At 35.4% G+C, this 72,089-nt stretch overlaps 2 protein-coding genes across 2 annotated transcripts; both read right to left on the bottom strand.

The window, feature by feature from the left end:
* Nucleotides 1-14,898: 14,898 nt before the first annotated feature.
* Nucleotides 14,899-28,047, bottom strand: LOC127086392 (trafficking protein particle complex II-specific subunit 130 homolog). Its single transcript, XM_051027152.1, has 21 exons — nucleotides 27,774-28,047; nucleotides 27,313-27,542; nucleotides 25,652-25,833; nucleotides 23,958-24,141; nucleotides 23,727-23,817; nucleotides 23,403-23,563; nucleotides 22,451-22,540; nucleotides 22,189-22,350; nucleotides 21,899-21,960; nucleotides 21,658-21,748; nucleotides 20,451-20,614; nucleotides 20,126-20,336; nucleotides 19,457-20,002; nucleotides 19,141-19,353; nucleotides 18,221-18,611; nucleotides 18,043-18,133; nucleotides 17,824-17,908; nucleotides 17,346-17,535; nucleotides 16,387-16,679; nucleotides 15,489-15,579; nucleotides 14,899-15,382 (listed from the first exon to the last, which is right to left on the bottom strand). The coding sequence occupies exons 1-21, from the start codon at nucleotides 27,835-27,837 to the stop codon at nucleotides 15,201-15,203; spliced, it is 3,774 nt and encodes a 1,257-aa protein (XP_050883109.1). The 5' UTR covers nucleotides 27,838-28,047; the 3' UTR covers nucleotides 14,899-15,200.
* Nucleotides 28,048-42,660: 14,613 nt separating this feature from the next.
* LOC127082060 (uncharacterized) lies at nucleotides 42,661-44,130 on the bottom strand. Its single transcript, XM_051022281.1, has one exon. It carries the CDS (start codon nucleotides 44,128-44,130, stop codon nucleotides 42,661-42,663), a length of 1,470 nt encoding a protein of 489 aa, XP_050878238.1.
* Nucleotides 44,131-72,089: the final 27,959 nt, after the last annotated feature.

Raw genomic sequence — 72,089 nt, 5'->3', positions numbered from 1 at the left:
TCGAGCGAAAATGTAAACACACATCAAACTTCAAATCGAAATAACTTTCTCTACAGTTAATCATTTTGAAAACCAAACACATCATGTTGTTCTACGTTGGATGAACTACAATAAGCATGTAACAATTGAAGCAATTAATGGAGTCGAGTTTTGGTACCTTGAATGAAGACAGTGACGATTTGCGCGTGTTTGGAGGTGATTCTTCAAAACAGATGAAGAAGAAGGTTGTGGAAGGAGAATGCAATAGCTAGATCGATCCAACACAGCTCCAATCGCAAGAAATATCAAATCACCATTGTTGAGCACCACTTGAACAGTCACGAATCCAATGCTTTCTTGCTCCAAATCACCAAAACAGTTGAAGCTAATGATCTATGGAAGATGAAGCAAAAGGAATTTCGCAAAATGATGAAGAATTGATGAAGTTTCAATGAATTTGGTTTGATGAAGTTCTTGATGAGTTTGCACTTTTGGAGGGAAAGTTTGTTAGATTTTCTTGAGAATTGTGATTATGAGTGCATTCTGTTACAATTATGATTTTATACTTCACTCTAATCACCTCCTTAATCACCAATTAACAAAATGAATTTGATTAGTGTAATGTCATTTTCAAGTGCAAGGGCAAAAATGCCATTTCACATTAGGCCTCATGACAGCAATATGACAGCTCATACATCTCCTAAATGCCATTTGGAATGTGTTGGATTTGGTCTCATGGCAATTGGCATTGTATTTCTCATTTTCAATATATCATGCCAAATTTGTACTTTAAGTGCAAGTTCAAAAGTAGCCTTGCCAAATATTGAACCTTGAAAATTTATGACAGTTGAAACAAGTCACATTTGGCATTTGTGATGTGTTGCAAAAACCCCCATTCCAAAATTCCCATTATTTCTCAAGTTGGACCATTTCGCCCTTGGATTTGAATTAGTGCACTTGAAAATTGACCTTTTGCATTGACCACTTTTGATGAATTTTGATCATGCACCATGAAAGTACATGTTAAATGGAGTTTGCTCATAAAAAGATCACTCATTTTGGACACTCCATATGAAAGTTATGTCACTTTGATTATGGGTCATTTTTGAAATTGAATGGACCATAACTTGTCAACCATACATGGGAATTTCAAGTTCTTGGACTTTTTGGAAAGGTGAGACCAAGATCTACAACTTTAATGTTGAACAAATTTTCATTTGAAGCTTCCTTGGACATGTAATTTTGTGGTCAAAAAACTTTCCATTTTTGGAAACTTCCATTACAAGTCACTTTCTATTTTTGGCAATTTTTGTCCTGACTTTATTTTCTTCATTCTTGAGCTTTGACATGTCAAATAGCACTTGTTCCAACATGAATGAAGTGTATCCAACTCAATCCCACCTCCAAATCCATAAAATCAAGCACAGTTGACCACAGTTGACTTTTCAACTGATAGATGAATCTTGCCATGCACTGATCAATCTGAGCCCCAATCCTCTGATGAAATGGCTTAAGGATGAAACCCTAGCCTCAATAAGCTCCATAAAATCATGGAATGATCCTCATATCCACCATAGACCCCATCTCCTAGCCATGCCCTGATTGGCCCAATGCAATTGATTAGGGTTGACCAATGGTCAAAACCCTAATCTCAAGGAATATGCTTCAACACTTGAATCTTCTGATGATAAACCATGATGATGATGTATCCTTTCAAACAAGATGAAGACCAATCTCCTTTAGAATCACAAAACCCTAATTTGAACCTCCACATCCTCAGATGATTAATGACCAGTCCAATGAAACCCTAGCTTGCACCATGACCTCCTATCTTCTGATCAAGACTTGTGAGGATGACTTGCACAATGTAACCACATGATATGCAATATGCAATGCCTAATGACCTAAAAATGATATGTAATATGTTAAGCTAGTCCCAAGAGAGGAGGGCAAATTTTGAGGTGTTACACCGTGTAAAAATGCATTTTTGATATTAAGTTGATGAAGAGGCCAATGTCGGATGGCTGCAATGGCGAGAATAAGTCGAATTGATTCCATCTTGGTGTTTGCCGTGAAAATTGGTAAATAACCGCTGATCTTACAAATTACTATATTTGGTTACTTACATGATCGATCAGATTGATCCTAGGACATGTGCTAACTGTTTTTGAGGGTGAATTCTAATGAACATAAACACTTCGACAGTGTTCATACCAGCAGTAACTCGTTAAAGGATTTAATGAAAATATAAAATGAAAGAGGGCAAAAAGAATATTGTAAATCGAAAGTAAATGACAGTAAAGGTAAACTTATCGGTAAAAGTACAATTCTGGAAATAAAGAATTGATTAAATTACTTCAAGTAAAAAAATGGTGTAACATCAAACGTACATTTCTCAATTTACTCTTTCTCTGCACACGGATACTTTGGTAAAATTGACAGATTTTGTACACACTTGAACACACACCTAGTCCTAACACTAAGACCTCTTATTTATACTAATCTAAGTAACCGCTTCTAACGGCCTTTCTATAAAATCGAGACAAGTGGCGCTTTGCATGCAAGTAACTATTGTAAGACCCCAATTTTGACCCTAAGATCCCTCATGCAATTTCATCATATGCACTAGCATTGGGATCACACATTGGCATCCTCCTTACCCCTCTTTCATTGGGTTTATTTTGGGAGAGATCACCAAGCATCATGTGATTGTATCATACTTGTATATTATCATTTTTCTAACCAAAGTACCAAAAATATGTCTTTTCATTTGTCTAACTCTTTTGTAGGTAGGGCATGATCCCCATTGATCTATCAAGTTCATATCTAGGGTTTAAGACCCTCATGGCTAAGAGCACAACCAAGGATTGATCCACAATGTCTCTAAGCATCATATATGAGTTCCAATGATTTTTGTATGTTATTTTGATCAAGATTTCTTCAAGAGTTTGGAGTTGGTTTGCCTTGGAAACCCTAGTTTGTCTGGGTATCTTTAGTAACTTCTTCAAAAAGTTTCCTCCTCAATTGATCAAATTTCTTAAGGGAAACTTCAATTTTCATCATCTTATACATATATGATCTACCATGAGCCTAAAAAGTCAAGAGAATTGCAAGTTAGCAAGTTGGTTGATGGTGGTTCGCCAGATGAATTCATCCGATCAAAACTGGGTCCCCCTAGATCCTATCTCCTACAATTTTCATCATATGAAAAATTATTCCAAGATAAAAGTTACTCTAAATTACATTCCAAACAACTTTCATGTTTAGGTCTAGAGATGATTTTGCTTGGAAATCCATTTTCTATGTTGAAACATTATAGGTCATTTTGTCTAAACCCTAACTTGAAAGTCAACTTCCCAAGGCCATAACTTGCTCAATTTTTATGAGATGAAAGATTTCAAAGTTTCACAATAAAATTCAAGATGTCTACTTCAACTTTTATGTTTATAGTGAAATCTAAATCAACTTTTATGTTCATGTGATATGAGGAAACATTATAGGTCATTTTGGACCAATACCATTGAATAAGTGATTTTCCTCACCTTCAAAAATGCATAACTCTATGATTATAAATCCAAATAATGTCAAATTAGTGACCATTTTGAAGGTCTTTGAAAGATATGCATCTTTGATAAATACACTTTTCTCATTTGGAGCTCACATAAAAAATTAAGCAAGGTGGAATATTGAAGTATATGACTTGACACTTAGAAAAAATTTCAACATGTTGAAATTTCCAAACTTCCACCTCAAAATTCATCATGATCCAAGTTCCAAATGAAACAATGTTCAACATAAGAATTGTTCCTCTTGATCTAAGCTTTCTAAAGAGTCTTAATTTATTCATTTTGGATGAGGTTTACTAGGGCTGCACATGGTGTTAACAGGCCTGCATCAATTGGCAAAATCAAAACTTCAAATGACCATTTCACTTTGCCTTTCCAATCAAGCTTCATTCAGACTTCAACACAGTCAAATAATAAGAACAAAAACCCTAAAAAAGATCTTGTGTGGACTGTTGGTTTGATATGAGACTTTTGGACTTTGAATTTAGACAACACTCCCTATGCAAAGGACTTGGCCAATCCCAACTTTCATGTAACCAAGTGCTTATGATTTGAGACTTCATTTGATACATCATTGGAGATCCATTTTGAGTTCATCTGCAACACGATCATTGTGAAGCTGTTATTTTGAACCTGTGACTTATGGCATCTTGAAACCCATCTGCTACATGGGAAAATTTGAAGAAAGATCATGGAGTTGCTAAGCTTGGATGTGACTATCTTTATTTGATGACTTGCTCTTCAAGTTGATATTTTGTGCAATGTTTGTTGCTTAATTCTAATGTCCAAGGGAATTTGGGTTTCTATATGACATTCTTGTCTCTTGGATTGCAGCCTATTGGTCAGATCTTTTCAACTCTCAACTTTTAAATTTATGCTTAGGATTAGTCTCTTCATATATTCCCCATTTATTAAATTTCAAAATATCTCCCTCCTTTTTTAAAAAAAAAACCTCTTTGTTTGTGCTTGTTTTCTAAACTTAGACTATCTTGCAAGTTAGAAACTTTGGCCTTATGCCATTGCATTTTGAAACTCATTTTCCTAATCAAGCTTGTAAATATACTTAATTATACTTGACTTAAAATTTTCAAAATCCAAAAAGAACTAACTCATTCGAACCATTTTTTTAGGCCTTTGTGCCTTTCAAACCTAAATTTTGTTAAAAGCAAGGTATCCACTTTGAAATTTATACCACGAACTACGAGGTTTTGATCCCTCATTTTTATGTTGGTACGTAGGCACAAGTCCGAAGGTCTTGTCAAACACAAAAATATAACTAATAAATTCTTTTCTCATCCCCCCATTCTATTCATTTGCAAACATCATTTTGTACAAAAATACACATGCACACAAAAAAGGGCTCCCTAGGAGTACCTAGGACACTTTGGGTGCTAACACCTTCCCTCTGTGTAACCAACCCCCTTACCTGTAATCTCTGGCATTTTATTAGTTTTGATTTGAAAACTTTTTATTTTTGGGTTTTGTTCGTACCTTTCCCTTTTCTCTTGGAAACAATAAAAGTGCGGTGGTGACTCTTGTTATTTGGTGTCTAGCTTATCCATAGCTTGATGATCATGAATTTACGGCTACAACTATCCACTATGTTCCACGTGTATTTTCAACAGTTTAGATAAGAACAAAATTGCCCTCCTTTATATGAATTTGAATCCCTCGTTGAACCATAACTGGTGACGTCTCTGTCAAAAAACACCTTAAACTACTAAAAATATTTCTAAGTCCATGCATCATCTTTACCCTTGTACCAAGGCATCTTCGACTAGAACTTCAAACGCATAGTTTTGCCGAAACATCTTCACAATAAACTTTATTCTCTTAATTTACATGGGCGTCGAAATTTGGAGCTAACACTTATCCACAGATGAGAAAGTATCACTATAATCCAATCCAAAAATTTGAGTGTATCCTTTGGCTTCCAAGCGAGCTTTGAATCGATTAATCTTACCATTTATAACAACCTTCACTATATAAATTCAGCGGCAACCTACTAAATATTTCCTAGGGGGAGAGGAACCAGTTCCCAGTTACAACTTCTTTGAAGAGCACACATTTCATCAATCATTCTTGCCTCCGCTCAGGGTGAGATAACGTGTCATCTGGAGTTTTAGGAATAGAAACATAAGACAAAGAACACAAGCAAGTATAATGCAAAGGAAAAAAATGGTGATAACATAAATCAATATAATATGGAGAATGATTTCGTGTTTGACGTATACCTTTTCGAAAAGGTAATCAGAAGATCGGACTCAAGTGAGAGGATCAAATCCGGTGAGGGCGGGGGCATTGGAGGAGAGTCTGCAATGACCTCTGTAAGACCCCAATTTTGACCCTAAGATCCCTCATGTTATCTCATTATATGCATTAGCATTGGGTTCATACCTTGGCATTCTCCTTACCTCTCTTTCATTGGATTTGTTTTGGGAGAGATCACCAAGCACCATGTGATTGTATCATACTTGTATATTATCATCTTACTAACCAAAATACCAAAAATATGTCTTTGCATTTGCCTAACTCTTTTGTAGGTAAGGTATGATCACCATTGATCTATCAAGTTCACATCTAGGGTTTAAGACCCTCATTGTTAAGAACACAACCAAGGAATGATCCACAATGTCTCTAAGCATCATATATGAGTCCCAATGATCTCTACATGTTATTTTGATCAAGATTTCTTCAAGAGTTTGGAATTGGTTTGCCTTGGAAACCCTAGTTTATCTGGGCATTTTGAGTAACTTCTTCAACAAGCTTCTTCACCAATTGATCAAGTTTCTCAAGGTACACTTCAAAATTCATCATCTTATGCATATATGATCTACCATGATCCTAAAAAGTCAATAGAATTGCAAGTTAGCAAGTTAGTTGATGGTGGTTGGCCAGATGAATTCATCTGATCAAAATTGGGTCTCCCTAGACCCTATATCCTACAGTTTTCATCATATTAAAATTATTACAAGAGAAAAGTTACTCTAAATGACATTATAAACAACTTTCATGTTGAGGTCTACAGCTAATTTTTCTTTTGGAAAGTCATTTTCTATGTTGGAACATTATAGGTCATTTTGTCTAAACCCTAATTTGAAAGTCAACTTCCCAAGGCCATAACTTGCTCAGTTTTTATGAGATGAAATATTTCCAAGTTTCACAATCAAATTCAAGGTGTCTACTTAAACTTTGATGTTTGGAGTAAGAGCTAAATCAACTTTTATGATCATGTGATATGAGGATACATTATAGGTCATTTTGGACCAATATCATTGAACAAGTGATTTTCCTCAACTTCAAAAATGCATAACTCACTCATCCTAAATCCAAATTATATCAAATTGGTTACAATTTTGAAGGTCTTTGAAATAGCTATAACTTTTATGAAGACACCTTTCTCATTTGGAGCTTACATAAAAAGTTAAGCAAGGTGGAATAATTGAATATGTGACTTGACACCTAGAAAAAATTTCAACATTTTGAAATTTCCAAACTTCCACCTAAAAATTCACCATGATACAAGTTCCAAATGTAAAATTGTTCAACATAAGAGTTGTTCCTCTTGATCTAAGCTTTCCAAAGAGTCCTAATTCATTCATTTTGGACTAAGTTTGATAGGTCTGCGCATGATGTAAACAGGCATGTATCAGTTGGCAAGATTCATGATCCAAATGTTCAAACAACTTTGCCTTGCCATTCAAGCTTCATGCAGACCTCACTTCAGTTGATTTTGGACCTAAATGGATTGCTTCATGGGCATGCACACGCCCATGCAAGCATGTGCATTGCATTACCAAATTTGGACAATTTTTCAAGTGTGCAAATAACACTTCTCATGGCTATAAATAGAGGTCCCCTGCATCAATTCAAAGGACCCTTGTGCGCCAGCTTTGCCTCCACACTTGAAACCCTCACATTTGAAAGGAAAACCTGAGAATTTTAATTTGAAAATTGAGTTTGAATCACACTGTTTGAAGATTCAAAAACTCCAGGATCCAAAGCTTTGTATCAATCTTAAGCCACTTCTGCAAGCTACCTAAGCAAGATCAAACACGAATTGAAGCAAGAGAGATTCATTTCTGCATAGCATTGAAGGTATTTTTCCAGATTTTTCTTCTCTTCGATTGTCTCTCAATTCTCATCAACTCTCTTGGATCTTTGGTTGTCTGAAGTCCTACCAATGTAGGCAAGAAGATTGAGTTGCTTTGAGGTCAAATCAAAGCAACTCAGTTGACACACCTCAAAATTCAACTCCACGCATCTCTCTATATATGTGGAGTTAGTTAAAATTGAGGTGATATTCGTGATTTACGCCATTTTATCTTTCAGATCATGTCCTCCTTTTTCATTTATGATGTGGTGATGAATGGACCAGTTCGGCCAAGGTCGCCTGAGAAGACGACCAGTGTTTTGCTCCGGCAATGATGTGGCACGGTCCAGAGCCATTAGATGGATTCAAAATGTTTTAATCACGAGCGTACATGTTGATTACCAAGCGTGTGGATGTTTGACTCAGGCGTATCATGGAACGCGCGCGCTCTACCACTTGATCTGTCACCTCAATTAATGAGGCAGATCAAGTGGTCCACGTTTTTTTGATTTTCTGTTTTTTTTTCTATTCCTTTGATTTTCATTAATTCATATTAATTCGAATATTAATCCAAAAAATATGAGAGTTTCACCAAAAAATTTAAATAAAATCTTCTTTCATTTTCTGAATTAAAATTATTTTTTGGATCATTATTAATATTTTTCATGATTTAATTGATTTTGTGAATATTTTTAATTGTTTAAAAATACTTTTAAGTCTCCAAAAATTCTGAAAATTTTTCTCCAAGGTCCTTTGACTTTGTTTGACCTATGATAAATCTCATGACCATTTCTTTGGTGTTTTGATGAGGTTTTAGGAAATTGACCAACCATATTTAATTTAATGTATTATTTTTAGTATTTTTAATTGAATAAATGCCAAATAAATTGTGTAGAGCCATTTTGATTGACTTTGGAAGTTTGACTTGTGTTGTTGGGCATTGGTCAAGGTTGATTTGACTTTGTTAAGTTAAGATCATTGGATTTAGGAGATTGATGGGATGTACATTCCATCTCCCAAAATGATGAATAATCTTAATTTGGTAAAAGTCCTCCTTTGTCCAATTTGAGTTTGATCCATTTCCCCTCCCTTTTCATCTCATTCCTCTTCTTTATGCATTCATGTCATGGACCTATGATATCTCTATATCCTAAGGCTAGTTGATTGCAAAATCAACATAAGTATGGATGAGATTGGGCTCCCACTTTTGCATATTCTCTTTATGTGTGGTATATTTCATGAGCATAGTTCATTATACTATATCTCTAACATGAATTAACACCAAAATTTTATTGCCCGACCTCAAATAGTTGTGACTTCTACATAAGTCCAATTACGATTGCTTAACATAACGCTAAATTTTGACACAAAAGGCATAGCATTCTAGTTAGTGAGATTGTAAGTCTCCCCTCTTTCATGGTATTGCGTGGAAACTTGGCCTTTTTTCCTTCCTTTGGAAGATGTCTTGGTTCAAGGATTCATGCTTGTGATAAGTGGGTTGAGTGTTCTCCAAAGAATGACTTAAAACAAATAAAAGCAAAAGCAATACTAACTTCTAACTCATTAACAACTAACATTTAATTCCAAGTCATTTACTTTTAATGCACTTTATTTTTAAGTCTTATTCATTTGCCATTATTCATATCATTCTAATTATTTATGTTAATGTCATTTTCACTTTGTCCACTTGGACCATATTTTGTGATATATTTTGTTTATGTATATTGTGTTTGTTTGTGTAGTCTTTAACCATTAATGTACATAATAAGAACAAAAAACTCTAAAAAATATCTTGTGTGGATTGTTGATTTGATCTAAGATAATTGGAATTAGAATTTAGGCAACACTCCCTATGCAAAGGACTTGGCTAATGCCAACTTTCATGTAACCAAGTGCTTGTAATTTGAAACTTCATCTGATACATCATTGAAGATCCATTTGAACTCATCTGCAACATGATCATTATGAAGCTGTTATTTTGAACCTGTGATTTGTGCCATCTTGAAATTCATCTGATGCATGGGAAACTTTGAGGAAGATCATGGAGTTTCTATGCTTGGATGTGGCTATCTTTATTTGATGTCTTGCTCTTCAAGTTGAGATTTTGTGCATTGTTTGTTTCTTGATTCTAAAAGTCCAAGGGAATTTGCGTTTCTATATGACATTCTTGTCTATTGTATTGCAGCCCAGTGGTCAGATCTTTTCAACTCTTAACTTTTAAATTTTTGCTTAGGATTAGTCTCTTTATCTCCTCCCCACTTCTTTAATTTCAAAATCTCTCCCTCCTTTCAAAAATATTCTTTGCTTGTGTTTGTAGATTTTCAAACTTTGACCACTTTTGAAAATTAGAAACTTTGGCCATAAGCCATTGCATTTTCAAACTTCTTTTCTTAATCAAACTTGTAAATAAACTTAACTATATTTGACTTAAAAATTTCAAAAGCCAAAAAGAACTAACTCATTCAAACCATTTTTATGCCTTTGTGCCTTTCAAACTTAAATTTTTGTTAAAAAACAATGCACCCACTTTGAAATTGATACCACGAACCACGAGGTTTTGATCCCTCATTTTTATGTTGGTACATAGGCACAAGTCCGAAGGTCTTGTCAAACACAAAAATATAATTAATGAATTCTTTTCTCATCCCCTCATTCTATTTGTTTGCAAACATCATTTGTACAAAAACACATATGCACACAAAAAAGGGCTCCCTAGGAGTACCTAGGATACTTTGGGTGCTAACACCTTCCCTCTGTGTAACCAACCCCCTTACCTGTAATCTCTGGCATTTTATTAGTTTTGATTTGAAAACTTCTTATTTGTGGGTTTTGTTCGTACTTTTCCCTTTTCCCTTGGAAACAATAAAAGCGAGGTGGCGACTCTTGTTATTTGACGTCTAACTTATCCATAGCTTGATGATCATGAATTTACTGCTACAACCTTAAGGATAGGTATGACCTTGGGACAAGGACGAAAGACGTTGGCTGACGATGTCGATATGTTTGAAGTGGTCGAGAAGTGTGGATGGGTCAGGAGCCATAGACTAATGAATAATGGTAGGCGGGACATTAATAACTGACAAAAAAGGTGTGGGAGTACTTTCCTAAAGGGGTTTCGGAGTTACGTGGTTGGACTCGAAATATGAAAGAGACTCAAAGAAGGTAACATCGGCCGATATGAGGTATCGTTGTAGAGTATGTGAATAGCAACGATAACCTTTTTGGGATCGATGATAATCAAGAAAGACACACTTTAGTGAACGAGTTGATATGTTATCAAGACCATGAGAGAGATTGTGTACAAAACATATGGACCCAAAGACTCGGGGAGAAATTGGGTGAAGTGGGGAATTGGTAAAAAGGATTAAATGAGGGGTTTTATTGTTAAGGACAGATGAGGGCATCCGATTTATAATGTAACATGTTGTGATCACAACATCCCCCCAAAACTGAAGTGGAACATTAACACAATGAAGTAGGGTCTGAGTGGTTTCTACGAGATGTTGATTTTTGCATTCGGCTATCCCGTTTTGTTGAGGTGTGTGAGGGCAAGATGTTTGATGAAGAATACCATTTTGTGACATAAAATTTTGAAATTGTTGGGATAAATTTTCACGAGCATTGTCACTTCTTAAGGTACGGATAGACACACCGAATTGAGTTCTTATTTCTCGATAAAATTGTTCAAAAATAAAAAATAATTGAGATATATTCTTCATTAAAAATAACCACGTGCAATGTGAAAAATCATCAATAAAGGTTACAAAATACCTAGACTCAAAAGTAGAGATAGTACGTGAGGGTCCCTAAATATCAGAGTGAATTAAAGAAAAAGGGGATGAAGCTCGTTTATTAACTCAGTCGGGAAAGTGACTACGAGTATGTTTCTCTAACTGACGCCACTTACAATGTAAATTAGATAACTTGGATAAACTTGGCACCAACTTTTGTAGTTTGGGAAAACCTGGCTGACCTAACTGAGCATGGATAGTGAGTGGAGAATATGTGGTTGAGCATGTCTTAGATGACACCCAAAGGTAGTAAAGGCCTTAAGACTCACATATGACGCCAATTGTCTGTCCCGAACTCCGATCCTACAAGGTAACATTATTGTTAGTGAATGCGACAATACAATCAAGAGAACGTGTTAAATGACTGACTAAAAGTAAATTAAATGGACAATTAGGTACATAGAGAACAGAAGTAATAGAGATAGAAGGTAGAATTTAAATAGTACCAATCCCTTTGGATCGGGTTTGAGAACCATTGGCAGAAGTTATAGTAGGTAAGACACCATAGGTAGAGAGGGAAGATAAAATACCTTTATTACCGCTAACATGATCAAATGTACCAGAATCAAGGACCCAAGGGTCAAGGGAAGATGACTGAGAAACGCAAATAGATGAATTACCAGTGTGTGCAACCGAAGCAGTAGAACTAGAGTTCTGATTATTTGACACCACTTGATGAAATCATCGTAGCTTGGAGTAGAGCTTTGAAGAGAAGGTGCGGCCTGAAGGGTGACTGAAGGATCAATTTGTGTTGCATTCACCTGGCGTGGGGTGGAGGTTGGCCATTCAGTTTCCATCAATGGTTAATAGTATGCTCAAACCGGCTACAATGTTCACACTTAGGACGGGGTTTGAAGTTGGATAACCCTCCTCGAATGCGATTCTGATTGTTTTCAAGGGACGCAGGAGCAGCAGTATCACCTGGTGTAGGGGCACCAAGAGTTGGAGGAGAGACTAGTTTAAAAGTATGAGGTGTAGCCAAGCGCAATAATTGTTAACTAACTGCGTCATAGTTAGGAACAATAGAGCCTGATAAAATTTGGTTATGAACAGACTCGAGTTCTAATGGTAGTTTGATAAGTGTCATGATCATGAAAAACATATTTTGTTGTTTGGCAGGAGTTGTTGCATATTTTGCGAAAGGCATCAGGGTTGCGAAATTTGCTTTCAAGGCATCAAGCTTACTCATATAGGCTTGGATATCCATATTCTCCAATTTTAAAGAGTTGAGTTTAAGGATGACATTATATAGAAAATGAACATAATTGGAGAATACTTTCTTGGCCCTTTCATAAACCTCATAGCAAGTGGAGAATGCTTGGTATTGTGCTTAGAGATTAGTTGATATGGAAAACCATAATATAGTGCACATAGAAACATCATGTTTGTTCCACTTAGCGAGTTTGGCAACGGGTACATCATCCAATTTTGTGGTTAGGTGATCTTAAAATCCCTGATCATGGAACCACATCTTAATGGCACGAACCCATATGTTGTAGTTGGATGTCCCAATTAGTTTCTCACATGGGATAAGCGGAAAATGAGACAGAATCGGTGTCTCCCATGGCTTAGAAAAAACAAAATTGGGGTTGTTTGAACTGGAGCATGGTTTTCTGTTAGTCGAAACTAAAAACTGAGATCGGATCTGGGACTGGTGGAAGGAGGCGAGTGGGGCGATGCAGAAATCGGTGAGATCGATCGTCGGATTCCCGGTCACGCGCGAGATATGTGGTTGTGCGTGAAGCCTACGCGTGGGAGCAAAGGCAATGAGTGGGGCGGTTTCTGACGTCAAAAAATTTGGGACCGGGCGGATCAGAGGCAAAGACTCGTCTAGTAGGGTTGGTTCGCTGGAATACCCTAGGAAGAGTAGAGATGGTTGCGGCAGTACGGTGGTTACCGAAGAAATTTGAAAAGTGAGAGGCAGATCGGAGTGATGACACCATTTGTAAAAACACTTCTAATCGAAAGAAAGTTGGTCAACCGGGTAAAGTACGACGAAGAGTTTTCTCTTAGTATGCTCTAGATACCATATTAAAATACGAGAAACTAAGAGACATTTGAGTAAATCGTGTGTCAGAATAACACAACTGGAGATGTATTATATTATACAATATACACCTTATCGCATTAACTACATTGGGAATATGCTAAAGTATATCCTATCTAGAATGAACTAAGGAATATTCTATAGAATATTCTCTTTATATATATATATATATATATATATATATATATATATATATATATATATATATATATATATATATATATAAATAAAAGATACGTCATTTAGTGTCAGTATTGTGAGTAGATTCGTGAAGATACCTAAGGTGTCTCATTTGGCAACAGTCAAGATGATCATAAGATACGTCAAAGGATCGATTGGTTGTAGAATTCTCTTTCCTGTAACGAACACGGGCAGAAAACAAAATTTACTCGATTTTATCGATTTTAATTGATGTGGAGATAAAGATGATCGAAAGTCTACAACTGAATACATCTTTATGTTTGGTGGAACATCAATCTCATGATGTTCGAAGAAGGAACCGATAGTTGCACTCTCCTCTTGTGAGGCCGAGTACATTGTTGCTTCGTTATGTGTGCAACTCGTGTGGCTAATGAATCTATTGAAGGAGTTTGGCAGCAATTAGGGTGATGTTATTACACTTCTGACTGATAACTCTTTCGTGATTAATCTGCCTAAGAACTCAATAGCACATAGAAGGAGCAAGCATATTAAGATGAGGTTTCACTACTTGAGGGAATTAGTTAGTGAAGGAAGGTTGAGATTGGGATATTGTTGAAGACCAAATGACTAATTTGTTGATCAAGGGAGTCACAATTGAAGTGTTCAAGAGGTTGAAGATGAACATGAGTAAGAAAGACTTGGAGCACTTGAATTAAGGTGATGTGTTAAATAAAAACTGATAATTCAAGTGCTCTAACTAGTTATCACGGGGGGTGTAATCAGTTACAGCTAGGCAAAATTCACTTATGAGCTAAAAAATATAAGTTCATCGTGGGCATAACCGATTACCATAACCGGTCACAACTGTATTGAATTTATTTTTGTAGCAGTTGTAATCAGTTACAGATCCAGTATAATCAATTAGTGATACGAGATTTTCTATTTTCTATTATTGTGACTTAATTACTTATATTTCAACCCACTTGTTAACATATAAATATCTTAAAGGTATTGTTGTCAATGTTAAAGATAATTCTCACCCTCAATTACTCACTCTAATTACAATTCTCTCCCTCACTCTTTCTCCCTCTCCATACTCAATTTTCTCATTTTTTCACTAATCTTGTGATTCTGAGATCTCTGAAGAAAAAATTACGAAAGCCTGTCAGCAACTTTGTTCGGAAATAAAACTATATAAGTCGAATGATTGCTGACATAGAAAAATCATTATTATGCGGTAATTATTTACAAGTTTAAAGAATAATGTAATACTCACAAATGTTTACGATTTCCAACTAATTTTTATCATTTATAATGATATATGGTTTCTATATAACGAGACAATAGTGATATGGTTTCTGTATCTATCGTACAAGAGCACAAAATTCCACTGTACATGATAAACCAGGGTGCCAACACACTGATTCAGAGTACTTAAGAAACACAGATCTAACTAAAGAGATTTTTAATGTAACAATAAGTTGAAGATTACACTTTACTATTTCTTAATGAAACTAGAAAAAAAATTCAAACTTCCTATGGAACAATCTCAATCAAGCTTTGAGTAGAAACATCGTGTAAGATCATGAATTAACTGGAATGCAGAAGGATGAGCTGAGTGTTGGTGGCAAAACACAAACTAGATGTGGCCCAGAAGGTTTGCACCTTATATTTGCCTCGTCGATTTCCGGCAGCCCAAGTAGTGGAGGACGCACATAACCAGCCACCAGAGGCATGCATAATACTGTGATAATTATCCTTGCACCTATCATGATAAGAAAGAAATTCAAATACCAATAAAAGCATTAGCATATTGCAGGTAGTTCCTGCAGAAAATATCCTGATGCAAATTATGTTCTATATGGATATACCTTGATTTTTGGAGAGAGATACATGCCCTCTTTTCCTTCCAGCGATCATCCAATTTCCAGAATTTGCATTTACCTCATACAGCACCTCATCCTATCAAATTTTGAAACAATTATAGCGTCAAACAGAATACAGGAATAGTAAACAAGAATTGCACAATACTTGTCCAACACTAATCTTGATTCAGGACTGAAACAACTCTTCAGAAACCAGATATTTAACTAATCTTTTTCCTATTTCGCCAAAGAAAATAAGAGAGAAGTCAATATGTTGACATCATTCTAGAAGAATAATCATGTATGCTTTACTGTTTGGGAAGAGTTGGATGAATAAAAATTTTAAAGAACAAAAAGGAAGCAAGAAATTTGTTACTATATGGAAAACTTAAGAAAATTAGGGAAAGATCCAACAGCAAAAAGAATGATTATCATGATAGACAAACTAAATCGATCACACAAGGACCTTCCAATGAAAGATCCATACAAATTTTCTTTCTTTCAATATTTGTTGTCCCCCAGCAAAGAGAAATTACTTTCTATTATCGTCTTTGGCTCAGTTGTTTCGCAAACAAATACGAAAAAATGAATTGCTTTCACCTAAGCAATCCTCTCTTTTCCAAAGAAATGAAAACCTCTACTTTCTGTCCACTAAATTTATTCCCAAACAAATAAAAAGAATGCGGACAAATATTCACCGTCCAAGATTGTTTAAGTGTCCCTCAGTTAGATCCTACGGAGGGGCACCAAAAGGAAGTGACTATGTTCACTTCGACGATAAATTAGAAATAAAATTATGCAAATAAAGTAGTTGAAGTTGGAAGTTCAAAATCCACAATAGAAATGAGTCTAAGATACCATAAAAATGATGAAGTGGCAAACATTCTTCTATCTGTTTACTTACATTCTGTTCAGAAATTTCTTTCTCATTCAAATCCTTCAACCTTTCCACCCTCCATTGCATCTTAATTAGTTGTCCAACTCTCAGGCCATCTGAAGGGAGAGGAAGAAAACCAACGGCTAGGCATGGATCAAGCACAGGCCTTTGCAAAATAATTACACTCTTGAAGATCAGCTCCTGTCTAGCACCATCAACTCCAGTAGATTCATTTATAAATGGAGGATGGGCTCCAATTGTTCTATCACCAGAAATTCCATATTTGATATTTAGTATGCTTTCTGGTTGCTTCATGTCTTCTGCAATTTATTTATATAAACAAAATCAAACCCGCATATTAATAGCAGAAAGCCAAAAATCATGCTATAATTATTTCACAGGTAAATAGTTATATTGGAACAAGGTAAATAGCAGAAATTCCATATTTGATATTTAGCATGCTTTCTGGTTACTTCTTATCTTCTGCAATTTATTTATATTAAAAAATCAAACCCACCTATTAATAGCAGAAAGCCAAAAATCATGCTATAATTATATTCACAGGTAAATAGTTGTATATGAACAAGCTGTGCCATGGGCAAATTGGCTATGACTAAGGTTGTCAACTTAGAAAAAGCCATAAATTCTTAGCTATATTCATATCAGTTTAAACACTCAGAAAGTTTGATAAGAAATTGGTAACTTTGACAGGAAAAACATTTAGACAAAATATTGACAGCAACAGCTGGTTTCAAATCATTAAACTTGAATAAGAACAAGTCAACTAACAGGAAACCTATGAAAAAGGATAGAATTATAGAAATGCACTTCCAGTTAAATGTAAAGACCCGCTAGGATATTATTGTGATAACCAATTCCTGAATTTTGCGTACGGTGATATTTAGGGGCACTGGTCAAATTATTTGGTGCTATATTAAAAAGCAACAATAACATTGTTTCACTGATCTCTGGCCAAATGCAATTACCTTCTGCAGTTGTCTTGTCTAGGAAGATACTAAACAAAATTCCTGCTTTGGAAGTGGGAGATATAATTAGTGGGAAGAAGCTTGAAGTGGGTCTACCCTCAGTTTGTCCAGAATGAACAAATCCGTTTTGAAGATCAAGCCAAGCATCGTATATGGTCAATGTAGCCTTTATTTCAGAGTGAAGTATTACCTAGAAGTCACATGAAACAGTGGATGCTTATCAACCAAAAGAAATAAAATAATACATAAAAGATTGCATAAAGGCGTGTAAAACTCAATGCTGAAAATACATTTTGTTTCTTATGATTGTGAGGGATATGAAAACTCCTTTCAGATTTACAAATTGAATCAGTCAAAAAAAGTTCCTCATGAAAGAGTGATCATAGTTCTTTCATATGTAAATAAGGAAACCCAGTCAAAAAAAGTTTCTCATGAAAGAGTGATCATAGGTCTTTCATATGTAAATAAGGACCCATACCTGCAGAAGCAAGGTACCATCATTGCATTTATCAGTAACATGTGTCCTCACATAGAGAGGATGTGTAAAATGCACTGCTAGGGTCCTGGATAACAAGGTAAAATATTATTAAGTACCTAATGGCAGAAGAAGAAACATTAAGTAAAAACGAGATGTGGGGAGCTTCAAAGATGTATCGATATGATAATTAACATATAAGAATGATGGAAATGGAAAAACCTTTCAAATATTTGATTGTGAAATGCTCCAAATTCAAGTTTCAGAGCTATTGTTCTCATTCCATCTACAATACTCTCTCTCCTTGTTGTGACTGAAAAGAACAACAAAAATAAATAAGTACACAAGGTTTAGTATAAATGACTTGAATACCATCAAGATTTTCTATCACTGTCACAACCTGAAGATGATCCTCTGTTGAGTGTGTCACTGATGGCACGAATTAGAACCCAGAGTATAGAAGGAGTGTCGCTTGCCCAATTCGGAAACACTATTTTACCATCATGAAGAGTTGATCGTTCAAACTTTTTCTCAGAATTCAAAGATTCTACCTGAGCACCATCTTTCTGCGCCTCATCCTCATCATTCTCTGATACACCAGCATAGCTTTCCATCTCAACTATGTTTGTCTCTTCAATCTCCAATCCTGGACCAGTATCAATATGCAAGACAGCAGCCTTGAGGGAGTAATTTAACGGCCGAACTAAAATACCAACCCATTGATGTTCATTTATTAACAAAGCAGATGAAACAGCAGCATCAAGATCCACAAGTGCTCTAGGTTTGGAAACCTAAAAATAGATAAGACAGTCTTAGATATTTGACATTAACCTATGTTGTTAATCTCGGATAGCGTTGCATAGCACCTAACCCTTAAAATACCATAGCGGAAAGTGGGATAGCCGCCATTGCAAAGACTATAAATAAGTGTATAAAGTAAACATAAATACTCAAAAATTGACTAATACACAAAATTAAAGAGATCGTCATACTTAATAGTTAAAGAACCTAAAGTATAGAGTAATAAAAACTGAAGCATAGAAGAATAAAATAGAACTGAACTAAAAGTGGGAAGAACAGAAGAATTATTTGTGAGCAAGAACATGACATTACTCTTCAAAGGGTTCAGATTGAAATTTATAACAATACAAAAGATGAAAAGCACTAATGAAAACAAATGATAGAATATGTTTACCAAAATCCTAAAGAAAGTTAAAGTTAAATAGGAAGGATCAAGAGGAAAAGATGTTCATATGAACAGACTCCATATCTTCTATTGAATCATCACATTCCTTTTCATAGTGCTAGAATAGAGGTTACCTTCAAAATAGGTTTAGCTGGCTTTTCATAACTCATAACATCATCACTCTCTGCAGGACCAAGTTTTGAAACACCATGAGATCTAAACCTCAACTGCCCAATCTGCCCAGTAAGAACTCCAAGAACATATGATCCTGGTTTCTGAGGTGGTAGATCCAAGGTAATAGTATTCCGACCAGGGTGTAACACAATAGTTGTAGAACTCTTCAATGCCTAACAAAATAAAAAAAGTTGAGTTATTCAGGGAAAAAATAATTACAAGCCATAAATTTCCCGTGCAACTATTGATCTTAGACAAATAACACCCAACAAATACCTTTACACCTTCGTCTGCATTATATGTTGCCATTAATGTAAGACTGATTGAATCAAGAGTTATATCATCTGGAAAACCACTACAGACAGTTACTGAAAGGATACCAGGATCCCTGTCACATAACTCTAATGGAGGTCCAGGATTTCCAGAAAATGTAATTAAGGATGATACATCAAGAGGTACAGGGTCTTTCATTTCACTATGAGCAAGACGAATCAATTCTGCTTGAAAAGCTTGACGCTCCTTCGTCAAAAATAATCCATCTTCAAGAGAAAGTAGCCGCACACATGATAGCAAGTAGCCAGCTTGATCATTGAGAATATTTTGACACTCTGCTAGAATGGGAAGGACCTCTGCCAACAATTCCTGCCATCCTTCCCCATTATACAGTGCACAAACCTTCTCATATGACTTTGCAGCTTGGTCAAAATGTCCATGTTTAAAGGCAACAGCAGCTATCTCACCATCAAGGACAACTCCATGTCTTTTCCACCAGGAACGGTGGTAATTGTCAGCAGCACCTTTAGTTAGCTCTAGATATTTTTTCTGCCCATAACAAGAAACGAACACAAAGAACACTACAATCAGTTACAAGTCAATATGTACTCATAAGGGAGAAAAATGATAAAGCGCACAATCAAAGGCATGGATATCATCCCATGATGATACCTCAAACTCCTCGGATGATGATAATGATTTTAACATCGCAAGATTAGAAATTGTTTGCTTCAAAGCATGTTCGGCAGCAATATATATCTCAGCAAGCCTCATAGGTCGGCCAATTGAGCTATCAAAATTTCCCGGAGAAGAATTAGTGCGTGTCATCGAATTCGAGAGTACTTTTTGTGGTGACATCTTGGTGGGTGAATCAAAACCTGATCTGTCAGCATATAAATCAGATTGATAAAAACCCAAATTGAAACAGAAATTATAAGACTTTAGAACAGTTTACTGTAAATGATTCCATCTGGAACAGTATATAGCATTTCATTACCCTTCCATTGGACCCTGGCGACTGTCAAACATTTCAAACACATTTCCAGCGGAAAGTGAAGCCCTCCGTCTGTTAGCCTCTCGTAGTAGCACAGTTGGTTCAAGGGGCAGGGGTTTCCTCTGGATACCAAAGTGCTTGATTCTAGGAGTTGTTTGAAGAATCAACTGCCGAGATATAACCACATAATGTTAGCTAAGTATATAATGGATAAAACCCAGAGGAGAAATTAAAACAATACTAATACTGAAACATACAATATGTGTCCAACCGGTTCCATATGCATAAAAATTATCTTCCTCTTTTAAAGTAAGCTTCAAATTCTATGAAGAGCAACAAGAACTTTTTCCTCTCTTGTTAATTTAAGTAAAATGCTTTATAAAGGGTATAAAGAAATGGCCAAGAGCCTCCAACCAATAATCAACTATTAAGTGAAATATATTTTGTGAAAAGAGCGAAATTGAAGCATTTTCATGACTAGATAGATAGGTATGACGTTCTTTGGTGACTTTGGCTGGGGCGAGATGTAAGGATTTTTAAGGAAAGAATCTTTCAATTTCAAATTTCAACAATTTGTTAGCTGTGATGTATTCTCCAACGCATTGATGAAAATTGTTTTGCTAACAGATGAAGGCCAGGCAGGTCAGTTAGTAAAAAGAAATACAATGATCGTCATAAATTATAACTTATATAGTATTATTTATTTCATCTCCAGATGGGATAACTATATCATCCATTGCTTATACGCTCACTTGTAACATTCAACTGAAATATTTAACAGAAGGCGTTAGAAAAACACTATACAGGTATGAACATTCTTTTGTTTAAGGCTATGTTTGGATTGATGGAACATAACGGAGCGGAGCGGAATGGAACATAACGGAACGGAGCAGAATGGAACATGACGGAATGGAATATAGATTCCACTCCATTGTTTTGTTATTTTATTTTAAATGTCTCATTCCATCACATACACCGCAAATTGGATGGAACAAAAAATAGAAATTTAAATGGAATTTGATGGAATGGATTCCATCATGTTCCATTCCATCCATTATTTACAAATCCAAACAATGGAATCTCATTAGTTACCACTCAATTCCATCCCATACCACCAATCCAAATATACCCTAAAACTTAAAAACATCAGTTGGGCAGTTGGGTAGGGGGGAAATTCGGTGATGCCATACAAGTTATAATAATATGTTACCTTTTCTTTCTCAAGCACCTCTGCTGATGCATCAGCAGGGACTGAAGGCCAAACAGCTGGCTTAGGCCAAGGTAGCAAGCTGAGGGAAGCACTGCTCGAACGAGAAGAAAAAACTATCAAACAAGGAGAATAAAACCAAACATGATGTAACTGGCTGAACTACAAGATTCATGAAAGGAATCAAAATTGATCAGATTATGAAAATGCAGAATATATTTGATTTCCAGGTATGAAAGTGTACCTGTTGACAGGACTTCTTTCTATATCAGTACCATACCCAATTAAATACGCTAGCCTCATGAACTGCCAATATATGTAAAAATCATAAAGCAACATTAGTTAACATTGGTATGGCACATAATATCAATATATTCAGTAATAATCCAAGCAAACAAAATATGGAAGGAAAAAAAGGAGAAAAATGATGTCTTTGATTCAACTCCATTTACAACTCAGTGGTGGATTTAAGCCATCATCAAACTAAAATAGATACACTGTCTCTTTAATGATTTCATGAGACAAGCATTTCACCTTGACTCTGGCTAAAGAATATAGGTCACCAAGAAGACAAAAGAACTCCTTCTCTGCGTCAGGTGCCACAAGTCCATCACTATAGTTGGAAGTGGTTGCTTCAATTAAAGCCAAGCAAGCAGTTATCACCCAGACTTCACGCATACAAAAAGGAAGAATACGCTGAGAAGAAACAGTATATAGAAGTCAATGTCGGACAAACAAAAGATAACACAGTTCAGATTGAACGAATTTAGGAATAGGTAACAACACAATAAAATACCTCGTTCAATGCCAAGGATTTTGAGAAGCTTAATATGAACGAATAACCTCGTGATGCTACCTCAATAGGTCGATTTAGCTTGAATAAGAGCTGCAAAATGACAGTAAAGTACTAAATCATAGGAGACTTAGTAAATAAGTAGTTGCTGAATGTCACAAGGATCTGACTAAGCATTCCTTTGAATAGCAGCACAAACTCAAACTGTCAATGAGAACTCATTTACATAGTTTTCAAAGAATCCAAGACATTACAATTTAAGATCTCACATAGCAAACATGGGAGCTTTCAATCTCCTAATAATATATTCCTTTGAAATGGTCAGAAAAGCACACTTTAGTACGTATGAAATACACTGGTTATCCGACAGATGGTCATGGTCTCATATTTAAATAATGAAGTTTGTGTTGTTATATTCTCAAATACAAACAGAAAAAACTCATTATACAGCATTTTTACATGGTTAAATACAATACTGTTTGTGCATAAACAAAGATTCATCCAAATTTCAGATGAAATGATTAACATCCAAATTTCAGATGAAATGATTAACATCCAATTTTTACTGAACAAAAAGAATAAATGAGAAAAAAACTTTAAAGGAATTCAACAGTATCTTAGTATAAAAAATGTTGCAGACTGTCCTGACTTAAACTTTATATAAAGCGCTTGAACAGTGGAATGCAGAAACAATGAAAAAAACAAATGACTTACCAAAGACATAAAATATTTTATGCATACTATTTTGAATGAATTTAGATTTAATGCAAGAGGTCAAATTCAGCAGATCTGTAAAATCCATCTTAGATCATAAATTCTACAAGTTTGCATTCAAGTTAACAAACAACAAAGAGGACATGAGATACATCAATCAAATTTTCTTTACAACTACGTTGTTAACATATGAAACATGTTTCATGTAAAATAACTTATAAGTGCTTTAGCTAGGGCAAACCTTTGATTGACAGGCAAACAGATACTGTCTGAACTCAAACTCCCTAAACGAATCCTCTTGGACAATCTGCGTCAATGCTTTGTTTCCTGGATTAACAATTGCTGCCTGATCATCCCCATGGTCTGCCCCACCAAATTCTCTTTTCTTTCCAGTCATGTTAACTGCAAGAAACCCATCATATTTTGGACCAATTTTCATTGTTTAAGATCAGTCTGCTAACACTACCTAATGTTCCGTAAAGGGGGCTAAATCACTTTACTGTGAATCTAAACATCATCTAGATCTTGACTATAACAACAGAGAAGAAAATTAACCATTGTGAACCTGTTTCAAGATAGCAGAGTTCTAGTTCATCATATTCCCGTAAGGCATCTTCATGAAGATGCGCCATTTCAAACATAAAAGCCAAACTTTCCTGAGTACAGAATACAAATTTGTTATGAAAAGACACAATCTCCAAGAATGAGTAGAAAAGGAAAATTAATAAACAAAGGTTGGGCTTTCAGAACAATTTATCGTACTCTCAAGTCCACAACTCATAAGAAAAGGATGAACCTTCAAAATGAAAAAATTACAGAAGTTCCAGACTGGCATGAGACGCTGTTCACTGAGCTTCCGTATCTCATCTTCATAAAACTGTACACGCCTATCCAGTGTATTTCTGATGCATTCCATTATTTTTGATTCTAGATCTTCCCAAAAATTAGCTTCAGGGAAATGCATATCATATTTGCAGCATCTAAACAAGGATTACAGTGTCAAAAGCATCAAAAGGGAAGAAAATAAGGTTTTATCAAATATAAGCCGAGTTTACACCATCTTTTTTTACTGTAGGTGCTACCTCAACTCTACCTCTCTAATGTTGTCATTTATACTAATTCTATCTTATCTAAGTCTTATCACACATCCAACGCAATATCTTCGTCTCCGCGATGCTCATTTTATTCGCGTATTGGTTTTTACCGCCCAACAACCCCGTCCCATACAACATCGCCAGTCTTACAGCTATACGAGTACCTTGGAACTAATGAACCCCGTCCCATACAACATCGTCAGTCTTACAGCTATACGAGTACCTTGGAACTAATGAAAAGGAAAAATATGAATAGCTACTCTTTGTTTACTTGTAAGTGATAAGTATTTCTGGTAACAATCACTTCTTACCGTTTCTCTTTTTTTTTTCTAATTCACAACCGCTCAAATGTATTATTAACAGATGACAGTTGATTCCAGAGTATTTATGGATTTTCCTTTATGTTGAGTGAAGGACTCAACAATGGAAGAATGATCCCACTGAAAGCAATAATGAGATTAACCCATAAAACTAAACTTACAATGTATGTGTAGTCTCTGTTTTGTTAATGTGCTTTGGCACCAGTTAGCTGTTAGAGCTAGTTAGATCAGTCTCTGTTATGTTGATATATTTCTGCAAATGATATTATTGTGATATAGCTGTTGCAGTTAGCCTTTTATCTGTTACAGACTGTTACACTTTCTTTAATAGATCTCAGATATTACCTCTGGTTTTTCTTTCCTAACTTTCTTTTTTCAAGAAACAACTTTCTACTATTTATTGGCACGTCGAGTTATGATAGAATTAGAGTTTGTCCCAACTCATTCCTACAAAACCAGCTTAAAAACCGGCTTGTGAGGTGAGGAATGTCACTCTATATAAACCCTTTGTGGGCTCTATCTTTAACCAATGCGGGACTTGAGTTTTTTCCAATACACCCATTCACGCCCAGCACTATTGGACTTGGTGCATGGATATAAACAGTGGGTGGTCCGAATTATCGATATGTGAGACTTGGTTTTTCCAATACACCCCCTTGCGCCCAGCACTTTTTTTTGGGCCTGAATCGATAGGCTCGTAATACCATGATAGAATTAAAGTTTGACCCAACTCATCCCTACAAAACCAGTTTAAAAACCGGCTTGTAAGGTGAGGGGTGTCACTCTATATAAAACCTTTGTGGATTATATCTTTAATCAATATGGGACTTGGGTTTTTCCCAATAAGTTATAATAATGAGAATGGTATGCAAATAAATGATTGTTAAGATTGTTATACATCGAGTGTATTCTTGCTCAAAAGAAAAGTACATTAACTGTATTCTGTAATGTCTAAACAAATGTTAACAAAAACTACAGACAAAAATAATTTGGAAAAATTGTCAACCAAGAAGTTGTTCTAATTTATGTTGGGTAGGGAGAGTACAGTTGTCACAAGTCCTGTTTAGCATGTTTACCTTTCTCTTTTTCTGGAGCTAAAATCAACTTCAAGTTTAGCATATACTTTCTTTGCCATTTTGTTTGCCTGGTCATTAGCTGGATGAGCTTTAGATACAAATACAATAAACCATTCCCTTTCATCATTCTGGACAATTAGTTTCAAGCGTGGTTTAAGGATGGTTTTAAACTCATCAAGATCCTGGGAAGTGAAAATAAGAGTTATACTACATAATAGATTCTGCAACAGAAGCAATGAAAAAATTATAAACCAAAAATTATAAAAGAAACAATAATTGATGATTTAGATTTTTTTTTTCCCAAATGGTCTAAAGCTCAGCATAGAACTTTTGCTAGAATATGGCAAATCGACAATAGGATTCTTGATCAACAGCATGAAATAAAGATCCTTGTGGTGGATTTTATCATCATATTACCAATAATTACTATTCCAGCATTTGCAGAATCCCCCAAAAAAAGGAGCAAAAATCAGTATTGATTTTCCCCACAACCTAGAAGATAGCTAACCTAAATACTCCCTCCGTTACAAAATGACTGTCGTTTTAACAAATAAAATTTGTTTCAAAATGACTATCATTCTCACTTTTCAATGTAAAATGATTACTATTTTTCCAATTTATGTCCTTTGATTATTACTATATGTACATTATTTCCAACACATTAATAGAGTTAATTTAGTACAAGTGTAATGTCATATGATAATATTATTACATTCCTTAATCTGCGTGCAAAAACCTTAAATGACTGTCATTTTGAAATGGAGGTAGTAGCATTTAAAATGTACTCTTTGTGTCCAACAACAATTACAAATCTTACAAACTTAGAAAAAATCTTACAAACTAAAATGGGTTCATTAAAGTAACTATCGTGGTTGTAAATACTACAAAAATGAGGTTTCCCCTTATTATATGCCCTCTCACCTTAAAGATCTTATATTTAAAGCTTGGACAAGCATGACAATAACTCCCTCTCCCATTACCGAGTGCTAAAAAGGCAATGATACTATGCAAGTAACTAGTCCTCCTTAAAGCCTACAAGTTATGTGCTAGCCCAAGAATGCATCTATAATAGAGATACTAATAAATTGGGTTCAGACACTTCAAATTTTTCTATGAAATGTATTGTGATTACACTTAATTCAATTGCAGATAGCAGAAAATAGTGGTTTGCTTAAATTCCACTAGGCAAGAGTGTTATAGCCACTATTTGACAAAATTTTGTACTAAACAACATAGCGCTGAACAATAGCGTTTTTTTTCAAATCCCGCTATACTATAGCTCTATAGTGTCACTATAGCCACTAGCACCACTATAGCTGCTATTTAACAATAGTCACCGGTCATTATGCTTTGCACTATATTTAATTGAATCTGACTCCTCTTAAGTTAGCTCTCACTTTAAAGAGTGGTCATATTTCACTTCATAGGAGCTAATCATATTTAGCTATGTTTCTGGTCTTTACAGTTACACAAAAATTAACATTGTTTCGTTATATATCAAAGCATCCATAAGAAGTAAATGAATTACATTGTAGCAAAAAGCAATAAACTGTGCCAAGAGTCATAGAGGATCTCCCCATGTGACCTCAGAAGTTATCAAAAAATTACAACCTTCTGCAAGAATCCAAAAAAAGTAATCAACAGGAATACATGTTACTTACCTCACAGGTAACAAGCACGACAGTTGCATACGGCTCTCGAAACCAGAACAGCAACTGCTCCTGAGGGAACCGGCTACGAAGCCTTGAATCTGTAGTTAATATGAACTCCGCCGACAACTTCTCAACCAATACAGGGTTCCTCGCCTTGTTATTCAAACTCGCTCTCTTGAACGGCAACCGCGCTTCAAAAGCAGGCTTGACAGTTGGCCACAAATCACTCACATCCTCCACTGACAATCATTTCAATCAAGTATCAATAGAAGAACACCACATACACGCTCACATACACACATATCTAGATCACTGAGAGTTATAGCCTATGTAACACGGTTATTCATGACATTGCAGTGGAATTGAATTGAACTAAAAGCCCTAAATAACATTGTATATTCGTAACCGAGAGATAGATCGTGAAAAAAACGAGATCGGATCTAAGGTTGCAGAGGGAAGAAATGAAGTACCTGAAATGACGAGGCGATCGGTAGAGTTCTTGATGGTTTGGAACTGGGCGAGGAAGTTGGCCATGTTGGATCTGTAGAATGTTTAGCAGAGATCCATGGAATGAGAATCAGAGAGAGAAGGGAAGTGCAGTTGAGTGCAGTGCAGTGAGAGTTCGGTGATCGAGTTCAGAAGATGTTACGCCCCGGAGATCCAGTGCTTCGCGGTGTACCACACTCGAATCTCGACAATCGCACACTTCATTTCATCACACCCATGTCTTAGCCGTCATGTCATGGCGCTTTTTTTTACTGATAGAACTTTTCACTTTTTATTGCAGTAACTAGTTTTTTTTTTACTAAAAAACACGTACATTTATTCAAATTGATAGAATAAATTCAATAATATAAATTTAAAATGATTATAAACTAAAAAAAATAATCTGCAAACAAACTCTCGGCATTCATGTTAATACCATATAAAAAAATATTACAAATATGGCAAAGTGTAGATATGATAAAATTAAAATATTCATAATACTTATGTCTCTGAGTCTGTAGTGTTTACGACGTCAAAATGATTGATTGAATATGTGAGTCGAAACTAATTTGTCATGAATTGAACAAACACCGCAACAAGACGGAAAAATAAAGTAACGCTACAATAAAACTATGACAAATACAACGTCGCACAAAGAAGACAAAATCACGAAGAAAAAACTAAAAATATATGTGAAATCATTTATTTAAATAAAAACAAAAGAAGATGAGCGATTTTGGATCAAAAATTAACACTAAAACTACTCTTCTTTAGTGGATGAAGAAAAAGAGAAAACTAGGGCCGAAGAAAAAGGGAGAGCAAATTAATATGGTAGTAACTAGTTAATAAGTGGTTGTTTGCTATGTGTATTTGCTTAAACAAAATTAATAAGGAGTGTTCGTGCGATGGGGTGTCGGATTGTGTTTAAAGCTGATTTACGTAAAGTTGGCAGAAGTTTTGTACGTAGTTTTTTTTTTTTGAAAAAGTGGGAATTCCTTTCTCAATCATAAGAATCCTATGACTAAAGTGTTTATAAAGGCTACTTAGGTTTGGTATATAGAGTGTTTAACACTTCCCTCATTAGAAATGTGGAAAGGAAGGACTCCTTCCTCCTTGAATCATGGAGGAGTCGGTTTTCTACCTTCAATCTTTCCTTAAATCGTTACTGTTTTGACACGTTTGTGAGTGCATCGGCCTATTAGATATGTTTTGATTGATATCAAAACTAGAACACTTAGTATTTGTGTGCATTGGATCTTGTTGTATATGTATATATATGTGCATTATCATGATAGGACACTTAAAATCAAGTTTGATAAGTCATTACATGTCAAAATTATGATTTTTCAGGAAAAACAAGTCTATCGATTGATACATCAAGTCTATGGGTCGATACATAGTGAAGGAATTTATTTTTTATGAAAAACAAGCATATGGGTCGATACATCAAGCATGTGGATCGATACATATATCATGAGTTTTAAAAATAAAGATTTTGCCTTAAATGTATCGATAAATATGAGTGTGTGGGTCGAAAAACAACGTGAATGAGTCGACTCGTCCGTGTTTAAAGTCGACTCCAACTGAAGGTTTTGGCAAGTCATTGGCTCTGCCTTAATTGTATAAACTCCTGGAGTTTATGTATCGACTCCCAGGATGATGTATTGACTCATACTTGTTTGGACTCAATACATTATGTTCTATTTTACTAAACTTGTAATTTTTACTAAAAATTTGTTGGGTTTGCTATTTTCTAATGCCCATACATATAAATATGCATTCATGCATCATTTCTCAATATTGTAACCAAGAACATACAAAGAATTTTCTCATCATCTTCAATATTTCTCTTCATACATTCAACAATTACACATAATCATTTTTGTTAAGTGTCATACATATTATATTGATATAGTCTAATTTATGATTATTGTAATCAAATTGGGTTGAGTATTATTTGGGGGGTTTCATTGATAAAACCGGTTAGGGTTTTTCCTCCAAGATCAAGGATTGATTTGGGGGTTTTTGTACAAGACTTTGCAACGAGGATTCAACCGAATAAAAGCTTTGAAGAACGGGGTTCTGTCAAAAAAGTAGTGGTAACCGGAGGATCGACTTGGAAGTCTTGAGTCACTTGATCTTGATTAAGATCAAATGGATAAAAGAAGTTAGGATTAACATCAAACATAGAGTTTGAGTGTTTAGATTGCTACTTGTTTCTCTTGCATACAACTCTTGCAAAGGTTAATTACATATCTCAATTCGATTTGGAATTGGGGGCAAATGTACCCATAGTGAGGACAATTAGGGAATTGCCTAAACAAATATTGATGTTTTCTCTCTCTCTCTCTCTCTCTCTCTCTCTCACACACACACACACACACACACACACACACACACATACATTATACATACACACACACTCTTTACATTTTGATAATTCACTAAGTGTGCAATTTCATGAACTGATAATTTTGTTTGTGTTGAAGTAATTCAAATTGTTTTGTAAATACAATTTCAATCTAAACAATTGAAATTGGTTTTTCATAACTTGAACACAAAGGAAAATCAGCTTGGTGTTTATTATACACCAAGTATTTGACAAATTATTTGTGTCAATTTTTGTTTCTTAATTCAATAAAAATTGATTACAAAGTGTGACATTGTTCAAAGGATTATTTTTGTAAAACATATTGATTTACTTTCTCATCATTGGTATATGTTTCATTACGGTTTACACGCATATCTTATTCTTCCGTTAACGGTTTGGGATAGACGAGTGTCGATCCAACATTTTTTTGCTTGCCATATTAATATTTTCAAAACAGAATTTTAATTAGAAAAAATTGTATTTGTGATTTATTCACCCCCCCCCCCCTAGATCCTTGCTCTCGTCTAATAAGTGGTACCACGAGCGCTAGTTTATCTTGTGCTTCAAAATTGCTTATTAGATTATGGCTTCCGAACATAAAGGGGCATATAATAATGTGCTTGTTTTTAATGATGAAAAATATGGTTACCGGAAGGATTGTATACGTATCCATATCAAATCTATTGATAGAAATGTATGGAATACCATCCAAAATGGTCAATTTAAAATTACTATGATCAATGTGGATGGTGTTGTTGTACTTAAACCGGAAGCACAATGGAATGTGGATAATGAGAAAAAATGGTCTTGTGATTGGAAAGCAAGGAATATTATAATCTCTACTTTAGGAGTTGATCAATATTATCATGTTTCTCATTGTGAAACCGCTAAATCTTTGTGGGACTCACTACTAGTCGCCCATGAGGGTACAAATGAAGTCAAACAAGCTAGAATCAATACTTTGAACCAAGATTTTGAACTCTTTCATATGAAGCATGGTGAAACCATTGCGGATATGCAAAAGAGGTTCACTCATCTTATAAATCGCTTGAATGCACTTGGTAAGTCGGTTTTCAATGAAATTGCTACTAAAAAAATTGAGTTGTATTAATAGGGAATGGTAACCTAAGGTCACCGCCATCAAAGAAGTTAATAACCTATTGACATTAGACATTACTACTTTATTTGGTAAGCTTGAAGAACATTAGCAAGAGCTTATTTGTTTATAGAAGTATGAGAAGAAGATAAAGAAAGAAAATAACAAGGAAACGGAGGTAGACAAGGAGTTAATTGCTCTTGGCCCATTATCATAAGAAGAAAAATGTAAGTCATTCTAAATATGAACTTATTGATGAAATGTCTTATTATGAATTACAAATTGCTTTTGAAAATCTATATGGTGAAGCTGTAGATGCTTTTAAAAGGTTGGCTTCAAATAAAAGAATATTTTCATACTTATAAGCCAAATTTCTAGAAATTGAAAATAAATGGAAGCTCTTAAGCAAACCATGTTAGAGGCTTAAAAAGTTAATGTGGAGGAAGAGGAACCTTCTTGGTTTGATTGTGAAACTTGTCACATTTGGCACAAAAAAAAGGCTACTACTCTAAAAGTCTAATTGAACAAGGCTTTAGAACCAAAAGTTACCTTCAACATTAATCCTACAAAATTTAAAAGATATTTAAATTTTTCATACAAGAAGTACAATTTTGTTGTAAGAGAATCTAATAGCAAAAGTCACTTTCATCATCACTTGACTTGTCACTATTATTGTAAAAAAATGCCATATCATTTCTAAATATAAAATTAGGAGATATTTTATTCCTAAAGGTGTGTTTCAATGGTTGCCCAAATGCAACAATATTTACAATCACTCTTAAAGACCCAATGAAAATTGGGTACCTATCACTATTGTTTGATCTTGTAGGTTGAATGTCTTGACTCCACGGAAAGAATGTGGTTTCTTGATAGTGGTTGCTCAAGACATATGACGGGTGACATCTTCCTATTCATTGACTTCATGATAAAAAAGAAGGGTTTTGTGACCTACGGATATAACAATAAGGGTGCAATACTTGATAAAGGTAATGTAGGTAATCCCTCTTCGACTACTATATCTGGCATAATACTTGTTGAAAGTCTTAAACATAATCTGCTTAGCATTAGTCAACTATGCGACAAGGAATATAAAATAACTTGTACAAATAGTTGTTGCATAATTGAACACAATGAAAGGAAAGATTATTCGTTTAAAGGATTGAGGGTTAACAACATTTATATGCTTAAATTTAATGATGTTTCATTAACAAGTAGTAAGTGTTTGGTAATCATGAGTAATGACTCTTGGTTATGGTATATACACTTAGCACGTGTTAACTTTGATTTACTAAACAAAATGGTTTCAAAGGATCTAGTTATCGATCTACTGAAAATTAAATTTTCAAAAGACCACCTATGTGATGCATACCAAATGGGAAAGTAAACAATGATATCTTTTAAATCCAAAAATATTATTTCAACTTTTAGACCTCTTGAGCTTTTCCATGTGAATATTTTTGGTCCTTCTAGGACAAAAATCTTAGGTGGTAATAACTATGATTTTGTTATAATAGACAATTACTCTAGATTTTGTTGAACTATCTTTTTGCATAGTAAAAATGTGACTTTTTCAACTTTCACATCTTTTGCAAAGTTGTACCAAAACTAACTAAGTTCAAACATTGTTACTTTTCGAAGCAATCATGGAGATGAATCTGAAAACCACTCTTTGAAGATTATTGTGATAAATATGGCATTGAACATAATTTTTCCACTCCAAGAACTCCATAATAAAATGGTGTTGTAGAGCGTAAAAACATAAATTTAGAGGAGTTAGAATTAATTATGACCAATGAGAGCAGTCAACCAAAATATTTTTGGGTCGATGTTATTAATACGGCGTGTTATGTTTTAAATAGGATACTTATTCGTCCTATTTTGAAAAAAACACCTTATGAACTTTTTAAATGTAAAAATCCAAATTTATCATGTCTTCATGCCTTGGGATGCAAATCTTTTATCTTAAATAATGGTAAAGATAACCTTGGAAAGTTCGATGCAAAAGTTGACGAATGTATCATTCTTGGATACTTTCAATCAAGTAAAACCTATAAAGTGTATAATAAGAGATTACTTACTGGTGAGGATTTTGTGCATGTTACTTTTGATGAATCTTATTCGAGAAATGTTGGGAAAGGTATTTCTTTTCATCATGCATGTGTATCTTAAGAAGATATACTCAGAGACATCGAAAATGGAATTGATCAACCTGAAGCGGTGAAACCTGAGGAGGAGGAAAATGATGAGAGTCCAACTAAAGTGGATGATCATCCTTTGGCTTGGACGTCTTCCAAGGACCATCCAATCTATAATATTCTTGGAGACAACACCAAAGGTGTGACAACACACTCTAAGATAAGTAATTTATGTTATCATTTTGCATTTGTTTCACAAGTTGAACCTAAAAACGTAAAAGATGCCTTAATTGATGAGAGTTGGCTTATGTTCATGCAAGATGAGCTAAATCAATTTAAAAGAAATAATGTGTGGGACCTTGTCCCACCTCCGCGAGATCATTAAATTATTGGAACTAAGTGGATTTTTAGAAATAAACTAGATGAAAACAAAGTGATAACTAGGAACAAGGCCTGACTGGTGGCTCAAGGATATAATAAAGAGAATGGAATAAATTATAAGTAAACTTATGCTATGGTTGCCCGCCTTAAGGCTATATGCCTTTTACTAGCTTATGCATGCTCAAAAGATTTCAAATTATTTCAAATGGACGTGAAAAGTGTTTTCCTTAATGGTTATATAAATGAGAAAGTGTATGTTTCACAACCTCCTATTTTTGAAAATCATGAGTATCCTAATCATGTTTTTAAACTAAAATGAGCTTTGTATGGTCTCAAACAAGCCCATGGGGCTTGGTATGAGTGACTTAGTAAGTTCTTACTTGATCAATAATAATCTAGAGGGAAGGTAGATACAACATTTTTCATTAAACATCAAGGAAAACACATTCTTCTAGTTCAAATTTATGTTGATGACAACATATTTGGTTTTACTATCATGTAATTGGTCAAAGATTTTTCTAAGCTTATGCAGGGTGAATTTGAGATGAGTATAATGGGTGAGTTGAACTACTTTTTGAGACTTCAAATAAAGCAACTCAAATAAGGTACATTTGTGTGTCAAACTAAGTACTGCTAGTAGTTTCTTAAACACTTCGAAATGGTAGATGCAGAGTCAGTTGACACTCCAATGCCCATAAACAGGAACATGGATAGAGATGAAAATGGTAGGGATATTGACATAAAAATGTATAGAGGTACGATCAGATCACTCTTATATCTTATTGCATCTAGGCCTGATATTATATTTAGTGTATGTATGTGCGCTAGATATCATTCTGCTCCTAAGGAATCACATTTAAAAGTTGTAAAGTGCATCCTTAAATACCTTTGTGGTACATCTAAGTATGGGCTTTATTTTTCCAAAGGTAGCGATTTTAGTTTGGTTGGTTACTCCGATTCCGATTTTGCTGGTTGCAAATCGGATAGGAAAATTACTAATGGAACTTACCACATGTTTTCAAACTCCTTAGTTAGTTGGCATAACTAGAAGAAAGACTATGGTTCTTTGTCAACTTCCGAGGTGGAATACGTTGCATATGGTAGTTGTTGTGTTCAAATTTTATGGCTTAAACAACAACTACTTGACTTCGATATTAAACTTTAATGTATTTCAATAATGTGCGATAGTACTAGTGCGATTAACCTAACCAAAAATATAGTGATACATTCTCGTACTAAATATATTAAGACACATCACCATTTCCTACGAGACCATGTTGAAAAAGGCAATGTCGTTTTTTAACATGTTAATAGAAAAAATTAACTTGCCAATATTTTCACAAAATCTCTTGCAACTGGACCATTTTCAATATTCGTCGGGAATTAGGAATTCTCGATATCTCAAATATTTCCTAATATATTTTGATGCATGCACTCTTTATATTTGTTTTAACCTTCATTCAAAAGTTTTATTTCATATGAGTGCATCTTCCGTCTATCATCCTATGAGGTAATATCTTTCTCAATTATCTCTTTATTCTTTTTTATTATTATTATGGTGCTTATTTATGACCCTTGTATTAGATTACATGTTTATGTACCAACATTGTCTGATATATTTGATGTATGATAAATTCTAGGTTTGTTCACTTTCAAAAATTTCATTGATTACCCATGAGTTTTTCAATCTATATGCTTATAGTGACATCATGTTTGATTTCATCATCATATGTATTTCATGCTATTGTTTCTTCAAATTTGAAGTATTTTTGATGTTACTAGTGTTAGAGCATGATCTTTATATATACTTGCATGAAAAATGTCATTTTTGCATGAAATCTACTAAGTCAACAGTGTATGTCTTGACTAAATCCATTTTATGTCTACTAAATGTATTCATTTTGAAAGAAAAAAAATTGTCTCTGCTCAGTATGTATTGATACATAGAGGTATAAAGTCAATACATAGACAATTTGTATCGACTCCCAGATGGTATGAGTCGATACATAGCTTAAGTTTCTATATTTTTAAACTTTATGTTCAGTATGTATCGACTCCAATCACGGGTGAGTCGATAAATTCATGGTTTGTCATTTTTTTCTTTTCTCTGAAGTCGACTCCCAAGGTCCATGGTTCGATCCATGCGCTACCTTGTGTCTCTTTTCCTCTGTCAACACGTTTTGACTACTCTTAACTACACATTTATAATTTTTTTCAAACTTTTCCTCATTTCCAAGCCAACCTAGGTTAACTTTTTCCCTTTCCTAGAAAAACCCCTTAATTTCTCATCATTTCAAAATCTCCATAAAATCTCATCACTTCTCATTTCCAAAAATCACTTGTCTTCATCTATTCTCTTCTACTTTGTGTGATTAGTAACTAATTCTCATAGGTTGGGTTAGTTTGGTTATCCAATATCACTTCAAATTTATCCATTTTCATTCACACATCTTCTCAAACACTTTGTGTGCATACCTTCAAATTCGAAATTCATGGCTCCTAAAGTGAACAAAGGGAAGAATGTTGTGGGCACATCCTCGTCATCACTTGTCAGTGCTCTCTCACTTCTACCTCGCTCTTGTATTGCAGATTTTGAAAATCCTTCAGAAATATAATCGTTGTTTAGCAACATGTGTATGATCTTGCGGTTGTCGATAAGTTACACATTCTGAAGATTGTTGATCTTATGGAATATCAAGAATAATTTTTTAAAAGTCTCCACTTATTATAATGAAGACTTAATACGAGTCTTTTATGATGAGTTACAATCAAGGGAAGCATGCTTTTTTCGGTTTAAGATGGGAAATAATTCCTACCACTTTATGCAAGACCAATAAAGTGAAATGTTTGGAATTACTGTGCTATCTCATTAAGCAATTTTGTCTGATCATTCTTTTCATCGTGATTTTTATTTGAGAAGTTACCTAAATTCTTGTCTCAAAGCACCATGGCCAGAAGACAACTTGGATAAAATCTCAACGGGCTATTTGAAGAGAAATCTGCATATTCTTCGTTGGATTGTCACTCATGTGTTGCATCTAAGAAAATGAGGTCATTCTCGAATTGACACAGCTAAGATACATCTAATGTACACTCTTCAAAATAAAGTTAAGATTAATTAGCCAAACTACGTTGTGTCAAGAATGTTTATTGTTAAAGATTGTAATAGAGGGTACTTCTTATGTTACGTTTCAATGATTACAAAGATTCTGAAGCATATTCATATTAGTGTGGCAAATCTTTAAAAAATATCATCTGGTCAAGCTCAAGAATTTAACTCGAGCACAATGAGACACTTGGGGTACCATTGGGATAATGATCTCAAGGTTTACCACTATAAGATGAAGGGATCTGGTAAGGTCATCTATAATTATGATGATCCTACTGAATTCGGTACATTTAATGTTGATGGACAATAGGTGGAAGAACAAGTTCACCATGTGGATACATGCATGGTTAATACTCACCATGATGATGATCATGATTGGCAACATGATGCAGAGCAACATGAAGATCCACAGGGGTGGGGTCAGCGACAACAAAATTCCTGGACCCAACATGGCACGACTTATGGTAACTATTCTGGTATTGGCTCAAGTGGTGAAGAATCTTCTATTATTACCTTGCTGGAAAACATGTGTGTTGAGCAATGGGAACGCCACGAAAAGGAGTCATATAGGCGTGACACATTTGAAGTTGCTCAAGAGGAGCGCTTCGGATTAGTCCATGAACATATGAATGCTCAAGACACCAAATTTAACAATTAAGCCACATATTTCTACAGAGCAGTTTAATGAGATCTATCAAAATATGGCATTCAATCATGGTGCTACTAAAATTGCCATCAATAACATGATTCATTACCAAATGACAACCACCATCATTATCAATAATTTTATAGGGAGATGTGCGATTTCTTGGATTATGAGTATGGAAGCAAAGGTGTAGCTTGGTACCAGAATATGAGACCTGAAATTAGGGATCATAGAGGTCGTGGTCGTGGTCATTAGTTATGCTTCATTATGGACTAAGTTTCTTTTGCATGCATTTTTGTTTTCATGTTTTTATGTTTATTATTATGCCGTTATATTGTGACCTTCTTATGACAAATTTGTAATGAATTTCATCTCTTATATCTAACTTGGTTGTGTATTTATGTTTATGCATTATTTCAATTTGACGTAATTATATGCGAGTGCACTTTATAGTTGAAACTTTTATCTCTGCAATGCATATGAGTGATTTATATGTTATTGTGAATTTTCAATGATACTTCTCATGTCTTGTACATTTGTCTCTTTTTGATGTTGTCAAAGGGGGAGAAGTACAAGGTATTAAGATACACATATTCAGTGGGAACTATGATCAAGACACCAAATTCTTTGTAAGTCTTGCCATCATCAAAAAGGGGGAGTATGTGAGTGCGCTATCCTCTTAGATATGTTTTGAATGATGTCAAAACTAGAACACTTCGTATTTGTGTACATTGGATCTTGTTGTCTATGTGTAGATGTGCATTATCATAATAGGACACTTAAAATCAAGTTTGATAGGTCATTACATGTCAAAATTATTATTTTCATGAAAAACAAGTCTACGGTTCGATACATCAAGTCTATGGATCGATACATAGTGAAGGAATTGGTTTTTTCATGAAAAACAAGTATATGGGTTAATACATACTGAATGAGTTTTAAAAATAAAGATTATGCCTTAAATGTATCGATACATAGGAGTGTGTGGATCTATTAACAATGTGACTAAGTTGACTCATCCGTGTTTGGAGTCGACTCCAACTGAAGGTTTTGGTAAGCCATTGGCTCTACCTTAATTGTATCGACTTTTGGAGTCTATGCATCGACTCCCATGCTTATGTATTGACTCATACTTGTTTGGAGTCAATATATTCTATTATATTTTGCTAAACTTGTAACTTTTACTAAAAATTTGTTTTGTTTGTTATTTTTCTACACACGTATATACATATAAATATGCATTCATGTATCATTTCACAACATTGAAACCAAGAACATACAAAGAATTTTCCTCCAAATTTGGTTGAGCATTCTTTGGGGGTTTCATTGATAAAACTGGTTAGGGGTTTTTCCTCCAAGATCAATATTGATTTGGGGGTTTTTGTACAAGATTTATCAATGAGGATTTAGTCGAGACAAAGATTTGAAGAATGGGGTTCTGTCAAAGGAGTAACGATAACTGGAGGATCGACTTGGACGTCTTAGGTCACTTGATCTTGCTTAAGATCAAGGGGAGAGAAGAAGTTAGGAACAACATCAAACATATGTTTTGGGGGTTTGGATTGCTACCTTTTATCTTGTATAAAACTTTTGCAAAGGTAATTACATATCTCAATTCTATTTGGAATTGGGGGCAGACGTACCCATAGTGAAGACAATTCGGGAACTGCCTAAACAAATTTTGGCATTATCTCTCTCCCTCTCTCTCTCTCTCTCTCTCTCTCTCTCTCTCACACACACACACACACACACACACACATATTTTACATTTTGATAATTCACTAACTGTGCAATTTGATAAACTCATAATTCCACTTGTGTAAAAGTAATTCAAATTGTTTTGTAAAGATAGTTGTAATCTAAACAATTGCAATTGGTTTTTCATATCTTCAACATAAAGGAAAATCAAATTGGTGTTTATTGCACACCAAGTATTTGACAAATTTTTTGTGTTAATTTTTGTTTCGTAATTAATTGGAAATTGATTACAATGTGTGACATTGTTCAAATGATTATTTTTGTAAAACATATTGATTTACTTTCTCATCATTGGTATATGTTTTGTTACGGTTTACACGCATGCATATCTGATCCTTCTGGTAACGGTTCAGGATAGACGAGTGTCATACCCTAAATTTTTTCCCGCCTAAAGGCATTCATTTACATTTCAAGCATTTGTATTTATCAACTTGCATCCACTCATTGACATAAATTATTCCATTTTTTTTATTTCATTTTAATGACATTTATTTAATTTTTATTAGAATTTTTTTCTTCATTTACCATGCCATTCATATAATTGTTCTTTCCATGCATCCATTTGGCTTTGATTTGCATTTTTTAAATTCAATTAATTTGGATTTTATTTGGACCTATTTGGTTTTGATCTTTGTTGTTAGATTTTTTAACATAATTCTTTCATGGCTTGGAAATATAAGTAATTAGGTTGGTTTGAGATTTTGAACTAAGTGACAAAGGATAGAATTAAGTCAAGAATTAAAAAAAAGGGGATAATCTTAGTCATGATAATTTATTTGATTCTATTAATTGGATTTAAGAAAATATTTGGTCACATTTGATAAATAAATATCATTTCTTTATCTTAAAATTCAAAAAAAGTAGTCACATTTAATTTCATTTTGTCTTCTACATCACAAATAAATAAAAAGATTTCAAAAAAATATAAATATAAGTTTTTACATTATAATAAGGTACAAGTTTTTACAGTAATAAACTACATTAAAAAAAAGAGAGAATAAGTACAAAAAAAAGTTGATCTCTCAAGGCTTGAATTGACTAGGCCATGCTACCATCTTTACACCTTAACCATAGTACACTTGTGGAGCAGAATTTTGTCTTGTACCTGCAGTAAAACAGAGCATCAAGTTAACGAGTTTTTGCTTCAAATGCCCTTCTTTTGTAAATTTTTTCCCAATATGCCCCACTCTGAAAATTATTTCCCAATCTACCCCCTTTTCCAGTTGGGGCTCGTCACTTGAAGTGACGAGGGGATGAAGAATTTTTTTTGCTTTGTAGGCTCGTCACTTGAAGTGACGAGGTGATGAAGAATTTTGTGTTTTTTATTTTTTAATATTTTAAATAGTTTATTAAATACTAATAATAATTAATATAATTGATTTTTAATTATTAATTCTATATTTAATTAATATAATTGATTTAATTAAAATAATACTAATTTGTTTATAAAAAATATTTAAAATAAATAGTAAATAATTATAGTTTTTCATGATAATAAAAAATTGTGATATTATTATTTTTGAAATATTAATAATAAAAATGAATAATTTTTAGAATATTAATAATAGAAATAATTGATGTCTTATATATTAATAATAAAATTGTTATTTTTCCCTCCAAAATGTCAATCTTTTTTTGGGAATGATATCTTTCCCGCCAAAAAGTTTTTGTGTTTTTACTGTCTCGGCCAATGATTTGCCGAGTATTCAACTATTAATTTTTGTATAAATATCAGAACTTGTAGAAATGTAGCTCAGACCACCAAATCCTTTCTTTAGTTCATAATGTCTGTTTGTGGTCTTGTATTTTATGGACACGGTGAAAAAATGAGTGTTTGCCTTGATCCGCAATGGAATTTCAGAACACTGATTTCTTCCATCCACACTGGCTTCCGACAGTTGGGCGGGCGTCGTATGAAGGTGAGGAAAGTAGAGTATCGTTGTCCATACATAACGTTGACTGATGCAAGCCCCGATGGTACGTACATGTATTACCTGGATCATATAGAAAATGATGAAGATGTCCAGTGTATGTTTTCGGCACATAGTGGTGAAGTTAATAGAGGAGTTGAAGGTCCACTTGTGTTGGTTGTTGTTGTTGATTAGTTTTTTAATTACCAGTTGTGTTGGTTGTTGTTGTTGTTTAGTTAATGTGGTCTTACTTTGTAACCATAACCCTTTGATTAACAAATGTATTTCATAAATGTTTGTTCCCAAAAGACATTAGAAATACACAATGGTTTATATATATTACGTGCATAGTAGTTAATAAATAAATAAATAAACATAGTCATCTGAACGGATATTTAAAACAACAAGATAATCATCTGGAAGGTCGTTGGGATGGTCCTGCAACATTAGGACATTTCCTACGCATGTGTCCTATTTCACGACAAATTCCACACCTTCTCTTCTCCTTCTCAACGTCATCCATCTCGGTTCTAATCCTGGTGCTGTTTGGGCGCCCTTTCTTCCTCCTTCCCATAGAGTCGTCGTGGCAAAGAGTAAATCCTTCATATTGTGGCCAATTCTCGTCATGGGGAAGTCCTAGGAAACTCTCCTGATAGACCTTGAAGACGTTAAGAAATTTGAAGACGTTTGGAATGTGAATGGAATAGTCCTGGCGTATGCTCGAACATGTTGCGATTACATGGGAGCAAGGTAAGTGAAATGCCTGAAATTTCCCACAGTCACAGTGTTGTTTCCTCAGATCAACGCTGAACGTTCCGGTTGGTCGACCGTCGTTATGATTAATCTTCTCTTGGACCATGAAATAAAATCTCTCTCGGTCGAACTGCATGACGTTATGCGTGTTAGCTTTGATGACTTCCTCAGCCATCCCCTTGTTGCAGTTATTAGTGAAAACCTGCCCAGAGGCTAACATTTTTGTCCACTAATGGCCTCTTCTACCAAATAGTGATCATAAACGATAGTACGTAGATTTGATCAATGCAGTGATTGGAAGGTTCCAGGTTTCTTTCAACACCGCGTTCATTGCTTCTGCTAGGTTAGTTGTCATGTGACCCCAGCGTTGCCCTCCGTCAAATGCCCTTGCCCACTTCTCGCGAGGGATGTTGTCTATCCATGATAAAGCATCGTTGTTTGTTCTTCGGATTTCCCCCCGATAGTAGTTAAATGTTGCCTCTGTTAACGCATAACCCATGTTAACAACTATTTTCCGCAGATCCTTGTCTTTAATATCTCGCATGAAGTTTTGCGCGATATGTCTGATGCAATAGACGTGTGATGAAGGAGGAAACTGCCATCCATTTTCCGGGTTGTTGTATGCACTCTTTATTGATTCATGCCTGTCTGATATTAGGCATAGATTTGCTTGGGGGGTAACATGCATTCTCAAATTCTTAAGAAAGAAACTTCAGGCTTCCTTTGTCTCACTTTCAACCAATGCGAACGCTATCGGAAATATGTTCCCGTTCCCATCCTGTGCCACAGCCATCAGCAGAGTCCCTCTGTACTTGCCATACAACCAAGTTCCATCAACCTGCACAATTGGTTTACAATACGTGAAGCCACGTATACATGGTCTAAACGCCCAAAACAGACGATGAAATATCCTTTGGTCACCCAAGTATGAACCATCATTTGAAATCACAGGTAGGGTTTGTAATTCTATAATGGTACCTGGCAGATATGTTTTCATTACCAGTATCCACTGCGGAAGATCATTGTAAGATGTCTCCCAATTTCCATAGAGCGACTCAATCGCCTTACACTTTGCAATCCATGCCTTTTTGTATGATATGATATACCGGTATCTCTCAACAACATGAGCAATGATAACCTTCACCTTAAGAGAAGTGTCCCGATTTACAAGCTCCATTATGCTCTTGCTAATCATTTCTGAACTGAGTTTTGTATGGTCTTGTGACATGGAAGTGGTTGTGCACGTATGAGGCCCACTAGACTTACCAACTCTCCACCTTGAGTTGCCCTTGCGCAAAGAGACCCTGCATTTGAAATTGCATGTTGAATTTCTACATTTGATGACAAAACGTACACTGTCAGATTTAACCACAGAAAAATCTAGACTACGTTTTATATGCCATTGTTGCAACGCCAGAAGACACTCTTCCTTATCTTCATACTCTATGCCCTCCTCTATTTCGTCAAAGTTGTGAGTTGGTATGAAACTGCCGAAAACGGAGATTGGTTCGGCATCATCCAAACTTATATTTTGCATGTGCGCATGTGGGTTGTACAAACTAATTGGTTGCGCTCTTAGTGCAACAGCCGATGTGTCTAATATTTCCTCATTGCCATCGTCACCGCTAACACCAAAAAGATCTTCAAATCGAACCTCCTCAAGATCATCCTCACTATTCTCGCCCACCTCTTCATTTGGTATGAAAGGTTCATTATTTTGAGTCGGCTCTTCGTCAATGGCTTGACTCATTCCATAATCGTGTGACTGTACAAATTGCGTTGGATAACAGTGATTTTCGTTGTGAGACGGTTGTTCCTCAACATTGTCACTCGGTTGTTCTTCAAGATTATCGACTAGACGAACATATATCTCAATGTTGGGTAATTGAGATAATGTTACATGACATTGAAACATCGACCTGACATCTTCGTCGGTCTTAATCGGTGTCATTATGTGAAAGACGGTATTATCATCTCCCTTAAATAATGGTTGACGATAAATGATGTCTTCAACATAACGTTGCAACTTCTTTTCAATACGGTCTTTTAAATGATGATAGTCAGAGTTGATGTGGATTTTGAACATAGTTACATTCGTATTACAAAATGAGAATCCCTCACTTGAATCTGTGAAAAGTGATCCTTCGGAATGGATAGAAACAATTAAATTTCTTTGAGCCATGGATGTGTAAATTTAGTGTGAATATAAATGAGGATTTAATTTGGTGTGAATATAAATGAGAATATATATGAGGAATTGGTTTGGTGAATGCAAATGAGATAGTAGTAGATATACTTATAGGAAATATGAATTTGATTTTGTGTGAATGTAAATTGAGGATTTGATTTGGTGAATGTAAATGAGGTAGTAGTAGTATTTATAGGAAAAATCAATTTGATTTGGTAAGCATAATAAAACAAAATCCAAATCACATGCTATTTCTAAGTTAAATAGAGGAGAGAGAGAGAGGGAAACGCGTGCTGAAAATGGCATGTGATACCTCGTCACTTGGAGTGACGAGCCAAAACCCTAGGCATAAAGCCCTCGCCATTCCATTTGACAAGGGAATGAAGAGAACGAAAGCACTCGCCATTCCATTTGACGAGGGGATGAAGAAGTAGGCACAGCTCGTCAATCGAAGTGACGAGCCATTGGTGTAGGAAATTGGCATTGAGTTTTCCCTTCAGCGTGGGAATCTCATGTTGCAGGGAATCCTTACAAATTTTTTTTGCATGCATGACATGCAATGCAAGAGTCTAATCCTCTACTATTCAAACTTTTACCAAATTTTTTTATTATAATTTTACCACTATAAATATTCAATACTTCTACACTTCTTACTCATCATCTACCTACAATTTCTATTTCACACATTCTTACCCTCTTCAAATATTTACTCTCTTCAATTTCTACACTTCCTTTCAAGGTGTCTTTCCTATGGATGGGCGAATCACACCGTGGGACGGCAACAAACATCGCCGAATACGTAAGTCTCATTCAAATATTCATTTTTATTATCATTTTTTATTATCGTTTTTTATTTCCGTTCTTTATTAGACCAAATATTCATTACTGTTATTTATTTTAATTTCAGCAAGATGGAAAATTTCGGGTTCATTTGCATTCATATATTCAACCAAGTGCGGTTATAATACCGTACTTGGAGCTAGCAGGTTTTGCGAATGTGGCAAAAATTACAAGTCTAAAAGTAGACTCTAAACTCATTGTGGCATTGTTAGAGAGATGGAGACCGAAGACACATACATTTCATTTACCAACCAGTGAATGTATCATCACATTAGAGGATGTGAGTATGTTATTCGGTCTCCGAATCCATGGAAAAGCTGTCAATGGGCCAACAAACGTAACCAACGTTTACATGGAAAATTTGGGAATCGAACCAACCGCCTCGGATAAAAATGGGGCTTCTGTCAAAATTGTTTGGCTAGAAGCAGTATTAACGCAACTCAAAAATAACCCTAACCCGTCTGAGGCAGAAAATATTTTACATGCAAAAATTTATATTTTACTTTTAATTGCTACCTTTTTAATGTCAGATAAAAGTCACAATTTGTTGCATTCTTCTTGGTTACCTTTAGTAGGAGACCTTGAAAAATGTAATTCATACAGTTGAGGTTCTGCTTGTTTGGCTACATTATATAGACATATGTGCAAGGCGGCCCATAGAGGAGTAAAGAGCATAGGAGGATGTGTGGTATTACTAACTGTATGGGCATTCACACGCATACCATTGATAGCCCCGGTTAGTAACGAGGTTCTATTATTTCCTTATGCATTAAGGTAACGATTTTCATTTAAATGCAATTTATATTTATCAAAATTATTTATACCTCACTTTAACGTATTTTTTTTAATATGCAAGATGGTGCAAACGAGGTATGAATTATCGAACTAATCCTCGACATCATTTACAAGGGTACCGTGTTGCAATAGAACACATGGAAGAAAAAGATGTAAGAATGATTAATTATAATATTTAACTTATTTAAATTTATTTTATACATTCTAATATTAATTATAATATTAAACTTATTTAAATTTATTGTATACATTCTAATATTAATTATAATATTAAAGTTATTTATTTTATACATTCTAATAGTTATATTTCTTTTAACAGTTTATTTGGAGGCCGTACATACAATATCCAGTGCCTGATTATAATGACAGCCGAGTCTGGAGTGCAACAACATATATCATATGTTTCTATACCGTTGAGATGCATCAGACGGATCGAGTCAAACTCTAATTTGGATTTGAACAACAAATACCGTCTCCGCCAAGATGTCTAAGTGAACACCATAACATGACTATGGTCCAAGCTTGGGACACGCATTGGCAAGATTTAAATAAAGAAGAGCTGAAAGAATGGAAAAGAAGAAGGCATTTGGTGTTACAAGGAAACTCGGTAACTGGTGAGTCTAAGCCGGGTAGAGAATACATGAATTGGTTTTTATCAATTCCTTTTATGCACGTTGCTCCGACACAATTTTTGGATGATCCCCGTCAATGTGTAGCTTCTTCAACCCAACACACAACCCAACACACAACATCACCCCCACAACAACATAACCAACCATCATCCTCAGCTCAACAAACATACCAACACATCCAGACCACCCAACAACACACCACTTATTCCACCTCAACTCAACACCATAATCCCCAAACTCCACTCCCTCCAACAAACTACTTTTACAACCAACAATATCAACAACAAACCAACCTACGCCCACTCATACAATACACTCCCATTCCTCAACCCAACTTTCAATACTCAACCCCAACCTTCTAACACCACATACGCACATCCCACTCCCACATACAACCCTGATGATGTGTATTATCCTCCTATCCAACACACCCCACCCGAAACCTACACACAAACCACACATTCACTACCCAAATTTGAGCTCACCGATGACCATTTAATGAGTATGCCTTCTTTTGGCGTTCAAGAACTCGACGTTATGAATATGCCTCCTAACACATCACAACAACGTCAAAGTCAACAACAACAACAAAACGCCCTTGATGAATTGTCTTCCGACTCATCTCCGTCTCCCGTAAGACAAAGACAAGAAGACTTGGGCAAGGGAAAACGCAAAAAAGTTGGCATAAGATGTGGAACAAGCGGTCACTATAGATAAAATGTATTGCTTCCATTATATCAATAAAATGTATTTCTTCCATTATATCAATAAAATGTATTTGCTTCCATTATATCAATTAATCATTTTTATTATTAATATTTCAAAAATAATAATATCATAATTTTTTTATTATCATTAAAAACTATAATTATTTACTATTTAATTAAATCAATTAAAAATTATCACAATTATATCAATTAAAAACTATAATTATCACAATTAAATCAATTAAAAACTATAACTACAATTATATAATTAAATCAATTAAAAACTATAATTATTTACTATTTCAAAAATAATTATTTACTATTTAATAATAATATCACAATTTCTTTATTATCATTAAAAATTATTATTATTTTTAATTAAATCAATTATATTAATTAAATATAGAATTAATATTTAAAAAACAATTATATTAATTATTATTAGTATTTAATAAACTATTTAAAATATTAAAAAATAAAAAAATAAAAAAATTCTTCATCTCCTCGTCACTTCAAGTGACGAGCTCACACAGCGTATTTTGGGCCTTCATACGCTCATCACTTGAAGTGACGAGCCCTAACTGAAAAAATTGGGCCTTCAGCCCCTCGTCACTTGAAGTGACGAGCCCAAACTGAAAAATGGGGTAGATTGAGATTTTTTTTCAGAATGGGGTATATTGGGTAAAAAAATTCAATAGTGGGGCAAGGCAGGAAAAAACTCCAAGTTAACACCATTTCAGAATAAGAGACAAAGCAAAGAGCCAAAATATGAAGAAAGCAAATACAAGCTATCACAATATAACAGAGGTTTATACTAGTTGATCAAAACAAACTCTCACACTTCAAAAGTAACCAACTTCATATCCAATTATGCCAATGAACAACAACTACTGCAAATCCTAATCCAAAGCATGGGAAATCAGTATAAATTGGAGTTCTTTTCTTAAAGAAAGGGGAGGAAAAAAATTATAAAAAAAACGTTTGAGATAAAGAGTTACAAAACCACCAAAGATCAGATAAGAAAAAAACTAAGAACCTTCAAACAAACTAGTAACCATCAAGAATAAAAAAATCCCAGCAGTCACACCAAAAAACTCATTAAAAACCCATAGCAGTCGAAAAAACCTCATCCACAAAAGACAGTCTTTCATCTCAGAGGAAACAAAAATCGTCCAAAAAGAAGTTGAAGCGGACTAAATCAGAGAGAGAGAGAGAGAGAGAGAGAGATCCATAAACGTTTACCTTCGAGGTTGGTCAGAGAACCTCATCGGAGTCTCAAAACTCTGTCGAGGTCGTTTTCGCCTCTGTCTTTGTGCATTACATTCTTTTCCTTACTACTTATTACTTGTCTCACTTTGAATGGAGGTCTTTTTTGTGTTTAAGCCGTTAATTGGTAATTTGTTAGGTTAGGGTTTTAGTTCTCTCTCGATCCAGAAGAATAGTTGATTTTTTTGTTATTTTAGAGGACGGATTCGAAATCTACAACAAAAAATGGTTGGGGGTCGTGTTTAGGTCTTAGGGTTTTGAGTTGAAGATCCGCCATAGAAGGCGGCGGCGGCGCCGCTGGCCACCGCTATGCTCTGGTGTGAAGGGTTGGGGAAGACGATCGAAATTCCAAGAGAGAGATGGAGTCTGATTTGATTTCTCTCTCTTTCCTTTTAATAACCTTTGAGAGAGAGGAACGAACCAAGCATGAGGGAGAAAGAGGAAATATTTAGTGATAGGATTCTTACTGACTTTAATTCCCCTTCTTTACATTTATTTTATTTCAATATCATTTAATGCCATTATTTTCTTTTAGAATCATGTGTATTTTAAAAGTTTGTTGGAAAATGGTCTTTTTAATATCACTAAATGTTGGTTGTTTATTTACATGAGGATAACATTTATTGCTTGGTCTTTTTTGCTGAGATTTCCCAGGAGAGAATACGTGTGTGACCGAAGGAAGAGATGAGGCAACTAAATTCACCTTCTATCTTGGTTATCTCTTTTAATTTTAGGGTTTTGTTTGGGCCTGGAATGTTGGACTTTGTCATTTTTCCTTTTGTATATGACATTGCGAGCCCAATTCGCTCTCTTGGGCTGCCACTTTGGGCTTTTCCTCTGCTATTTGCCCCCATTTGTTCTTTGAAACCCAGGTCCATTTCTTCTTTTTGTTTGTTTGATTTTGTTAAAAAAATTAAAAATAGATTATTTTTTATTATTAAAAAAAGAAATTAATTTTGAGTTTTAAAAAATTTTAAAAATAAATTTTCTTAGTTTATTTTAATATTTTAATTACTATTTGGGTAATACATTTAGTTGTGATCTCTCTCTCTCTCTCTCTCTCTCTATATATATATATATATATATATATATATATATATATATATATATATATATATATATATATATATATATATATATATATTATTCATCCTACGATTTAATTAATTTATCTATTTATCTATCTTTTGTTGCAAATTAAATAAATAATTATATGTTGATATGTGATCAAATAAATAGAATAAGGAAATCTTGGTAAGCTAAATTATAAATAAATAAAAACTCTTTTTTTTTATAAAAAATACAAAAGAAGAGGATTATTGAAATCTAGCATTCCGGTGGGAACCCTCGGATGATCGGTCTCGAGCCTCGCATTTTGGGTTAACCGTTCATTCTTTTCTTTTGTTTCTTAAAACATTTAAATTAACTTATTCCTTCTCTTTATTTTATTTTTAGTTTAATCCTAGTTTTTTTTAAAAAGAATAAAAAAGGGAGAACAAATATAGAAAATAAATAAAAATAAAGTCAACTTTTTCATTAAAATTATCATTTTGAGTTTTTTTTTCTTAAAATACCAAATAAGATGAATATTAGTAGAAACTTATACCTATTTCTTTATATCTATTTTATTTTATTTATATTTTTTTAAGTGGATGTTTAGAAGTTCTGTTTTATTATTTCTTTTAAAATAAAAATAAATAAAAATACATAGAAATCATAATAATAAAATCACAAAAAGATTTTTTTTTCTTCATTTTTTTTTGTATTTTAGATTATGTTATAAAATATTTAAAAAGTTAATTTAGTTATTTTCATTATTATTATTAGATTATGTCATAAAAATCAAATTTAACATTTATTTTCTTTTAATTTTAGATTATATCATGAAATATTTCAAAAAAGAGATTTACCATTTATTTTCTTTTAATTTTAGATTATATCATAAAATTTCAAAAAAATAAGTTTACCATTTATTTTATTTTTAATTTTAGATTATGTCATAAAAATATTCCAAAAAGAGCTTACCATTTATTTTCTTTTAATTTTATATCATCTCGTAGAAACTCCAAAAAAAAGTTACCATTTATTTTCCTTTAATTTTAGATCATGTCATAAAATTCCAAAAATAATAAGTTTACCATTTATTTTATTTTAGTTTGAGATCATGTTATAAAAATCATTAAAAAATTAATTTAGTTATTTTCATCATTAGTTTTATATCATGTTATAAAAATTATTAAAAAGATTAATTTAGTTGTTTTCATCATTATTTTTAGATTGTTATAAGAAATATTAAAAAAAAGTTAATTTAGCTATTTTGATTATTATTTTTAGATTGTGTTATAAGATTTTTTTTTAAATAGTTTATTTATTTATTTTCATTATAATTTAAAATTATGTTATAAGAAATATTAAAAAAAGGTTAATTTAGTTATATTTATGTTTAGATTATGTTAGAAAAAAATAAAATAAAAAAGTTAAGTTTAATTTATTTTCTTTGGCTATTATTTTAGTTAGATTTTAAAGAGAACAAAAAGTATTTAATTGTTTTATTATCAGACTTTTTAAAAAACAAATAATATGCATATGTCTAATATTAAGTTGATCTTATTTTCTCACTTTATTTTACTAGACATAAAAAGAATATAATTGTATTTTTCTCCAACTTTATTTCTTGCTATTTTCTCTAAATGTTTGAATAACTATAGAATTATTATTTTTCCAAATAATATCATTTTCTTTGTAGTTTTATTTATTATTGTTATAATGTTATGAATAAATAATTAAATAAATATCTAGTAATGATGTTGATTAATTAATAGAATAAAATACTTATGACTAATTTCTTAAACTTTGATTTTACCCCCAAGTTGTACCTTTTAATCTAATTAATTTGTTTCTTATCCCGATTCAAACGTTTTCTTATTTAAGTTAAAATATTAAAACCTTTTTTTCAAATAACTCGAAAGAAGAGGACCATTTGAATCTAGCATTTTGATGGGAATCCTCGAATGATCGGTCCTGGGCCTCGCGTTTTGGGTTAACCGTTCATCCTTTTCTTTCGTCACTAAAACACTTTAGTTAACTTGGACAAAATAAGGGCCGTTGGGATCAAGCATTCTGGCGCAGCTCTTTGAACAATTGATTCTTATCAAGCGTTTGTTGTCCATCAAACAATTTTCTCAATTAATTCGAATGAAAAAGGACCATTGGAATCTAGCATTTCGGTGGAACCCCGAATGATTGATCCTGAGGCTTATGTCTCGTTCTCATCAAGTGTTCGTCATTCACTTATAAAAAATACCCAACCAATCAAACTATGTTTTCGCCGCCGTGCGATCTCAAAACCTTTTCATAAACGAAAGATACCTTGTCTTAAGGTGATGTAAAGCAATGCTTCGGCCACAATTGTTGAGTTGAGATAAGTGATATTTTTCTGAATGTTGATTTGTAAATCCATTCGATGTGTGGTATACGTCCGCTCCTCATCTGTTTTGGGTAAAATAATGTTTTAGTTGATTAATACAATATAGATTTCGCTTAAATCGACCAACAAACAAACATTTTTCTACCTAGAACTACGTAAGCCTTGAGTTCTCTATTGAGATACGTAGGAGCAGGATTACGAAATCTTGTCAGGCCCATTAATAAAAAACTTAAGTTTAGTCCCATTCATTGCAAAAAAATCCAAAAACATCTTCTCTTTTCTTTCGATCCTATCTTTCTTTCCCACCTAATATCTTGAGAAGCCTAACATTTCAAGCTAACACTAACGCGCACAATTAACCTAATGGTTCCCGTTGAGTACAACAGACGTGATGGGTGCTAATACCTTCCCCTTGCGTAATCGACTCTCGAACCCTGATTTGGTTGCGACGACCATAATCATTGTCGTTCTTTCTTGGGTTTTATCGATATTTCCCCTTTCTTTTTTAGGGATAAATAAAGTTCAGTGGCGACTTTGTTCAGTCCATCATACGAGCGTGCGATTGCGCTTCGCTAAAGTCGTGTTCTCATTTTTTAAGGTGCGACAACGAGTGTCGATCTGGAATTGCTTTCGCTTTTCATAGTAAATATTTTTAAAACATAATTTTAATTGAAGGAAATTTTATTTGTGATCTAATCACCCCTCCCCTTTAGATCGTTGCCATCTTCTAACAATGTTATCTCTCATGCTTGTCTAGTAAATATGTACTGGAGTTGGTTCAGGAGGCCTAATGAAGCCATATGTGTTGGCGCCTTGGATGGCTATGTGCAACTTATAGGCCTAGTTGGGAGCTCGCCCATTGTTTGTGTATTGCGTCCTCTACAACTTATCAATGGACTATCCTTTTTTGGACCCAACAAAACTATCTCAGTACACAGTCTCTCAAGCACTAGGGTTTGAAAAGGACTAAGTGGCTTAATTTCATGAGCTTAGAACCTTTGTATTTAGATTAATCCCAAAAGATCTCCTTACACAAAAATTAGGGCGAGTCCCTCAAGAAGAGCTTTCAACAACACGTGCAACATTAAATACTACTAATAAGAGGCTTGTCTTGAGAAGACAAATCGGTTTGGGTTCTGCGCACGTGTAAGAGACATCGAGGAATCTTCTAGCAACGGTTATCATGCCTACTGAGAGATTACTCATTACCTACCTGACCCAACTTTCAGACTTTTATAAATAGGGGTTCAATTTCCATTTCCTTATGTTTTAAATCATTTATTTTTTGGATAATAAAACTCACACTTGAACCTTTTTACCAAGCTCAAAGTGAATTCACCTTCAAACTTCACCAAGCTCAATATTACTTTCCTTCCCTTGTTTACATGTATATGTTTTCACTCCTCATCTACCTTTTCTTCTTTGATGGGGATCATTAGGGATTTAGATGAGAGTGGTAAGATGGTATAACCTTCCAATAGTAGAGAATTTACGAGTCTATACTTATACTATACAGAGAATGTGAGGCGAATGGGCGGAACCATCAAGTATAAACTCTTAGAGGTGGGAACATTTGGGTGTTATTAGAGCTCCCCCAATTACTATAATGATTTTACTTCTTCCTATTATTTCTAAATATTTAAGAATAACCAATGGAGGCTAGCACTTCCAAACGGAAGGATGTCGAAGATTCCGAAACCCAATACATCTTAGCAAAAAAAGTTACCTCTTTTTGAAAGCACATCAATCTATATGGAATAGGTGATGAGGGCGACTTCATTCTAGAGCTCTGTTTAGAAAAGGAACAAGCTAACATGATTGTCCCAACAAACTCGTCACACCCTTAATTATACTTGCACCTTATAGTTTTCCAAGACCTATGTGTTTTAATTCCATTCATTCTGCTTGAATATGTGTTTCTCACAACTATGAATGTCTCTCTCTCATAAATTACGGAAAATGGTTGGGAATTTATTGGGGAATTTGATATTATATGTTGGCGATTGGACGATAACCCAACTATAGGGATCTCCTTCTCCTTATATGGCATAAATATTGGGACGAGACGAGGTTGGGTTACCCTAAGCTCCATGGAGAAAATGACTATGCTCACGCCTCTCTCCAACCATTACAAGAACTAAAAGGATATATTTGTGAGAGTGATAGGTGAGATGGCGCCTTCATGGTCATAACTATAGTGAATGGTGTATATCGCTTCCCTTTGAGTTTGACTAAGGACCTTGTGTCTATTATTGACTTTGACTATGATTACCTTACCATTACATAGAGAGAAGTAGTTGACCTCTTTGACGAGTTTTCGGTCATGAGCTATAGGGAAATGGTTAAGCTTGATCAGGGGAAGACATCAATATTAATGAATATCTGCATAAAAGTTCATATTTGTGTTTGTTTTAGTATTTTGTTTTTTGCTCGCCCATTTACTTACTGTTTTGATGCATATTTGCAGAGAAAGTGCCATATGTTCCTGTTGCATAGAGGAAAGCTTATCTAGCTAAGAAGAAGGTGGATTGAAATGGAAAATGGAATGGTAGTCATAAAATCCCTCCTGGAGGCATCATCACCATAGGCAGCAAAAAGGACGTTGAAGGGAATCCCATAATTGATACATGCCCCCTCAAGACAATGAAAACCATAAGGGTTTGGTGGTAGCTCTTTTTTAGCTCCCAGCCAGAAAGACAAAGCCATTATTAACTTTTAAGACATGGATGAGAATGAAGAGTGTGAGCACTGTGTCAAGTCACCCATTCAGACTGAGGTGCCAAAGAACTCTTTGTATTTATTATGGGATAAGTTGTTTAATGCAAATAAGTATACCAACATTTTACTCTCCTTCCATGAAGACTTCCCCAATAACTTCAAGGACCTCTGTCAAATGGGGACTAGGAACTTGTCCAATATCATGGAGAGTCACCTGCTAAGAGGCCTAATGATTAAGCGAGTGCTTTTAGAGGCTCATGCCCAGACAAATAAGTATGTGGATCATCTACAAGTTAACTTAACCACTACCAAGGAGGCACTGACTCAAGAGCAGGAGTCATTAAAGAATTTAACTAAGGAGAGGAAAATGCCAATAAACTCATCCAAGCATAAAACAAATTGAAAGAGACGCTTAAGGCATCATTCCTTTCTCAAAAGAAGTTGGAGGATGAATTAGTCACTTTTAATGATATGTTAGTGGACATATTTGGTCGTTACTTTGAACGGTCCAAGGATCAAGTGGCCTTCTTCTATACAAATTTTGAGCTTGACATATTTAGAATGGTCAAGGATGGCCAACCTGTTGATGAGGAGGATGAAGTGCAACCCAACACCTCTTATAAAGAGGTGGGTGATTTTGCTAGTCAAGATAGCGCCCAGGTTGAGCCTAATAAGAACCTTCTTGAAAGGATTGTTTATAATGAGGTCCATGAGGACGAAGCGCAAGTTTAGAAGGATGACCAGTGAGCTTGCAGTTTTACCTTTGGTTTTTCTGTTCTTTTTCCCATAGTGGATTTTTGTAGCCATGTCCTTCAATAATTTATGTAATGACGCCTTTCAGGGATTTTATTTTGTACTTTTGCCCTTTGGGGTTTTGTAAATGATATTTTCACACCTTAAGGAGACATTCTTCCTTACCTTTATGTTTTGTTTGTCTATATTCTTAAGTAAGTTGTTTGAGAAAGCTTCTAAGGCGACCAAACCTCCAAAAGGACTTAGTAAAATTCCTCTTGGGGTTTAAACTAAGATGTTTTAAGGCGACCAATATTACCCTGGTGTTTAATTTCCATTTAGGATATAAGGATTCCTCTTTGAGGATCCAACATTAAGTTGCCTCTTATGAGGCAAGGATTCCTCTTATGAGGCAAGGATTCCTCTTTGAGGGTTCAACATAAAGTTGTCTCTTAGGCAGCGAGGATTCCTTCATGAGGATCTAACATTAAAATTCCTTTTGGGCAGCAAGGATTCCTCCACGAGGATCCAGCGTTAAATTTCCTCTCGGGGTAGCAAGGAATCCTCTTTGAGGATCCAACATTAAATTTCTTTTTGAGCGACAAGGATTCCCCTTTGAGGATCCCGCGTTAAATTTCCTTTTAGGAGACAAGGATTCCTCAATGAGGATACAATATTTCAAATAGCTCAAAGGTCCCACCAGCCTTTTAACATATGATCGTGAAAAAATCATATAACTAAAACCAAAAAGGGGAGGGTGCCTCATTAAAAAACCATTCCTATGCATAGGAAAAGAGTGTCACCCTATTATTCAACGTAAAAAGAGTTCTCAAAAGGAAATATGCAAAAGATAGAGACATCATCTTGTCTTATCTAACCATAATTACGATAATAAACCAGAATATAGTCTTTAATTCGCACAATCTTTTCACCTTTTCAATGATCTTTCCTAATAAGTCCACGGGCTCTTCAAACAGGGAAATCAAATATTCTTCATACAACTTTTTAGTGGAGGTGCCTTTCTCGGGGGCGTGATCTTCCAAAGGCTTCAAGTTCTCCCTTATGGGTTATGCTTCTAGGTTTAAGTTTATGATGTTAACTCCTTACGCCTTAGGCTACTAAGTTGGACCACGACCACCATCACCCTCTTCAATCTCAAGCTATCCTGATAGCCTCTTCGTGCAACCTCTTTGTTGCCTTAGACGATGCCTATACACCTATTGGATAACAAGTACTTCATGCACATGCATAATATTGATAGAGCTACTTCCAAAATATTGAAAGCTAATTGTTCTATGATTATATTATATGAAAAAAGGGTGTCAACCATGAGATATCTTATCTTGGTCATCTTTGTTTTTTTTCTCCAATCCAAACATTGTTTTGAGGGTGATATATCCTTTCACATGTACATGTTCATTTGAGAAACCAACCACAATCTTTCAAAAGCATCCCAATAAAGAATGTCATTAAACTTTCTTGATCAATTAGAACACGCTTGATTTCTCAATTGTCACATCAGATAATTATCACCATATGGACATTATCATCGCGAAGAACGCCAACTATATGGAAATTATTTTTAGAAAAAAATGAGAGTTTTATCAGTTTTTGTGAAAGGGAATGTGATTTGGTGGTCCATGATATTTCACGAGAGAGAGAGAGAGAGAGAGAGAGAGAGAGAGAAAGGTTTTTTCACGCGTGAGAGAGGGAATTTGCATATATATGACACATTTGAATCTGGACTTTTTTCCCAAAATCGTTTTTCATCTTTAATTGGGACGTGTGTCCCTTAGTCATTGGAGAGGAAAAAGATATTTTTATTTGCATGCTAAGAGAAAAAGTTCATGATAGGGCATGTGTCATTCCTTGGGGGAAATTCTCATCTTTTCCAATTGAATTCTTTTCTTTTCTTTTATATTTTATTATTTTTTTTAAATTCTGATTGGTCAAAAGTGATATACACGGATAGTGAGTGTGGGCCTTTGATACCTTTGATCTAATGACTTGAGATAGGTATAAAGAAACACACATTATCAATTGATTTAAAATGCCAAAAAACTATTTTAAATATTTTAAATAATTAAAATGGATTTAAATGCAATAAAAATGAATAAAATTCAAATCTTTTTTTAAATAGAGCAAATAAAAATAAACTGATTATTTACTTAACTCTATTTATTTTTTCTAGACTTTTTGATAAAAAAAATAAAAATAAAAGAGATTAAAGTGAATAAAAATCAGGCGTTAAAATGTGCGAAAAAAATAAAAGGAATGCATTAAAACGATCTATGCAAAATAAACCTCTAGAAAATAGACATGATTTTATCATATTTTGAAGTAAAAAATGATTGGTTAAGAAGGCTTAGTTGATCAAAATGCAATCAAAAAAGGAGTCAAAAAGATAAAACGAACACGCTATGTTAAACTATGTGAATCGTAGATTAATAAAATTGACATCTGCAATCTCGATCTCGAAATTTTTTGCTCGCTAATTTTACTTATATTTGAGAATGAATTCAACTGATCTGTCTGTATAACTAAAGGTTTATTCTAGTTGACATTTTAAGCATTATGTGGAAAGAAATGTATGATGTGCTATACAAATGATGCAAATGTCGGGTGAGTGCGTTGATTTATGACCGGGGGGGGGGATTTGGGAATGATAGTTGCCCATATTTAAACATCTTTAACTGGAGGATATGAAGAACTCTTCTCTTCAAATCATCATGTTGAAAGATAATTTAAATAACAAATAGACCCAAATTTTGTCATTTTATGTGATAAAATGACATGCTTATGGTTATGAATGATGTACTAAGACTAAGAGATACTCTTGACTTATTAGTCATCATATGATAATGAATGAATGCACTGAGATTAAGAAATACTCTTGATTTCTTAATCATGGGGTGATTGAATAAATGCAAATGGATTAAGAAATACTCTTGATTTCTTAATCATTAGTTGATAGAACGAATGCAATGAGATTAAGAAATACTCTTGATTTCTTAATCATCATATGATAGGATGAATGCAAATTTTCAGGGGATTAGAAGGTCAAGTTCAACTGCTTTTGACTGACAGTAAACTCCTATAGGATTAGAAAATTATGTTAACTTGCTCATGACTGATAGTAGACTCCTTTAGTAATTAGAAAATCATGTTTAGTTGCTCTTGACTAATAGTGTTGACTGATCACATTCATTCACTTCTTGCTAACACCAAATTATGATAAATATGTTAGACAACTGTTCAGAGGATATATGTTAAAATTATCCTATTCGACTATTATTCGAACATTCTTTGTTGATGACAGACTCTCATAGGGAATAAATGATCATATTTATATGCTCTTGGCTGAAGACATCATATTTAACTACTATTGGTTGAAACTAATTGTATCCAATTAATCTTGGTTGAAGCTATTGCATCCAGCTACTCTTGTCTGAAAGCAAATATGTGCAAATATAGTATCCAACTGCTATTGGCTGAAGAGAAATATATACAAATGATGTATCTAGTCGCTTTTGGCTGAAAACATTGCATCCAACTGCTCTTGGCTGAAAGAAACTCTATTAGGGAATACAAAAGACTATTTGGGGAATAAATAATTTTCCGAGGAATTGACACGTATGAGATTTGTAACGCCCAGATTTTCTTTAAATTATTTTTCGTAATTTAATTATATGGTAATTGTGGTTGTGGTTGTGTTGATTGAGGTTTTTATGTGTTGTGTACCCTTGGTGTGGGGTAGTTGCCTTAGAAATTGAGGTGTTGAGGAGTGTGTGAGCAAAAATATAGAAAGGGTGGTGTGGTGAGTAAAACTAATTAACTATTTTAGTTATTATTTAATTTAATTAATAATTGAGTGAAATATTATTATTATTATTATTAAGAAATTAGTGATAATATAATAAGTTAATAAAATAATAAGATTTATAATAAAAATAGAAAAGGGGAATTGGGATAGAAACTTGTTAGATGCCCAAAAGTGCTTATTTGAGCTATCAAATATGGGCATCTTTCACTCCTTTTTGTAGTTAAAGTGTTCGAAACTGCCCTTGCGTTTGATGATTTGCAATACAATGTGAAATGATCTTGGTACCCTTAATTTGTGTGTTATTGTGCAGTAATTAAGCATGAAAAGAGTGGAAAGCAAAGGCACAAGAAAGTTGGCAAAGGAACTAAGAAAGGAAGCATTCATCAGCATGCTCGTTAGGCGAGTGAGGTGGCGAGGTGCTCGCTAGGCGAGCCCTCAGCGAGCTGCCAGCGAACATTCCCAGAATTTTACAGTAGCAAAATGTCAAAACTCGCTGTGGCGAAGGAAGTAGCGAACACTCCCAGACTTGGACAAAACCATAGCTAGCACTTACTCACTAGGCGAGCCTCCAGCGAGCAATTCCAGTAGCAAAACATCAAAACTCACTGGAGCGAAGGAGGAAGCGTGGGCTTCGCCTAGCGAACACATGAAATCTGGACTTAGATATTTCTCTGGGCGCAGGCACTTCTGGTGGCCTATTTTGGGGCTCGCTAGACGAACCATTCTGCTCGCCTAGCGAGCATGACAGCTCAGGAACCAGTACTATAAGTAGCAGGGGCTACTTTTTGGAAAGGACACTTAGCATTTTTAGATATTTTTCAGCATTTCTTGGGATCACTTTTTGTAACCTAGAAACCCATTTTTTTATATTTTCTTCATCTCTTAACAATATTCCACAAAAAGAAGGTGGATTCCCATCCAATCTCGATTCTTCGACTCAGATGTTGATCAACCTTCGACCGAAACTTGTTGTACAAGCTACCATGAAAATGAGTAGCTAAGTCCTTCATTTTGTCAAGGTTAGATGTAGATGATCATAAGCTTTGTGTGTATATGGGATGATCTTCATTTGTAAACTCTTTGATGATGAATATATGGTGAAAACTTTGTTTTATTGATAACTCTTTGTGTTGGTTTATGATCGAGAGATGTTTTCCAACTCTTTACCTAGGTTTTCATCCAATCTTGTTTGTTAGTTAGAGATAGTAATGAATGATTTTGTTCACCATAAAGTTGAACCAAAAAGTTGTCATTTTGATAGATTGTGTGAGAGATCAACAATGGATCAAAATGGGAAAACCCACAATGTGTGTTAGAGATAAACACATTGGGAGGACTTTGTGAAATAGTTTATCATCTAAAGGAGTTTATGAGTTTTGTTGATCGAACATATACATGCAAAGTGATCGTCGAACCCTAACTTTGACAATATTTCTCAAATCGTAAAACCAAAACTTTTACCGCAATTTCTTACTCTTTTATGCAAGCTACCGTTACCAAAAACCAAAACCCCTTGTTACTTTGAGTTAAGAATTGAACAACTGTCGAACGGCGGCGATATCTCACAATCCCTGTGGAGACGATAACAAAAACCCGACACTCTAACCTACATTCAACAAAATGGCGCCGTTGCCGGGGATTGTGAATTGATATTGCGAGCATCGCAATAGTTGCTAGATTTTTAACTTTTGAATTTTTGACTTGTGCTTGTTAATTTGTTTGGTTTAGTGTGTAGCTTTCGTTTTATGCGAGGGCAGGTTCCTGAGGACCAACTTCTTTTTGATCCCGAGATCGAAAGAACCACAAGGAGAATGAATAGCAGAACGAGACGAAGGAGGCAACAAGCTAGACAACGACAAGAATAAGGAGAAAGATCTTCTACAATACATCCACCACCTTTCACACCTATCATGGATCAACCACCACAACCACCGCCCATTTCCACACCATGTGTCAACAGTCCAAGGAACACTGCTCAGTTTTCCAACCACACGGGAAGGCAAGCCGAGATGAAGACGGGAACTCTTAACTTGCTATATGGAAGTCCATTCACCGGAATGGACCATGAAGACCCCTTTGCTTTTCTCACCAAATTTTACGAGATAGCATTGGCGGCCAGAGTTGATCAAGCTCAAGAGCTACCGTTGTTCAAAAGACTATTTCCTCATGCTTTGCTCGGCAAAGCCAAAGATTGGTACTTGGATCAAACACATGCAGTCATGACGGATTGGAACGTGTTGGAAGAGAAGTTCATTGAACGATTTTTCTCCCACAACCTGTTCATGGAATCCAAAACGGCTATCTCCGTGTTTTCGCAAGGAACCAACGAATCATTGAATGAGGCATGGGAAAGATTTAAATCCATGCTTCGGAAGTACAAAGGGCACGGTTTTGACGAATTGACGCAAATCCACATTTTCAAGAATGGCCTTCAACCTAATTGCAAGACTTTGTTGGATGCTATCTCGGGTGGTTCTTTGTTGTCTAAAAGTGCCGAAGAAGTTATTGATATCATTAACCGAATGGCTCTAAATGACCTCCAAAGTCAAAGTAGAGGCAACACTTTGAAGAAACCGGGAGTGCTTGAACTTGGAACGAATGATGCTATTCTTGCCCAAAATAAACTTATTTCTCAACAAGTTGAACTCTTAACTCAACAAATAAAAGAGTTGAGAGAACCTTCAAAAGCTAAACAAATAGCTTGTTGTGAGCTTTGCAAGGGTGATCATGACACGGGGTTTTGTCCACCTCCCGGGGCCGAAGAAGTGAATTACATGGCAAACCAACGAGACTACCAACCAAGGCAACAACATCCTCAACAACCGTATCAACAACATCCTCAAAATCAACAATAACACTTTCAAGGGAACCAAGGCTTCCAACCAAGGGCTAACTATTACCATAACCAAGGTTATGGGGGTGGTACTTCTAGCCGTCAAAACCCTCCCCAAAATCCTTACCAACCTCAACAACCGCCGATCGTAACTTCAAAGTTAGAAGAGACATTGACACAATTTATGCAAATGTCAATGGCTAATCAAAAGAGTAACGATGTGGCAATCAAAAATCTCGAAACTTAAGTCGGACAACTTGCTAAACAACTAGCGGAACAACAACCCGAACCATCTTTTTCGGCGAACATGCAAACGAATCCAAAAGAGCATTGTAAAGCGATAACGACGAGAAGTGGAAGGGAGTTGATTAGCGAGAGTGAAAAAAGAGACGAGAGTGAAAAAAGAGTGGATGAGAAAAAAGATGAGGAGAAAATAATAGAGGATAATATTGATGGTGAAGTTGGGGAGTGGAGTGAGAAAGAAGTTGAAAAGAATGAAAAGAATGGTGAAGTTGAAAATAAAGAAAGTGTGGAAGTTGAAAATAATAAGAGTGATGAATTGAAGGTGGATGGAGTGAAAAAGAAAAGAGAGAGGAATTCTAGAGCTTCTAGAGGAAATGAGGTAGTGAGCGCTACTCCAATCCAAAACCTTCCGTATCCACATGCTCCATCTAAGAGGGAGAATGAACGGCATTACGCCCGGTTCATGGATATATTCAAACAACTGAAAGTGAACATTCCGTTTGCCGAAGCATTGGAGCAAATGCCTAAGTATGCAAAATTCATGAAAGACATACTTACTAAAAAGCGGAGGTACACGGAACCCGAGACAATCTTGCTTGATGCATGATGTAGTGCCATCATTCAAAAAACCCTCCCAAGGAAGGAATCTGATCCGGGCCGAGTCGCTTTACCGGTAACCATTGGAGACACCTACACGGGTAATGGCTTGATTGACTTGGGATATAGCATCAGATTAATTCCCCTATCCATTGTTAAAAGATTGGGAAACGTTGAGATCAAATCTACAAAGATGACTTTACAACTAGCTGATAAGTCTACCACTTCACCATATGGAGTTGCTCAAGACATGTTAGTGAAAGTTGACAAATTCTTCTTCCCGGTTGATTTCATTGTGATTGATATGGAAGAGGATGACGATGCTCCGCTTATTCTTGGCCGACCGTTCATGAAAACCGCATGCATGATGATTGACGTTGACAACGGTTTGATGAAAGTAAGGCTCCAAAATGAAGAGGTAGCCTTCCATCTTTTTGAATCCAAAAAGCATCTTAATGATAAGCATGATTCTTTCCAAATCGATGCCACCAAGGAGAAACTAGTGGAGGTCCCAAACCAGGTTCATGTTTCTAATCCTTCAGAAAGATCTCTTATCGGAGTCTACAAAGTTTAGACCAAAAATAAAGGAAAAGAGATGGAAGCATTGTTGCATGAATTAGAGGCCTATGGAGAACTTGTTTATCATGAAGAGATAAGCGAAGGCTTGGATATGACAAAGAAAGTGGAGGAGCCAAAACTAGAGCCACATTTGAAGTATGTGTTCCTTGGAGATAACTGTACTAAACCGGTAATCATTAGCAACACTTTGTCCACAAAAGAGGAGAATCAATTGATACGAGTGCTGAAAAAGAAGGAAGTTGTCAAACTAGTAGAGGCCGGGATGAATTGTTCTATCTCCGATGGTGAATGAGTGAGTGTTATGCAAATAGTTCCGAAAAAGGGTGGTATCAGATTTTATCGAAGGTTCATCAAGAACCTCTTGAAGACAACAAAGCCCTTGAGGAAGTTGCTCTACAAAGTGGATCACGGAAGCTACACAATTTCCTTGGATGCTCCTCTGTGAGCATCGAACCGTCGATCTTATCCGACGTTAAACAAGCGCTTGTTGGGAGGCACCCCAACATTATAAGTATTTACAGCTTTCTGTTGTGTGGTATTGGTGTTCAAATTGATAAACCTTGCTGAAATGTGCTTTGCATGCTGTTTTGAAAAAACAAAATGCTGTCATGCTCGCTAGCTGCTCGCTAGGCGAAGGCAGTAGGGAGCTGATTCGCTAGCTGCTCGCTAGGCGAAGGCAGTAGCGAGCGTAGCATGACAACACTTTAATTATGTTTCACAGGGCCACTCATTTTGGGCCCAAAAACTTGTTATTTCGTTTTTAAGTCTGAATATAAGATCAAACTTACTCTCACTTGCACAAAATCACCTCTATCAATTCCATCTCACATAAACCCTAACATTGCTTTGCAAACCCAACCGTGCATTTCAATTTAAATCGATCTCATCCAATCAGGTTTGCCCTATTTCCATTACTTTATGCTTTCAATTTGTAAAATTCTGAAGTATGTGACATTTAGGGTGAGTTTTGGAAAGTGGGTATCATTAGGTTTTGCATGTGGGTTTAGATGTGCATGAATGTGTAGAACAATGCCTTGAATGTTTAATCACTTAGTTTTTGAAATGGGTACCGGTAGACTTAGGGTTTCCTGAATTTGGATGGTTAGCAATAGAGAACCCAGAATCCCGTAGCATTCGCTAGCACCTCGCTAGGCGAATCTGTGGCGAGCATTCGCTACCATTCGCTAAGCGAACCTGTAGCGAAGCTTCGCTAGGTCTTCGCTAAGCGAAGCAGGAGCGATCATGACAGCAATTGCTTTTTTTCTGTTTTGCTCTCTAATCTGTTTTGTGGTTGTGCTTTTCCTTTTCTGTGTTTTTCAGATGGCATCCAGGTCGAGCGCTTCGAAAAAGAGGAAGGTCGGGAGCACATCCCGTACGGTCCCCATACAGTTCGACACCGACAAATTCGTCGGGGCAAAGCAAGCCGCTCGCTATGTGGCTTTGGAAAAAAGAAAAATCTTGCTGGAAAAGAGGTTTATGATCAACCCCGAAGGCGATTATAGAACATTTGCTGGGTTGATTCATAGCAAGATATGAGACCGGTTGATCTCCCCAATTGAAAGCTATGACATCGAGATAGTGCGTGAGTTCTACGCGAACGCACTGCCTAACGACGACGGGCCTTTTACTTGGACGACTAGAGTGTCAGGCTGTCAGGTTGCTTTCGATCGGGATGCAATCAACCGTGTGTTGGGTGAACCGCTCCATATGGGAGCTAATGAGAGGGACACATACCATAGGGTTTTGAGGCTTCACAGAGACACCGACTCTATTTCTACAGCCCTATTATTTGAAGGAAAATCAGTTGAGTTGAACCCATCTACCATAGAGAGGACATGATTCCCTTGGCTCAACTAATCCTTATGCTGGTTCTGACCAATATCAAACCCAAGTCTCACACATCAACCGTGCCGATCCCAGTGGCACACTTGGTCTATTGCATTCTCACTAATATTCAGATCGATGTGGCGAGAATCATTGCTTTAGAGATGAAGTCTGTGGTTGAGAATAGGCTGAAGTCGGGGGCACGAGTTAACTGCCCCCTTACTTTTCCGTGTCTCATCATGGCTTTGTGCCAACAGGCGAGGGTGAAGCTACCCTCCCGCAGCCAAGTGAGGATTCCGTCGGCCATCGACGGCATATATGTGGCCAAGTATTGCAAGCCAAAGAACTTCAGAAGTAGTGCAACTGCTGATGAGACCGGGGCTTCTGATGGTCCTGGTACTTTTGCTCAAGGATTTGATCCTTTCCAGCAGGCTGTCTGCAATTATAATTGGGATTGGATGGCGGCAACTCAGCGCGCCATGATTGATATTCACGATTCTATGCAGTTGTTACAATTGCAGGTATGTGACCCTTTCGGAGAGCATCCGATGATGACGCGTGAGCAGTTCCTGCAGCATGCTAGCTGGCCTGTGGACAGGCCTGTTTTCGGAGAGGGGGAGGGTGTTGGTGCATCTGATGCTGATACTTCTGGTGGTGCTGGTGCTGATGATGATAATGGTGATGATGAGGATGGTTCCGGTTCTGAAGCCGGTAGTGATGAGAGTTCTGAGTCCTATAAGGACTAAGTTTTATTTTTCATTTTATGTTTTATTTTATTGTATTTTCAGATTTGTAGTATTTTGGTTTTAGTTATGTACTTTTGGGGTGTTTTGTCCCCCACGCATATTTTTTAAAATTTTGAAGTAATGATTGTGTTTATGTTTTAAATTATTGTGTTTGGTTTAAATTTCTTTTGTTTTAATAAATTTTTGGTTGATTGAGTGTCAAACCTTCTAGATTGGTTGCTCCTCAAAGAAGTATCCAATGAAGGTGCATCCGAGCTTGGATGGCAATGATAAAAATAAACAAGCGAATAATGCTAAGGTACATAGTTACCTCCGGTTAGAATGTTAGAATGCATTAAGAACTTTACTCTTTTCGTAATTGAATATTGTTCTTTTTGCAACATAATTGAATGAATGATTCATCTAGGACTTAGAACCACAAATTGTGAGGAAACCTCCATTGTACACTAAATGCTGGATTCTAATAAACTTTGTTGATTCATTTGATTCATGCTTTGTCTTTTATTATTGTGAATTTGTGGAAGCAATTAGAAATGATCAAGGCGCTTGTTTTCTTTCGAGCACAACCAGTTCCAAATATAACTTACCAGTGAGTGTCGCATCCGCGAAAAAACAACCGGCGGGACTCAAACAAAAACACAACACAGAGCCGCCACTGCGCGTTATTTATCCCAAGATAGGGAAAGGAAACACTCAGAGAAACCTGGAAAAAGCGTGGTCTCGCGACCAAAGAGAAAGGGTAAGGGAGTCGGTTACGCAAGGGGAAGGTATTAGCACCCCTCACGTCCGTCGTACTCGACGGGATCCACGCTCTAAGAAAAGAAAAGGTTGCTAAAACACCACACACACACGCACCGAAGACAACACAGGTGGGGTTAAGAGGAAGAGAGCTCGATAGGACGTCGCATCCTATGCCTACGTATCTCGTCTGGAACGAGAATCAGAGCTGCCGTAGTTCGGCTCACGCATGCCAAACAAGACACACCGGCAAACATGGAGCCTGAATGCCAATCACTGGACTTACATCAACATCCGAACCAAAACGCACAAAACGGCAAACGTGGAGCCCGACCGCCAATCACTGGACTTACGTCGGCATCCGAACCAAACATACACAAGAAGATAACAAGTAAACACACACAAAAAGAAAAAAAAGTGCCCGGAGAGACCTCGCACGGTCTCCTGCCTACATACCTCGTCTGGAACGAGGATCAGGGCGATGTAGTTCCCCCTCAAGGGAAAGAAAATCTAGCCAGAAACCAAGGGAAGACACACTACCAGAGAGCTGGACTCGAGCCTAGTGTTGTCATGTATCATTGCCCTACGTTCAGGTTTCTACCTACTTGCACAACAGCAAGCTAATCCTATCCAGGAAAGAAGCAAGCATACAAGCATACAAGCAACAACAGATCAAAACAAGCATTTCAAGCAAGTATTCACATAGCACGCACTATAGCCAATCAAGTGGGCTCAAACAATGGGTTTGACTGCCGAAGCAAGTCATCTGTACATGGGTAGTATTCGCTCTTAACCTTGCCATTGCGGGGCTAAGGTGAAGCAGATGAAAGGTGAGTGAAGATTAGACTTCACAACTCTTATCCCTGACCAGGGAGAGCTTCAGACAAAGGAGCGTGGGTCCAGAATGGAGGGACCCTTCTACGCTCAAGACTCTGACTCGATTGTGCAACATCACAAGATCTTGGGTTTGTGTCCCAATGCATCAACACACAGCCGTGTGAGCAGAGGGACGACTCACAGAATAGTGGGGGATAGATTGCATATCCCTTTGATCCACCAATTGCCTCATAGAGGTCTTTACCTGCTTGGCACAAATGTAAACAACCACAAACATCGCCTCTTAAGGAGGACTTCAGACAGTTGCCTGGCCAAGTAACAGGCCAGGTCTTCCAGACTACATGAAGATTAGAAGTCCTACCTCAAGTGGTTTAAAAACCAAGCAGCAGCAAGCAAGTTCTTAAAGAACTGTAAGCAACTTAATGTACCTGAAATCAATCAAGTATCATCAGTACTCAGACAGACAAACAATAAACAGCAAATGTCAATCTATACAGACAACACAAGTTAATGCACATAAGTGCAAGCTATAAGCCCAAGCTCAAGCATCACAACCTACAAAACAGAGTCAAGTTAGTTTATAAACATCAACCAAACTCAATTCAAATTGCCTTGAAGCAACCTCCTTAAGCATTGTGCATTTCATCCTGAAAATCCACACCAAATGTGAGAAACTAGACCCCTAGGCCAAGCCTAGGGTCCAAAAGGATAAAAAAAATCTAAACAGCAAGCAAAACCAATCCAAAATCACATTCAAACAAATAGAAAGCAAATGCAATTGGTCTCATGCTCATATCATTCACCAATATCAATTCATGCACAATATACCACAAACTAGGTCAAATACAACACCAAAAGTCCAAACAGAATGACTTCAATCAAAGGCATACCAAAATAATTCCAAAAATCCTCAAATAATTCACACCTAAACAGGACACAATCAACAAGTAGCATGTCAATTTTCAGCTCAATTGGACAAAAGAAAGTAGGTCAATGAAAATCAAGAAATCCAGACACAATTATTCAAGCCAATTCATAGCATCAACACAAGCATTCACTTCAAAAATTCATAAAACAGTGAAAACAATTAATAAATGAATGGTACCAAAAGCATGATGTCCTACAATGTGTCTATAACCAGCATACCAAATTTCACATTCATCCAAAACCATATGAGAATTTCACAAACAATATACCAACATGTGTCACACAAGGTTGCAAAATGAACCAACAGAGAAGAAAATTATCAATCAAATTGAAAATGCAACTCCAAAATTCCAGCAAAAATCACATGTTATCTTGACATATCAATGATCATTCATGCAAAAAATTAGAGCAATTCAACAATCCTAGGCCATGCAAATAAATTCATGAAGTTGACCTAGCTAGGTGTGACACAAATTGTCACACCTAGATTCAAAAAATCATATCTCAATCATAAAGTATCCAAAAGTCACAAACTTTACATGGAAATCACCATCAACATGTCCAGAACAAGCACAAAAAATTTCAATAATTTCTTTAAATGTATGAGCATTTCATGTTAAAAATGGTAAAGTGCACAAAAATGTAACACATCCTACAAACCCTAGGCTCATTATTTTTCTACTCATGCAAAAAATCCACAAAAATCATGATAAAATTCTACACATCCTCATGAGCATGGCACAAAAAATCTCACCAAAATTGGATAAGAAATGAGTGATTTATCAATTTTCTAAGTTGTGGTAACAAAATTGAAATTAAAATGAAAAACAAAATAGAAATAATAATAATTAAATGGATCAGTGGCATTTTTGCAATTATCATGAAGTACGCCAAAACGGCGTCGTTTCAAACAGACTGCACGGCGCGTTTTCATTGGTTCGTGAAGGCGGTAAACACAGAAATTTAAAAAGCCAAGCGAACATGAAGATCAAACGCACATATTCATCGTCTTCTCACCAACACATTTCCAGAAAATTCATAAAACTCAAGAACATCGAATCTTCACAGAAATTAACAAACGTATATCCATTGGAAAGGTCTAAGCACGAGGATTCCAAATATGTAAACGATTTGCCCTAATTCCTACTGTATCTCACGGATCGAGCAAAAACCTAAACACACATCCAACTTCAAAACGCGATTTCTTCCTCTACAGTTCACTAAATCAAAAACTACCTACATCATGATCATCTACATGGAAAGCACTATAGAACGCATATGGAAATTGAAAGAATAGTGATATTCGAATTCACACCTTAAATTGAAGACAGTGGTGATTCTTTGAGCCTTGGCGCGCAACAATCCAAAACAGATGAAGGAGATGCTTCAGGAAGGTAATTGCAATGCTTAGCTTGGCTCGAAGTTGCTTCTATTGGAAGAAATTTCAATTTGCCATTGTTGACCACCACTTGAACAGTCACGGATTTGCAAGGTTAAGGCAATGAATTGATGAAACAGTTGAAGTTCTTGATCCAAGGAAGATGAAGCAAGAAGAATTTCGTGAATTGGTGAAGAATTGATGAAGTTTGGTTGAATTTGGTTCTTGAATGTTCTTGATGAATTTGGAGAATTGGAGGGAAAAGTTGTTAGAGTTTCTTGTGATTTGTGATATGATCAATATTCAGTTATGATTAATGTTATATACCTCCACTTAATCCATCTCTAATCACAAATTAACCAAAAATGATGTAATTAGCAAAAATGCAATTTTACAAAGCAAGGGCAAAATGGACATTTCACCCTGGGGCTTGTGACAGCTGTATGACAGCTCACACACTCTCCAAATACCAGCTGTGATGTGTTGGCACTTGTCTCATGGCAATTGGCTTTGTGTAACTCATTTTCACTATGTTATGCCACATCTTGCATTTTCAAGTGAAGTTTAAAAATGACTTGGCCAAATATTGAACTTTGAGCACTTGTGACAGTTGAAACAATTTCTAATTTGCATTTGTGAGGTGTTGCAAAAACTCCCATGCCAAAATTCCAATTATTTCTCAACTTGGACCATTTTGCCCTTGGATCTTTAATTGTGCACTTGAAAATTGACCTTTTGCATTGACCATTTTTGATGAATTCCAATTATGCACCATGAAAGTACATGTCAAATGGAGTTTGCTCATAAAAAGATCACTCAATTTGGACACTCCATGTGGAAGTTATGCCACTTTGACTATGGGTCATTTTTGAAATTGAATGGACCATAACTTGCCAACCATACATGGGAATTTCAAGTTCTTGGACTTTTTGGAAAGGTGAGAGCAAGATCTACAACTTTCATGTTGAACAAATTTTCATTTGAAGCTTCCTTGTATATGTAAATTTGTGGTCAACAACTTTCCATTTTTGGAAACTTCCATTACAAGTCACTTTCTATTTTTGGCAATTTTTGTTCTGACTTTATTTTCTTCATTCTTGAGCTTTGCAATATCAAATAACACTTGTTTCAACATGAATGAAGTGTATCCAACTCTCTCCCACCTCCAAATCCATAAAATCAAGCACAGTTGACCACAGTTGACTTTTTTCAGTTGATAGATGAATTTGGCCATGCATTGATCAATCTGAGCCTCAATTCCCTGATGAAATGGCTCAAGGGTGAAACCCTAGCCTCAATAATCTCAATAAAACCACATGATGATCCCCATATCCATCATAGACCCCATCTCCTTGCTATGCCCTGATTGGCCCAATGCAACTGATTAGGGTTGACCAGTGGTCAAAACCCTAATCTCAAAGAATCTGATCAATCTTTTGAATCTCCTGGATGATAAACCATGATGATGATGATGAATCATTTCAATCAAGATGAAGACCAATCTCCCTGAGAACCACAAAACCCTAATTTGAACCTCCACATCCTCAGATGATTAATGACCAGTCCAATGAACCCCTATCTTGCACACAACCTCTTATCTTCTGACCAAGACTTGGGAGGATGATTTGCACAATGTAACCACATGATATGCAATATGCAATGCCTAATGACCTAAAATGATATGCAATATGTTAAGCTAGTCCCAAGAGAGGAGGGCAAATTTTGAGGTGTTACAGCTGCCCCTATTCAATCCACTGCGAACCTGTCGATATGAATAGCCTCGGCTTTCAGATGATCAGGATGAAGAGTGATTGAATACCAAGAACAGACGAACAATTTGCACTCTGACGGGAAAATAATTAATAACGCCTGTCAGAATCAGCGAAGAAACAATCTTGAACAAAAATCCGTTTGGTACGGAAGAAAAGTCGGCCTGAATACTGAAATGAACGTCGACCTGGATACCAAAATAAATGGTAACACAGGGATAACCATGGCCTGAACACCATATCCGCTCGGGATTATTTCTTTTTGATTTTATGCTTTTCTTGAACCCCGAAATTTTCTCTGCGCAAATGATCCTCAAATCACCGCATTTTGAACCCCGCTCTCCTATTTGCCAAATAATGAACCCCATTCTCCAGTTTGAACCCCAGTCGCCTGACGATAACTCACGATCGCCAATATGAACCCCAATCTCCAGAAAATGCCGCAACATCTCCCTTTCTCCATTTGAACCCCGTCTCCAGAAAATGTCTCCACATCCTCTTTTCTCCGTTTGAACCCCGATCTCCAATCTCTCGTGATAATT

The sequence above is a fragment of the Lathyrus oleraceus genome, chromosome 5, assembly GCF_024323335.1.
Source record: "Lathyrus oleraceus cultivar Zhongwan6 chromosome 5, CAAS_Psat_ZW6_1.0, whole genome shotgun sequence".
NCBI classification, from domain to species: Eukaryota; Viridiplantae; Streptophyta; class Magnoliopsida; order Fabales; family Fabaceae; genus Lathyrus; species Lathyrus oleraceus.
The sequence above is the reverse complement of the archived record's forward strand: the minus strand, read 5'-3'. Positions and strand labels throughout refer to the sequence as shown.

What these genes read in the sequence shown, in the direction of transcription:
- LOC127086392 (XM_051027152.1), bottom strand. Translation starts at nt 27,837, where the DNA reads ATGGCCAACTTCCTCGCCCAGTTCCAAACCATCAAGAACTCTACCGAT. An exon ending in AGGTGCTTGAGAAAGAAAAG is followed by an intron (nt 20,615 to 21,657) that starts GTAACATATTAT and finishes ATATCTCGGCAG; the next exon opens with TTGATTCTTCAAACAACTCC. An exon ending in AAGAAATTTCTGAACAGAAT is followed by an intron (nt 15,580 to 16,386) that starts GTAAGTAAACAG and finishes AAAATTTGATAG; the next exon opens with GATGAGGTGCTGTATGAGGT.
- LOC127082060 (XM_051022281.1), bottom strand. Translation starts at nt 44,130, where the DNA reads ATGGCTCAAAGAAATTTAATTGTTTCTATCCATTCCGAAGGATCACTT.